The sequence below is a fragment of the Spinacia oleracea genome, chromosome 4, assembly GCF_020520425.1.
Source record: "Spinacia oleracea cultivar Varoflay chromosome 4, BTI_SOV_V1, whole genome shotgun sequence".
Taxonomy (NCBI): domain Eukaryota; kingdom Viridiplantae; phylum Streptophyta; class Magnoliopsida; order Caryophyllales; family Amaranthaceae; genus Spinacia; species Spinacia oleracea.
In genome coordinates this window covers 142,135,260-142,207,348 of record NC_079490.1, presented here as the reverse complement: position 1 = coordinate 142,207,348, position 72,089 = coordinate 142,135,260, and the positions used below count along the sequence as shown (strand labels likewise).

The 72,089-nt window shown below is 37.3% G+C and overlaps 2 protein-coding genes, 3 long non-coding RNA genes and 1 other non-coding gene across 14 annotated transcripts; 3 read left to right on the top strand and 3 right to left on the bottom strand.

Annotated features, from left to right (window-relative positions):
• Positions 1 to 10,325: 10,325 nt before the first annotated feature.
• LOC110804744 (uncharacterized) lies at positions 10,326 to 16,147 on the bottom strand. Of its 2 annotated transcripts, XR_008919744.1 has the most exons (5): positions 15,936 to 16,147; positions 15,470 to 15,557; positions 12,651 to 14,567; positions 12,312 to 12,563; positions 10,326 to 10,797 (listed from the first exon to the last, which is right to left on the bottom strand). It is a non-coding gene; the product is annotated as an uncharacterized lncRNA (long non-coding RNA). The 2 variants fall into 2 exon arrangements; XR_002537820.2 differs by lacking the exon at positions 10,326 to 10,797 and having other exon boundaries at positions 10,834 to 12,563.
• A 4,020-nt stretch (positions 16,148 to 20,167) lies between these two features.
• On the top strand, positions 20,168 to 23,868 carry LOC110804738 (glucan endo-1,3-beta-glucosidase 8-like). Its single transcript, XM_022010348.2, has 3 exons — positions 20,168 to 20,667; positions 21,968 to 22,544; positions 23,235 to 23,868. The coding sequence occupies exons 1-3, from the start codon at positions 20,324 to 20,326 to the stop codon at positions 23,754 to 23,756; spliced, it is 1,443 nt and encodes a 480-aa protein (XP_021866040.1). The 5' UTR covers positions 20,168 to 20,323; the 3' UTR covers positions 23,757 to 23,868.
• A 26,748-nt stretch (positions 23,869 to 50,616) lies between these two features.
• LOC110804742 (uncharacterized) lies at positions 50,617 to 51,218 on the bottom strand. The gene is made up of 2 exons (XR_002537818.2): positions 50,950 to 51,218; positions 50,617 to 50,833 (listed from the first exon to the last, which is right to left on the bottom strand). It is a non-coding gene; the product is annotated as an uncharacterized lncRNA (long non-coding RNA).
• A 2,337-nt stretch (positions 51,219 to 53,555) lies between these two features.
• Positions 53,556 to 55,700, bottom strand: LOC130459864 (uncharacterized). Its single transcript, XR_008919574.1, has 4 exons — positions 55,392 to 55,700; positions 55,146 to 55,254; positions 53,735 to 53,871; positions 53,556 to 53,641 (listed from the first exon to the last, which is right to left on the bottom strand). It is a non-coding gene; the product is annotated as an uncharacterized lncRNA (long non-coding RNA).
• A 922-nt stretch (positions 55,701 to 56,622) lies between these two features.
• LOC110777934 (uncharacterized) lies at positions 56,623 to 61,101 on the top strand. 8 transcript variants are annotated; one of them, XR_008932826.1, is made up of 6 exons: positions 56,623 to 56,918; positions 57,103 to 57,200; positions 57,500 to 57,568; positions 58,915 to 59,042; positions 59,200 to 59,307; positions 60,845 to 61,101. XR_008932826.1 is itself a non-coding variant. In XM_056843578.1 (6 exons), the coding sequence occupies exons 1-5, from the start codon at positions 56,868 to 56,870 to the stop codon at positions 59,285 to 59,287; spliced, it is 474 nt and encodes a 157-aa protein (XP_056699556.1). In that variant the 5' UTR covers positions 56,627 to 56,867; the 3' UTR covers positions 59,288 to 59,307; positions 60,845 to 61,101. The 8 variants fall into 8 exon arrangements, 1 of the variants encoding a protein (XP_056699556.1); XR_008932825.1 differs by having other exon boundaries at positions 56,624 to 56,918; positions 59,200 to 59,371; XR_008932828.1 differs by having other exon boundaries at positions 56,627 to 56,918; positions 58,915 to 59,038.
• Positions 58,305 to 58,393, top strand: LOC130460479 (small nucleolar RNA Z195/SNORD33/SNORD32 family). The gene has a single exon (XR_008920336.1). It is a non-coding gene; the product is annotated as a small nucleolar RNA Z195/SNORD33/SNORD32 family (small nucleolar RNA).
• Positions 61,102 to 72,089: the final 10,988 nt, after the last annotated feature.

Sequence of the window (72,089 nt, the reverse complement as noted above, 5' to 3'; positions counted from 1 at the left end):
ATTTGCGATAAAATCATCATTTCGAGCATTTTTATAGTGTTTTTCTCAAGCCCCCAATTGTAGCTACGGGATTGGCTTGGTGCTATAATGCTTGGCATACGTTTTTATGCATTCATGGTGACATGGATCATAAATAGTTTGAATCAGACTCGTTTAGTGCGAGGTACGTTCGAGTAGTGATTTGCTACTTCTCTTGTAAACGTCGTATCGTGCGACATTGCCATGGTCAAGGTAGTCACCTGTTGAAGTGTGCCTTGACCAAAAGCTAGGTGCCTTTCTTTACCCATAATCATATTTAGAAATCTCTTGGACTCACTTGCAACATCGAGATAAACGCATACTTAGCTTAAACCAACGACATTTTATTATGTTCGAAGAAGTCTTTGAAAATTATTTGAAATCCGAGTCCTACTGTAGTTGACTTATAGAAGGGTTCGTACAGGATTACATGAGTGAATCGAAATACTGTTACGATTTTCGGAATGCTGTCTAAGGATTTGCTGGAGGCTAGGGTGCAGGCGTCAAGATATTACTTATGCCCGTGTGGCACATGCTTTGGGCTTTTAGGGCCATCTTTTCCAGAATTGCGGGAATATAAACCGTTTTCAAATTGATTTAGATTTACTTGGTGTATGTCTGCACAAAAGGTCAAGGTATACTTAGTTCTTTCCCTAGCTCTTTCCTTTCAATTTTTATCCCCCAGTTGCTATTATGTGTTCTCATTAATGATGCTTTCAGATTTCGATTTTTAGATGCCCGTGTCATATGTCTGAGTAGAGTGAGCCTTGGTTAAGTGCCAAGTCCTATTGACAATGTCTGATTTTTTTTTAAAAGGGGATTCGCAAGCATTTGAATTACCATGAACGGGTGCCCTGAGTTCGAAGGAAAAATGGGGCAATGCCGTAGAACAATCCTCTTTATTGCAAGCTTACTGCCTTTACTGCTTGTTGGCGATTATGACTGTGTCTAGTGGTGAAAGAAGGTCTTTAAGTGAGTTAGTTCGCTTTAGGGAGGGTCAAGTCGAGTACTTTAGAGGTCATGGACGCTTGCGCTAGCCCCCATCCAATTGAGGCAAAGCGATCTTTTGAGTCTTGGCTAAGTGCCTAGGAGTGTGAGTGCTCCTTCTGGCAAGGGTACGTGCCCTTATTATTTTTCGATGTGTGCTTATTTTGGCATCTTGATGACTTGGATTCTTCCTTTGACTTAAATTTTTCTTTCGATTTGGATTGCAAGTAATTAAATTTCAATAAGGGACTCTATTTTTTATTCTTGTTATTCTATAGGCTTTAACATTTTTGCAAATTGGTTGGACCGTATCATGGATTGCCTACGTATCCGCCTTAAATAGATTTAATTTGGAATCAGGTCTTGCGTAGTTCTTAGCCAGAAAATGGTTTCTTCGAATGCCGATTTTAAACAAGTACGTTCGAGTGGAATCGTAATGTTTGAAATAGGGTAAAATAAGTGTAGTTCATTATTATTTTAATCTGCTGCATTGCCGTAGGCCAAAAATTTGTTTTATTTTTTAAGTACATGTATTAGCACAAATCTTTCATATATTTTTTTTTTGGTATGTATATCTGAATACGTGTTATACCCCCCCAAGTGTTTCGTTATTTTTCCGTGTTTGTGCGAAAAAAATGACGAGCACTTCTGGACAAAATTTGGAAAGCAGAGAGATTCAGCGCCCAGGCTGGGGCGCTAAAGATTCCGGCGCCCAGCTCTGGGCGCTGAAAATGATTTCTGGGCATATTTTTTTGGTGCGTTGCTTCTTTTCCTTTTGTGCCAAATATTTGTGAATCTTTTTCGTGCGCTAAATGCTTCTTTTTTTTTAGACGAACTTTAAAGGCGCTTTGCAAAGTTTCCTTTTTTATTATCATTTTTTTTACGTTAAGCGTAGAATGTACTTTTCATTTGTCTTTTTTTATTCGTGACTCAAGACGGCTTGAAAGATGGGTTGAATGAGATAGGATAATTTGTATAGGTATTAGTCAAGCATGAGGATTGGAAAGGGTAGAAAATCGTAGAACTTTATGTAGTTTTTGTGGTATGATTTGGATTGGTTGACTCAATTCTTTTCTTTCGTTTACTTGGGTAAATTTCGCACTTTGGGAGGTACGGGCTAAGTATTTCATGGCTCGCCCTTTTCGCTCTCCCTTTTCTCTTTCTCTTTTTACTTTTTTGCTTGGGGTTTCTCCCCCTTTTTATTTGGGCTAAAAGGTAGATGGTTGTGGTCTTTGAGTCACGAGGCGAGACTGAGTGAGCCTCGTTTGGTAGGCCTCTAGTGGACCTTTAATTTTAGTAGGCCTAGGGTGGACCTTTAAATTGTCTTACTTTGCAAGCGTATTCAGTCGTTTCTTAAAATGTGCAAATAGCGTAGATTCAAAATATTGTTTTTACTTTATTGAAATTTAACGAAAGAATTACATCGAAAATAATTTTTTGCTTCTCTTCAGATTTCAGTTTCCGGGATTTAATTGGAAGTTGTGATTTAGACTCGAACTTTCATTAATTTTCCTGATTATAATCCTTGTATAAATACAAGGAGGTGGCCTAGACTCAAAATAATGACGTGGCGTAAGCCTATAATACTTGACCAAGCGACTCTCAGATTTAGGCTAATGGGACCATAACTTTCGTCGTTTGACACTTTAGATTTTAACCCTTGGGTGTTCATTTGTCATGCGCCATTTTGCTTAATGTTGGCAAGGTAGTTAGTTGGGGAGATCAAATTTTCATTTTTGCTAGACTAGAATCATTACTGCGGCTTCCCTCTTAGTGTGTATTGCTTTACCCCAATGGTAGCCTTAGGGCATGCCGATTTGGGTATTTTCATGGTTCATCATGTTGCATTCATGGAAAATCTTTTAGTCCGTACTTAGGAGTACTTCAAGGAGCGAGTGGCTCGAGAGGACTATGATAGTCGTGACCCAATGTGATCATAAGCCTTGAGGCCATTAATTTTTTTGCCAATGGTATTGACACCTTAGGTTCACTTTGGGGGTTGTGCGACTATGGAGGAATGATTTTCAGAATGTGACTGTTTCCATTTTGCAAATACTTGAATTACATAATATATTCTTTTTATTGGTGAGAGAGAGTATTGAGGTCGTGGATTCTTAGCAAGGGATGACAATTACATATGGGTGCTTTATTGATTTCTTTTAAATGTTAGGAAGGGAGACTCAATATGGTTTAACCTTTTAACTTGCAGAACGACACCAAGCATTAGGACCGATTCTATGTATAAGACAACTAAGACTTAGGATTTATATTGTACTTTGGCATAGCCTAGTCTAGACTCGGATTTATTTATTTTTTATTCGAACATTATTTTTCCTTGAAAACTTTACTTGAACATCATTTTTTGAATACTTTGCCCATGTGACATTCAAGGTTATTTTAATTAGCATGCTCGGTTTTGGTGCCGAACATTGTCGTCATAGGAGGCCTAATGACGACGCAAGGAGTTATTTATTTTATAAGTCGTTCTCATACGTCCTCGTAGCAAATTTGTTACGAACTTTTTATTGCTACGTATATTTTGTGCGCGGGCACCGAGGCTGCGGTGCCTGGCCAAATGGCCAAGCAGCAACTTCAGCGCCCATCAGGGGCGTTGAAATAATTGGCGCCCAGCCAGGGGAGCTGAAAATGCATCCCTGACTGGTACTCGTATTCTATTCGTCTATCCTTTTTCGTACATACGACTTAATTTTGCGTGCTTGCCTAATAACGTCCTTTACGCATTGTGCAGCGTTGTGGGATCCGTTACAGGCTGTCCTAGGCGTCGCTTATTTTTGTGGCGATCGCCCGGGGCTATGGAACACGTATTTTGGTATAACTCTTTGGGCAATTGGTGTTTATGAATGTTTGGGCAATTTTTAGGGTGGTTGGTTTTCTAGTGTTATTTGTCACACACAATCACAACACAATCACATAATTCGCTACACATAATTAACTAACATTACAACATGAAACAAAAAATAATATGTCACGTAGTTTATGATAGGCTTCTATGGGTAATATTTGCGCCGGCTTGGTACTGCTTCTATCGTAGATCCAACACATGCCCCGGTCAAGGTAGTGCATTCAACAGACGAATTTCGTCCCAAGAGGCCTCACGATATAAGCCAAGGGGGCATGCACCAGTGAGAGAGACCTTAGTGGGCGAGCGATTGGGTTTGGGACGGGTGTACTACTAGCGAAAAGTGCCGAGTGGACAACATTCGAAGCGTATGCACCCCCCGGTTGGCGATGGGTATCCTTAGTCCCAACTCCCGAGATAAAACATGCCAAGGGAGCCGAGATTCGTTATGCGGTTCTGTCCGTTCACATTAATATGCTGATTTTCAGGTCGTCCCAACTTGATAGGGAAATAAACGCGGGGTAGGATCGTTTCACCCTTCGTCTATTTTGATTACCTACGAGCACGAGTATTTCATTAACTTCCCCAGTGGAGTCGCCACTGTGAGGGGGTCGAAAAAGCACGAGGCTAATGCATGACCTCGTCCCTCGTGGGCGTGACGTTGTCAGATCAAGTGTAGTTAGATTTCCTGTGAGTTTACACCCAATCGACTAGTAATATAGGAGTCGCCATTCAGTTTTTAACGACAATGAGAAAAACTGACAAAACCCGGTTATCGTGACATAAAGGGAGTGCAATTATGTTCGACCACGACGGCCATAGGTTCCCTTGTGATCCCTGGTGTGGGGATCGCTCAATGTACACCCGCAGGGCAGAGATTGAGAGTTCGGGGGACTGTAACTACCGAGAGGAGTGCTCATAGATAACTCCAGAGGCAGGTTATCCTTACTAGCTCAGCATAAATAATTGAAGGGACATGCATTAAACTATTAAACTATTTTGAATTGATTTTAGCAATATGCAACACATAATACTAAATCGATCGTGATTATCTTATTTAGATTGATTCAGGGTACCTAGCATGATAATTCCATTGTCCAAGGTATTATCTTATTAGGCGTGATAGATCAATCAAGTTAATAGTTTGACAATTTTATAAAAGGGTGATGAAAGCGATTAAATCAATATGAGGGACACATTACAACGCACCCTTGAGAGGTGCGTCACGGTTCTCAGAAAAATAACCACTTGGCTTTGGTATTTCTCCTTTTATTTAACGAATCTCGGTTTTCTAAGCAGTGTTCTAGTATTTAGGCTTAATTCATCAGCTACAAGGGACAGGATGCGTTCTGTTCCACTTTGGGTCGATTGCGACAGAACGCCGGATCAATTTCGCAGCGTGAGGCTAGGCTTAAGTCTAGAGTCAATACTCAGGTTATGGAATTGTGTCATGTTGTGTCTTTTTCACGTCGGCTTTAGGGGTCTATTTATAGGAAAAAGTGGCGTAGAAAGATAGGTTTTCAGGAATATGAATACAAAACGGATTAGGAAAAGAATCCGTCCCAGGTATTTTCGGCGCCCAGCACTGGGCGTCAAAGATTTCGGCGCCCAGGGCTGGGCATTGTAAATAGGATTTGGGCAGAATTCTTTGTCAGATTGGACTCTAGAGTACGGAGTCCATTAAGAGACTTAATCCGAGTTATTTGGTGCGTATCAATTTACGACGGAATGCGTCTGGGCCCTTTACGAACTCTAGGTTCGTTATGAGTTTAATTAATACGTTAACTCTTTTATCGAATTGCGATAGGAATAGAATTCCTTTTACAATTTCTATCTCTTTTAGGATTTATGTTGGAGTGCAACACCTAATTCTGACAGGTTTCTATCTTTTTATTCTTACTACTTTTAGCAATTACCTTTTACAGCAGCTACTATTTTTAGCAGGTTTCTATAAATGGAAGCTTTGGCTGAAATGAAAGGGTGATTTGAGATTCGTTATTTCATAGGAAATACGTTGCCAAGTGGAGATTTATGTTCTCATCATCGAACCTTCCCTTTCGGGAATGGGGACAAAAGTAGGTGTCTACACAATTCATTCCCGGAATTACATCTAGGTCACTCAGATTAAACTTTATTAAATCAGAAGGAAAACATAATATTTTATCTTCCAAGACAAGTTCTTAAAAATCTTGATCCACCTTATGGTTACACTAGTAGGTAGACTAACAGGTAAATCAATCACCTCAAAATCTACTAAATTCAGACTCTTAACAACAGATGACGAAATAAAAGAATAAGTTACTCCTGAATCAAACAACGTTTTAACTAGCACGGAGTTAATAGAAAAAAGTACCATGAACTACGTCTGCAGAATGTTCAGTTTCATTTCTACTCATCACGAACAGTTTTCCCGGAGCCTTATTCTGGTTATTGTTCTTATTGGCAGACTTACTGTGGTTTCCCTGGGTGTTTTGCGACCCTATAGGCTTCGAACTCTAATTTCTTGACTGGTTAAATCCCGACTTCACCTGGTTACCACTCCCATGACCATTTTGTTCCTTTTTCTGCTTAGTAAAGCACTCATACTCCCTATGTCCCTTGTTCTGACCATAGTGACAGGTCGCTATTTCTCCCTTACAGTTTCTTCCAGGATGGTTGTTATTGCACATCTTACAGTGATACACTCTCTCAGATTGATTCCTATTGTTGTATTTATTCCCCTGGTTATTTTTTTCCTCGAAAATTTCCATTTCCATTCCCACTCCTATTCACATTCATATTCCTCTTGAAGTTCCCTTGGTTTTCCCCGGCATTAAACTCTTTTCTTTTCTCCCCAACGAATTTTTTTTTCTTGTCCCTTCTGGACTACATGCCATAAATATGAGCGGTTCTCTCATACACATTATCTAAAGTTGTAAAGGTTTCTCCACCTAATCCCAACTAGATCTCATCGGTCAACCCTTGCTCAAACCTCTGAGCCTTTATCTCCTCTGTGGCTACAACCTCAGGTGCAAACCTCTACAGGGCTATTGCTATAATATTGAACGATGGTCATTTTCCCATCCCAAGGTTTATAAATTCCTATGCTTTTTTCACATAAAAGAAGGATAAAACTTTTTCCTTAGGGCAGTAACAAACGAATCTCAATTGAATCCCTCAACAGCGCTAAGTCTAGCCCCATTTTCTCTCAACCATAAATCAGCTTCATCTTTCAAGTACAGTACAACTTCACCCACTCTCATGTCTCAAGACAGTTCACAGCCCCAAACAGTTTCTCAAACTCTCTAAACCAGTTCTCTAAAAAGATAAGATCAGTTTCCCCCTTAAAGTATGGTGACTTAACTTTGGCTAATCTCTCAAACATGTCCCCAGCAGAATCGGGACGCTCAGTTCTCTCTAGGGTCATCATTTCCGCCAAGAGGCGAATAGCAACAACTAAGTCATTATTGTTGCCCATTCTATAACACGACCTGAAATTAATATACTCTATCTTAGGTTCTAAACACCACTTACACGTCATTCTATATCAAGCAGTATTTGATTTGACCATAGAGATCGCCTCAATAAACAATATTCACATAAAATCATTTACGAAGGTGCAACAATCATTTACGAAGGTGCAATAATCATTGCAAAATAATCCTCCTCGATTATTCGTGAACGACATTCACATAAAGAACATCCGATCGAGGGAAAACAAATCAAATTCAATAATCACAAATAATAATAATAAAAGAAATTATTCCTCTTCGCGTGCCCAAACTAAATCATTGACCACTTGGATAATTAAATATTTAACTTTAATTCCTCAAAAGAAACTTGTATTCCTCAAAAGAATATTAATAACAATTTCTAAACCATAATAACGTACTTGTCCCAAAATAAAATAAAAGCGCTCTGCAATAAATTTAAACTACCGTTGGGCGACTTGTCCACATTATTCCCAACATAAATAAATAACGGTTTTTTCATGAAATGCCCATGAGGTTTGCAAAAACGCACCAAATACCCTCGCGTCTTTTGAATCACACAATATGCCCCTATTTTTTTCCAAGTTTGCACTAAATACCCCTAAACCGACCTTCCGTTAGTCCTCCGTTAAGTCATGTTTATAATTCACCAAATTCCCCTATTTATAAACTTATTGCACAATATACACCTATTTGTAAACTTATTTGCACCAAATACCCAAATTGCAGGAATTGAATCTAACGGCTAATTTTATTACACCTAGGGATCAAAATATAGTCGTTCACTTCACTTGCATATTTCTCACTTGGTAAGACAATTTTTATTGCCCTAGTATGATAAATGAGGATCCTTGCTGGTAACCTGGAACAACAAAGAAAGATTGGGTAACTATGTGATGCAACACTATGTTGGTAGGCATCATAAATATGTTATCAAGGTCACTCCTTTGTTGTCTATGTGTTAGAAACTAACTTCCCTTGGACCCTAACAACAGGAAGCATCTGGGAAGGACAATGCAAGTGATAAAAAAATGAAAACTATTTTGTTTTAGCATAGATCATTGACATTAATTGTTTGGGTTAGACAAATTAACTTCATCAATAAGGCAAAATGCAGAGGAATCAGAAGATGTATAATCAAGTTTGATCAATCTGTATCATATTGCTCGTACATAGCTCATGAAATATCGTCACAAGATCAAAGAGCTTTGTAAGTAATTGGTTGCTATCATACATCACATTGCACTCGTTAATTAAGAAGACATACCCAAGGAACATACTAGCTACTAGCTAGTACTAGAATGAACAAAATGAAATCGTATTACTATTTTTGCTACTCCAAAAAAAGAAAAACAATACTGGAGATTGAATTTTCACCATGAAAATGACTAATCAGTCCAGAGAAAGTTAATGATCGATCTAAAAATGAACAAACTGGATCACACTACTCCCTTTGCCCACATTCAAATTCCTTCAACGTACAAGTTCAAGCAACCAATTAATGAATAATTAATACAAACAAATACCTAATCAGATAATTCTAATTATTTAGTCAGAGCAGCCATTAATAACTGATCTTCCTCCGCCTGCTTCCGCTTCCTCCGCTTATAGAAAAAGACAAAAATGCCCACAGCAATCATAACAATTAACCCTCCAAGCCCAATTCCAACCACCGAATTAAGCAGTCGATGTATCCTTCGACATCCCCGAAGTCGGCAGCGACGAAACAGAACTCACACCCACCGGTGAAACAACCGCTGGAGGTCCAGGCGGTATGGCGGCTGTTGTTCCCGAAGGAGGCGCTGGTGGCGCATCCACTGTTGCGTCATCTGCCAAAATCAACGGCGAAATCTCCGGTGGCGGCGTAGCCATCGGAAAAACGTGCGTGTATGTCGACTTTTGGCTGCAAAGATAACCCTTGCAAAAAAAAAAGTAGGAGATAGAAAGTGTGAGTTTATGTCTAAAGTTGCGGTTCTTGCAGATCTACCCAGATTTTTTAGGGTTCCAGTAGAATTCAAGGAGGAGGAAGAACAGGGGAGAGGAGAGAGAAAGAAAAGAAGATTGAGATTTTTTTTTTTTTTAATTTCTGTAAAACAATTATAGGTAAATCGTGCCAAACCCAAATTAAGGGCAAAATGGTAAAACGTAATTACGGCGGACTAACGTCCGTTAACTCCAAGTGCATCTCATGAACAGTACGAAAAAATAGGGGTATATTATGTGATTCAAAAGACGCGAGGGTATTTGGTGCGTTTTTGCAAACCTCAGGGGCATTACATGAAAAAACCGAATAAATAATGAAACCATCTTAGAGGGAAACATTATCAATCTTTCTCGAGAGATCCTATGTTGGTGTACTTGAAAAGAAATATTTTATTCCTGAAATAGACAATTCCAGGTCTCACTAATGACTTCCCAACCAAATCCTAATCAAAATTCGATAACACAATAAGTTTGGTGGAAGCAAACAATTTCTATTATGCACATATAATTGCAACATTTAAACAATAAACACATGCACGTACATAACAATTAATTTCTTATGCTAGCATTAACTAGCTACTAATGCACATGTAATTCTATCTTATATGCCCTTCTTATACTACCCATCTCTCGTAAACTAAAACAATGAAGTAATTTAAATAGTAAAATAAAACGAGAATAATGATAGAAAAATAAGAAAATCAAATAATAAATAAACAAAAATATAAAATTAATAAAATAAAATAAATTAAGAAAATTCGTAGCAAATAAAATCGTAAATGAAGTTATTAATTCGAAAAAAGAATTTATATTTCCTAAAACAAGAACTTATAACCTCTTAAAGCAACTAAAAATTTCGAACTTCTTTAAAAAAAATTGTACCAATTTTTTGAATAATAAATAATAAGAAAAATAAAAATTTGGAAACTATCACTTTAATTCGAATAAATAAGTTAATATTATATACTTTCAAACAAGATAAAAGGAATTCGGCCCCCCAAAAAAAAGTACCAATTTTTTTTAACACTGTAATACGTAGGAGCTCGATTTTAAGAAATTTATTTTAAATACTAGATAGTTAGGTGCCTAAAAATTTATTAAAGTAAAACCTTAGCTTCTAGATACCACTTTGTAACACCCCGACAATTCTCCTTTTTCTAAAATAACCTTTTTTTATAAATATAACTGTAGAGAATTATCAAAGTATTATCGCCCGTGTGAAAACGTAACGGCTTATTCAGAATTTTGCAGCGGAAAACATAAAACTAACTTTTAGGTTTGTAAATAATCGATTACATATTAAATCCAAAAACCAATCAACGAAAATAAGGAAATGTAAATAGTACGACAAGTTTCAAGTCCAAATTAACAAACCAAGTCACTTAGAAAAACAAAAATAAATACAAGCTCTCTAATCCCGATCCCAATTATGCATCATCTTCAAACCTGTAGATGGCAACGCTTATTGATCCTTAGAGACTGCTCACCAAAAATGGGTCATCACAGGATCAATAAGGCATAGCCATGATCAACACACACAAACAAAGCACAAAATCAGCAAAGCTGAGTACTACATACTGAAACAATAACAATCCTAACATGATACTATTAAACGAACAACCCTAACATGATACTAATAAAACATAAGCAAGGATAACCAAAACATATTGACTTGAAAACCATACTTGACTGAACTAGACCTTTGTATCATTAACATTATTTTAATTGAAATAGTCAATGGACTGAGTTGTCTACTAGAAACTTCTTCACTAAGGAAGACGAGGTACGGGCGCGACTCCATAAACCCCAATGACCTGCGATATCGAGGAACTTTTGACTAAAATAGAACCGGTGATCAATCCGTCCCAAAGAAATCCATAGGCGACCCATGAGCCCAACTCCTGATTGTCCGTCACTTTAGACGTGCACAGTCTAAAGCTATTGTTACTCAGTTTCACTTTACATGATTTACAAATTAAACTCTGTTATGACTCAACAATCACATAAGTCATACAATCAATAATTATTCTCCACTGTTTTTATCTTAGAATTAAGTAAGTGATCACAGAGATGTCAATCAAGACTTATTCCAATTAATCCAACCTTTCCTTTAATACTGATCAACCCCTCTATATGGGTATAAGGTTTCAACTTACTAAACAAGGTCCTCGGCCCTTATAAAGTAGTGAAAAGCTAAAAGGGAACAACGAACAATCGATCTGAATCAATATATATAATAATCTAATGTTCCCAACCAACATGTTCGCATCAATCATCTACTAACATGTTATAATTCCCTTAACAAAATATATATGTTCAACACGTCCATCCAACAATATTAAATATGTAATTCCAACATAGCCAAGTTCATCAACAAATTTCAACATGGATTTAACAAATAACACACATTCCAAGCACACAGGTATGTAAGTACCTTGTGTAAACAAAATGCGAGATCACTTTAATAATTCAAAAGTCGCCTACGGAGAATTCTCCACCTAACAACAACCAATATAGACTCATATCAATTCATATTGAATTTTCAGCAACATTAGGGAGCTTCAAACCCTTCCTAAACATAATTAGAACATTTCCCAATATCAAAACTTGAATATTTTATTTCCTAGCATCATAATTATTATATTAATTATTGAAATTCGTTGAAAACTCTTCAAAGCATCATACTTTAAATTTCCAGCAATATAACTAATTTCAAACTACTCCAAAACATAATTAACATGTTTGAAATCATTACAACAATAACTTTAATCACTTATAATCATCCTACCATGGTTTCAAAACTATAAAAACCTTAAAAATCCATGCTTTAATAATTAAAACCCCTATTTTAATCAAAATATATAATCTAAAAATTAGTAATTCAATTATGCAATATTAAAATATGAAATTCATAAATAAATCACAAAAATCATAAATTTAATTCAATCAAAACAAGAGGTTTAATATAATTAGCTTAGGGTTCAAGAAATAACTTAATAAAGAAGAAATCAAGAGGTTGCCGGTGGACAGGGTGGCGCGGCGGCGAGCAATGGTAACCGTGCGGTGGTTGGTTAGGCGGCCGCACGTGGCTGTGAGCAAGAAACAAAGAAGCAGTGAAGTGGAAGAGTTCCACGAGCCAGAGGGAGAGATGAAGGAGGGCGTCGGCTGGTGTTGTCAGCGGCGGCGACGCAGTGAGGGTGACTACTCGACGTCGGCGGCGGAGGTGGTGGTGCGGCGGCTGGTGGCTGTCGCACGCAAAACAGAAACAACAAAGTAATGTGAGGAGGAAAACAAAAGAGAGAGAGAGAAGGACATGAGGGAAAAGGAGTTACCGGACGGTGGAGGGCGGCAGAAACGCCGACGAGGGTCTGCGAGGACAGCGGCCGGCGGCTGAGGTAAGGCTTAAGAGTTCACGTGTATGGTGAAGCAGGGTTTGAGAGATTTGTTCTCTTATTTTTCACGTGAAGTTGAGGGAATTGTGTTTCACGTGGAATTGAACAAGGGTGAAGGATTATGGGTTATTTGTTTTGGGCTTTATCAATATGGGATAGGATTAGAACTGAGTTTGTTTTAATCCAAAACCGATTAGGATTGTTTTCCAAGTTCAAACGTATTTTCGCAATTCAAATTCTTTTCAACATGAAATTCTAAAATCATTTTTGATTGCATAAATCGTTAAAATATTTAGAATGTAATTAAATAAAATAAATATATGTTAATTATATATTTATTACTAAAATTCATAAATTCTATTTAAATATAAATAACTACACGTTAAAATATATTAATAAAATTTTTAAATTTGCGGGGGATTACAAACTAGGCTATGGACAAGCCCGTTTCATTACCATTTCCCCAAACTGATTGTTCATTTTGTTTTACAATTTATTTCCTTGTTGTCTTTACTGCAAGAGTGGACTACAATGATCGATGCACACAATAGAATGTTGTGACCTTCAACTCGTACTATCTTTAAATAATTAAACTCAAGTTTTTGATAAGAAGTCACAAAATTCATAAGTTTTAGTCACAAGAAAGGTGCTTAGAGTCCTGAGTCACCAACTGGGTTGTTTGCTTAATCCACAAATTTTATCCAGTTTTTGGGTCTATAAAAGGGGGTAAAGGCAGAGAGAGAAAGTAGTGAGAGGAATTAAGCCTTAGAGAGAGAAAGGAAAAAGAACACCATTATTGTCTGTCAGAAAATGGGACACTCTACAAACTTTATACTATGGACTGGAATGGTAATCCTCTTGACTCTTGTTGTTCTTAGGAATCCTGAAGGAGCTTCTGCCAGGGTAATAATTTCATCCCTTTTTTTTTGGTTTTAACAGTTGCTAATCTTGAATTATGTTTTGCCTTAGCACCCTCATTCTTCTCTTGTTTTCCTCTACTAATTTGGTTGTTTCTTGAGTCAATCAAATTGATGGTCATCCATGGGTCTACATAGAACTTGTCAGAAATGCAATTGTATTTGATTAGTAGTTTTTTCATGGGGAATTTTACTTCGCATTGACTTGATTAATTTATATCCTTTAACACATACCTATTCTAATAATTTTTATGTCTTGTATGTAGTACTTTCCTCAAGCTTCTGCCACTTATTCTCAAGCGATGATTGACGAGACAAGGGATACTTTGGTTACATTTTTTTTCATGCAAAAACAAGTTATCAATGATTAGATTCATGAAGATGAAGAAAATGATCTTCTGGACGTTCATCATGAATGATCTTTGTAGCTAGTGCATATTGAAATTTTCTAACAAATGTTTTGGGAATCTCGTAGCAAGTTAACACATTTGAAGTACTTTGAAGAATGTTATGTTACAGTAGTTTTATTTAATTTATTGCTTTGGAGAACAAGAAGTTGGTACATTGGTCGGTTTGGAGAATTTTTTTGGATATATATATAGAGTTGAAGGATTATTTTTATACCATTGAGCAAATATGGATATTAGATGGAATCTAACTAGTGTCATGTAATTTGGATTTATATTACTAGAAGAAGCTCCAGTTACTAGATTTAGCCTCCTTTTGAGAATTTATTGGAAGAAAATTCGACACTGCAATTTTTCTGTCACGATATCTCGATGTGGAAGAATCTAAAACAATAACTTTACATTGGTTGGAGTCTGCATCAGGTACATATAGACAATAATCACCTTGGGAAGGTTTCTGGGAGTTTGAGGTAAATCCAAATATCCTCCAGCTGCTAAGTCCATGAAGCTTGTGTATGATTTTGACGCTATGACTACAAAATGTAAATAAAGTAACATAAGTTAGAAACAAATATCAAATTAGCAACGGCTTAAATAAGCATAAAAAATCATAAAATAATAATTAGGCTGATAAGTATCAAATAAAGTACGCGTGCTCTAGAACTCAAGAATAATGCAGAAGCAATGAAATTTAAGACAGTAACTAGACTGAACAATTTGAAAAAATGTGTGAACAACTTGCTCCCATGAGTCAGCTTATTGGAAATAAGTAGTTCCAGAAACAGCGAGAGGTATTTCCCTTTTTCCCTTATCATCAACTCTTGGATGTATATATACGCAATTTCTTTAAATAAGTAAGCAATCTCAAGTATTTGACACTGCAGGATACATTAGGAAAAGAAATCAACAAGCTACACTAATGAAAAGGCATACTGAAATGATGAGAAGTTGAGAACACATTTACATACCAAGACTATTCACAATTACTGGATTCAGGAATATATGATTAGTTATCCAAATCTGAGAAATTTTCTATTTTCCAAGTCTACGTAGCTCCTGTCACATCCTATTCTAAAATAAACATTATGATCTTTTTATCTGGCTATCCTTAATAAAAACCTCAACGCCAAATACGCAGCAATCATCAACTAGGTAACCATTACTTGCATCACTTAAAGACCCTAGAAACAGAAACTTTAAAACTCCCGACATATTCTTGGAAGCATGAAACCGATGATGCCTTATATATGAAATGAATCATAGTTATCTAGAATCTGATCATAAACATACATCACACCTATAAAGTGACAAAATCATCATAAATAAAAAATCGAAACACTGACGAAGCTTCCAAAGCTGAGTTTATCAACCACTGGCACATAAAGAGAATGGGGCTAGCTAAATTACACTAACTTAAATTTTATATGAAACTCACCTCCTAACTTAAATTTTACTGAATCAAATTGGTCTTCGGTAGACTCTGCATCTTGAAGCATAGTGAATATTCAACTTTACAATGCAACCTACAAATGAAATTAAGTCAAACGAGGAAACTCACAAAATCAAGCTAACTAATCGCATTACAACAAGCATTCACACAATACTTAATTTGCAGACAAAACACACAAATTAACCGCAAATTCAATTGCTTTCTGAAATTCTAGTTCCGCCCAAATCCTCCCGAAGATCAATCTCTCAAAACCCTAACCTCACAACACATAACCGTACATGTTTTTAAAAAAACCTAAATCACATACAAAAAAACCCCTAAACTTCGTGAAATCCAGAGAAAATAAGAAAAACAAAAACATTGCAGAAAAATCAACATGTAGTTCAAACGTAATCAACAAAAAAAAAATCTCTACAAAAAAACCAAAGGTTGAACCTCAAAAATTACCGACCTGGAAAATGGCGAGGGCGATGAACTTTCAAACTCGAGAGTAAGATGATGCCATAGCTTCTTCAAGGCCAGAGTAAGATGAACTTTCGAGCTCAAGAGCAAATATCAAGAGGTGTGGCAGGGAGGAAGAGAGATGGAGGCAAAGGCTTTTTATTCATCATTTTCTAAAGAAACAAAGTTGGAAAAGAAAGAGACTCGGTAATCAGAACAAGGGTCTCTTCCTTTTCACGCTAGATTTAATTGGTGGGTCCAGTTAAATATAAGAGACCTATTAAGTCAAATAACGGATATCCTATTTATCACTCTTTAATTTGAACGGAAAAATAGTGGGTCCTTTGACATAGACCCGTTAAGTTAAATATCGGGTTTCTTTTTTCTCTCACTCAATTTTTTGCACAAAAATGATATGTCATTTGCCTTATGATAGACCCGTTATCTCTAATATTAGATCTCTTATACTAAAGAGACTCGTTATCTCAATCAAGGGGTCTTTCATTGAGGGTCTATTTGCCCATTTTGGTAGTAGTGATTAAAATGGCCACAGTCAGATGTCTAATTGCTTTGGCAGTCATTAATGCCTAGATTGTTCATTAATTAGACATTAATAATGCATTCTTGCATGGTGATTTGACAGAGGAGGTCTACATGAATGTTCTTAATGGGATTCCTAATCCGTAAAACAAAGTATGCAGGCTAAGAAAATCTCTATATGGTTTGGAACAAGCTAGTAGACAATGGTTTCCGGCAACATCTACGTCTTCGATAATATTTCCGGCAAAATCAAGTATTCAAACAATAAAAAGCTAAGATTTTTTAAGTAGAAAAATCAGCCATATTCTTGCCCTATTAGCCGAAAATATATAGTACCTTAAGGGCGATTCTAGTTGGTCAAGCTTAAGGCGGATCCGGACGTGCTGTGGACTATCTACGGAGGGACGACACTTGGAGTCCTAAAGACTTGTTCTTGTTCGGTTCGGGCGCAGCTAGGGAGGGCATGCTACAAAGTGTATGCATCTGAATTATGTTAAATGATTATGTGTAAATAATATGTTTCATGGCTTTATGGTTTTTCCGCATGATTTATGTTTATTCATATGTATCATAACCTAACATAAGAAACAAAGAACCATTTCAAGATCATCTTCCGAAGCTGCATACAGAGTCATGGCTGCTGCAGGTTCAGAGACCACCTAACTTGTAAGATTGTTACAAGAAATGGGGTGTTGTCTAACCTCACTCCTATTCAGCTGAAATGTGACAATCAATTTTCCATACACATCGCCAAGAATCCAGTTCATTATGAGAGAACCAAACATATAGAATTAGACTGTCATTTTACTAGAGATAAGGTATTGGAAGGGCTGATTGAGTTAACTTTTATTCCTAAAACTGCTCAACTGGTTGATGTTTTAAACAAAGTGTTGTCTTCTCCACAACATTCTGAGATAATTTCCAAGCTAAGAATGCTTCCTCTTGAACCAGTCCCTAGATTGAAGGGGGTTATTGGAGTATATGATCCAACAGACAACAACAAGCACAAGAGTTAGTTGATCACTGCCTTGGTAACTCGACTGCTAAGTCTTGAGGATCAAGACACACAGATTGCTGGCATATCTGTACTACATACAGATTGTTGACATGTACAAGTTTGTTACAAGCTGTTGGAATTAGTTCTAACTAATTGATCCTTAGATAAGTCATCTCTTGCATAGAGGCACACTAGTATAAATACCTTGTAACTATTTAAGCTTCAGTTTGTAATAAAGTATACTTCTCTTAATCAATAAACTTTGATCTTTCTCTCTTAATTCGAAGTTCCAATTTTAGAACTTCTTCATATACTTACAAGGCAGTGTATTTACTCTAGTTAGTATGATGTTACACAATAGAAAAGGTTAATTAGTATGTAGTACAACGTATTACGACACTACAAGAAATTCTACCATTAACGACGGGAAATTCCGTCGCTAAAGGCTAATAATGTTTGATTAATGATGAGATTTCTTATCGCGAACCCGTCATAAAAGGGGGCCATCGTTAATGAAAAATCTCGTCGTTAACCGTCGTAAAGACATTTGCGACGGTTGTTCCCTTCTTTGTTTGGTTGTTAACTCCATCGCCAAAAGGCTTTTAAGACGGGATTTTTGACCTGTTGTATATAGGTTATCATTAAAGATCTTGTAGTGCGAATAACCAAGGTGCAATAAGTTTCGAAAAGAAGCTGAGTGAGATATGTTGCTCTAGCTACTACCATCTATATTATTTGGATGATCGCAGCATGGCAGTTTGGGACTTTGGGAGCATATGGTACTACGTGAAGATATTGTTTGTTGTTCCTAGTAAAACAAGTAGGGTGATGATAAAGGTCGTAAGTTGCGACAATATTAAGTTGTCGCAATCTTACGTGTCGGAGTTTCATTGGTATATATAGGCGCCACGTAAGCTATACGTCAACAAAAACTTTTTTACTACCAATTCAATATTTTTACTATGAAAATATGTAAATAAGGTAGTCGATAAAAAAAATAAAAATTTATTATATTAATAGTAAATATATATTTCCGTTTATCATGTACATCACAAATTAAAAAAGTAAAAATTATAATCTAATAATATATTTTTGTGTAATTAAAAAATACACTAATTTATAATCTAATAATATGTTTTATATAAATAAAAATTTATAATTATACATTACTTAAAAATATTATATTAATATTTATTTATACATTACTTTAAATTTATAACTAGAAATTTTATTTTATTTTATTTTTCAAAATTATCTGCATCAAGAATCTTAAATCTTCGGCAAAGACTTTGATCTTGCAGTGGACATTGCTATCATTATTTTAATTTTAATCTTAAATCTTCGGCAAATGCTTGATATTGCAGTGGACAATTTTTTTTTCCTTTTTATGGTTGGGTTGGGAGGGGTAAACAGGAAAGCCCAAAACCAATAAAGATTTTTTTGACGGGAAAAGCTCTGTGGCTTATGCAAAACCAATAAAGATGAAATACCTTTTTCTAATCATTTATTTTATAATGTGCTGTATTTTATTTTTATTTTTTAAGTATAAATTAGTAAATGTATTTTTTATTTTAATTTCTTATATCATATAAATAATGTAAAAGTGTTTTTTTTCTAATTTTTTATACAAATTACAAATATTTTTCTGAAATAAAAAATTACATTATTCAATTTGTAAATTAATAATATTAAGATTTTCCTACCTTTTTGGTTACATGTATAACGGGTTATATAAGCTAAATATTATAATTTTTAATTAAGTTCATGACACATAAGCGTGTTATGTCACAATTGTGACATGACTTAAAGGTCGCATAAATTTTCAAAACAGATAATCATGAATTCATGATAGATAATGGTTTGCTTCTCTCTAGCCTCTAGGTATTAATTTTGAGGGGCCTCGATCGGTTAATTTTTACGTTCTTTCTGATTCGTTGCTATGGCTTATGGTTAGCTTTGTCTTTCCGCTGGACTTGGGAAAGACCTTTCTAGAAGGTAAGTTCCCCGAGATAGCGTACGTGTGTGTTATTCTTGTTCCTTTATGGGACATTATGTAATATACTTTTCTCTTAGGCTACGTTTGGTTAGGTGTAAAACGTTTTCAGTGTAAAATGATTTTTTTATGGGAAACATTTTCCAAGGAGAAATACAATTTCAAACTAGTTTTCTTTTGTTTGGTTCCTTAAAAGAAAATGGGAGAATATGGTGAATACTGAGGGGAAGAAGGGAGAGGGAGGTAAGGAGGAAATGCGGAAAAGTGGTGTCTCCCTCTTTCAAATGAAAAAGGGTTTCCACATTTGAGATAGTTATGAAAAATTATTTTTCATCCCTTGTCGAACCAAACAACATAAGATGATTGAGAAGGGGAAATCGTTTTCCATGAAAATGTTTTACACCCTACCAAACGGAGTCTTAAAACCGTAATACGAAATAAGTCTAACTTGTATACATAAAAAAACTAAATTAATTAAACTTGCATTTTAAAAAAGCATGTTAGATGAAATAAAAAGTTTTACACACGAACCTAATACCACAAAAATTAATTAGTAATTGAGAGAATTTGTAGTTAACGACATACTCATTGCATATCTTGAAAGGCAAAAATAAAATTAGCAATTAACTAACATACGTAGTACTATATTTATCTAAAAATCACGGTAGAACGAACATCAGTAAATAAATAACAAAAAGTACCTTTGTTTTCTCCCAACCCATAGATTCTTTCTCCATTTTAGTCAAAACATTTGTTTCCTCTATATTCTCCTTGACAACTAGATTTCTCCTCTTTCTGCAAATCCAATATTTTTTTTAATAGTTGGACTTTATAGACCTCAAGCCTTGTCTCACACCATCGACGTACCATGGCTCGAGCCACGGTCCAATGGCTATGGACCTTGTTTATTGTAGTGGCTATGGGCAATGGTGCTAATGGTAATAACAATATAGGGGTAAATTGGGGAAACATGGCATCACAACCACTACCACCACCCAACGTGGTTGGCATGTTGAAAGACAATGGCCTAAACAAGGTGAAGCTTTTCGATGCCGATTCGTCTACCCTTAATGCTTTGGCTGGGACTGGGATTGAAGTCATGGTTGCCATCCCTAATGACATGCTTAGTCGAATGAACACGTATAGACATGCTAAAGATTGGGTTAAGAAGAATGTTACCAAGCATCTTTACAATGGAGGAGTTAACATAAGGTATGTAATACATAAACTACAAGAAATTGTACCATTAACGACGGGAAATCCCGTAGCTAAAGACCAATAATCGATGATTAATGACGAGATTTCTTGTCGCAAACCCGTCATAAAAGGGGGTCGTCGTTAATGGAAAATACCGTCGTTAACCCGTCGTAAAAGACATTTGCGACGGTTGTTCTTGTCTTTGTTTGGTTATTAGCCCAGTCAGAAAAGGCTGTTACGACGAGGTTTTTTTGCCCGTCGTAATTAGGTTGTCGTTAAAGATACAAATTTTTGTAGTGACATAACAGGCCATAAGAATATTGATTAATAATATTATTTTCTGATGTAATAGTTTTTATTTTCATTTTGGCCTCGCCTGGATTGGGGTTAGTGGTTTGGGGGGGATTTTTCTGGGAGCAATCTTTACCAGGGGACCAATTTAGGGGGTAAGTTTTCATTTGATCTAGGTTTGGCATATCAGGGGTTATAATTACCAGAGTAATTATTGCTTCTACAATGGTGTTTGATATTAAATTATTTATCCAGCTCCTGATTATTAGTTATTATTCCAATTACTGGACATTAGCATTTGATCTCCATTTGAGCTCTTTACATCGAACAAAAAAGAAAAAAAAAATAATCCTTCAATCTCAAAATTGAACATGCAAGTAAATTTAGCTCTATTATATTTTCAGTTCATGGATAATCAAAAGAAGATTGGTGAGATAGATCAAGATTTTGTTAAATATCAACCAGTTGTTGAATAAAAAAATTACGGAGTATAGTTAAATTGGTAATACAAGTAATCAAAATAAAAAATTGAAAAAAGTAGAAACCTGGAATCAAATAATTGACGATTGAATTACATGGATAATCGAAGTCCATGGCCATGGATTCATGGAAGGGAGAGAGAAGGGGTGATAATTTCTGGCATTTGAAATAACAACAATCGGAAGAGATGTGTCGATAGATGGTTAATGACTGATGGGTTTGGGTGAAATATTACCCGAGTAATTGTTATCCTAGGGGGAGGCTGAGTAATAGATTACCCTCATTTGGAGGGCAAAAGTTCCAGGCCCATAAAATCTACCCCAATCCAGGCATTTGTTACAAGCCCATAATTATTACTCCTGTAATTTTTGCACCCTATTACACCCATTCCAGGCAGGGCCTTTGTGTGAATGAATCACAAAGACAATACAAATTACGAATGAGTTGAGTGATTCAAACATGTGACGACTTATCGTACAGAGGCATTCAGTTTTAACCACTGGGTCAAAACCTGATTGGTTTGATTTTTATTATATTATTACAGGTATGTAGCTGTTGGCAATGAGCCACTTTTAGCAAGTTACAATGATAGTTTCAAGCAAATAACACTCCCAGCCCTACAAAACATTGCGAAAGCCCTTGAAGGAGCAGGTCATGGAGACATTAAGGTCTCTGTTCCCCTCAATGCAGACGTGTATGAATCATCCTCAACTGTGCCTTCAAGTGGTGATTTTCGAGGAGATGTAAAGGATCTCATGCTAGACATTGTGGCCTTCCTTAAGGAGAAGGGCTCGCCATTTATCGTCAACATATATCCTTTCCTTAGTCTCTACCAAAACCCGAATTTTCCCGAAGATTTTGCTTTCTTTGATGGAAATGGTAAAAGTATAACTGACAATAGCCGCACTTACAATAACGTTTTTGATGCTAACTTTGACACGCTTGTTTGGGCATTGAAGAAGAATGGTTATGGAGATTTGAAGATTGTTATTGGGGAAATTGGATGGCCTACTGATGGACATATCAAAGCTAATAATAAGTATGCAAAGAAATTCTATGATGGTTTGCTAAAGAAGTTGGCTGCTAATAAGGGCACCCCTATGCGCTCAGGGCCGTTAGAGGTATTGCAACCCTCATTCTTATAATTTTATCGTTATTTTTTTATATTTATCATTTTTTAAGTTTGAGGTTTTTATATTTACTGCTTTATAAAATATAATTTCATATTTACCACCTTAATTTTATGAAACGTTTTGTATTCTGCACTTTTTAATGGATTCTATCCAATTTTCACTTCATGTGAGCCCCACTTAACCAACTTCTAATATTGCCCTCGCCTTTCTTTAAATTTCCAATTAACGAAATTAGTTAAGTATGACCTATAATGACAAAAAAATTAGACGAAATTCGTCAATAGATGGGGAATATAAAACGTTTCATAAAATTAAGGTGATAAGTATGAAATTATATTTTATAAGTTGGTAAAACAAAATCTAAAATTTAAAAGGTGGTAAAGATTACTCACTTTGTCCCGAAATACTCGGCACTCTTATAGAGTCGTCCATCCTAATGTCCTATATTACTCAGATCCTTTCTATAAATGACAAACTTTTATTAATATTATACTTACCCATAGACCGCCTACGGAGTATATATATCACTACTCCCTTATAAAAAATATTAAAAAGTGAGTCATTACCCACTACATGTTTAAAAATTGACACATTTCTCCCTATCTATATTAAAACGGAACATGCCGTCGGGCCTCAGGGACCCTACCACTAACCTCGTATACAAAACAATATTTCCAGGCTTACCTCTTTGGGTTGCTTGATGAGAACACTAAAAGCATAGACCCAGGCGACTTCGAGAGACATTGGGGGATATTTCGTTATGACGGGCAACCTAAGTTTCCGATGGACCTTAACGGCAAGGACAATACCAAGAAGTTGATAGGTGCTAAGGGGGTGCAGTACATGGAGTCTAAATGGTGCATCTTCAACACAAATGCAACAAACCAAGATAACATATCAGCGTCTGTAGACTATGCATGCTCAATGTCGGATTGCACTTCTCTAGGTTACGGTTCCTCGTGCAATGACCTTGATGTTAATGGTAACATCTCATATGCCTACAATATGTACTTCCAGATGAATGAACAGAGTGTTGAAGCTTGCGATTTCGACGGCCTTGCTACCATCACCTCCAACAATGCCTCCCAACCAGGGTGTCTATTTCCTATAGAGGTTGTGAGTTCTGCAATAAAGCATAACATTGTTCCAACACATGTTGTTCTTTTGAGTTTCATGCTTATGTTGTTGGTGTTGTTGTAAGGTAAAACGAGTTAGAGATGGTCTTGAATATTGAGGTAATTTTGTCTCATCATATTTTCTTGTACAACTAATTTGTCATATGTATACAAATTTGACATGTTAATTTGGTGCCCATGGGAAATAGTTTCACTTCCACCTACGACTTCGTCATTCGATCTTATGTACTCGATCTGTTGTTTCCTTAAAATTAATACCAACAATTCCACCTTTATATTTTTCGCCTACTAATTTTCACAATGTCTCTAATAATATAATAGAAATAATACATTCACTCCATACACTTATAGAAAGTTTTCAAGAAAAAATCCAAAGAAAAAAATTCAATTGCTTATACGTTTTTTTTCGTAAAATGCCCCCGAATTTCCCTTCAAGTATTCAAAATATATAAACTACCCCTATTTTACCAGATACTCAAATTTAAGATAGTCGATCTGTTAAAGTTCCGTTAGTCATAAGCTGTATTTTAGACGGTCTGTTAAAACTTTCACCAAATACCCGTATTTTAGACGGTCTGTTAAAACTCCATTTGTCATATTGAATTTGACTGGACTTAACTTATCTTATCTGAATTCATCTAAATTTCATAAAGCTTAAATCAACTTTATTTGAAGATGTGATACGGAGTGCTTTTTTATTTCCAAGCAGCTACTATTATTCAATTGTTTATAGTTTTATGTTTGGGTTGATATATATTTTTCTCTATCCCAATATTTTAATACCACAATTAATTTAAAATAATACCGCTGATTCGCATTATTGTTTCTAGTTAGAATTTGATCTCTACGTTGAACACGTTTTCGAATATATCTCCAAACTCCCTGATTTGAATAACGAACTCGTCAATCAATATACATTTGAAAGTAAAGCAACAAACCAAACAAGAGTGCGTACTAAGTATTACAATTTACAAATGAACATTTAGTCTATATATACATGGACGCATTAAAAATAATCATCTTACTTAATACTTATATACGGAAGACGAATAGCCAATCTAACGTGCTGGAGTACCGAGTACGTGCAGCTCGTCAATCATAGGTTAATAACGAGGACTTGGAAAGCAATTTCCACCGGCATATTCGAAATCATCTTGAAGAACGCACATCAATCCTTCACAGCAGGAAAATGCATCAACACCTCCACAAAATTCGTGTGCGTGCCGGCATGTTTTTGATGGATTAGTCTGAACCGTTCTTGCTAATGTTGGACCTAAGAGATACACTTACAAATTAATATATCATATGAAACTAGTTCAAGAAACATAGTTTGTTCACCAAATTAAATATGTACGTAAATACGTAATACTACTTAAGAACATTGATCCCGTTGCTCCAAATGAGAATTCTTATATGCATCTGTAGGTACACCTAAAAGGATAATTCTTTTTTTTTTTTTTTTTATAATTCTTTTATATTTTAAGGAAAATCAAAATGTATATCATACTACTATATATTTATGAAAACTTACCTGATATAGTAACGAAAACCAACAATATAATGGCGATCAAGAACAACGTGGTAGAACTCCTGCCCATTTGCATGTAATTTGATGGTACACCAAACTAGCTAGTAGAAGGGGAAAATATAGGCCCGTCCCAGGACCAAGTTCGTGTTACAACTTCAAATATGCATAATATTGTACTCCGTACTATGTATAAATTTTCAAAGGAACTTGCAGCCAAATAATTGTCAAAGGAATAAGGTAAAATCAAAATATTCCAATTCGTCAAATATTAAATGCGGTCATGCATGCATCACTCCATTGAAGAACCAATTTTAATTTATTCCATGAACTACCCGTTATTCTACAAATCGGATAGTAACAAGTCTTGGGTTTAGCCCTTTCGTGTTTGTCTATAAAAACAGGGACTTTTAAATCTTTAATTTTTTTGATATGTCATAGTAGAATGGATTCAAAGAGCTTGGCGATCCATTAAAATATAATTGAATGGATTGATACATTAAAATATAGCAATTTTTGTCAGAAATCATATTTTATAGTCAAAAAATTGTGACAAATGACCTTTTAAAAAAAAATTGTGAGATATAACCCAAATCTGACTTTTTTTTTGTGAATATGGACCAAGACTCGATTTCCTGCGGTCAAACTCAATTCTCTGGCGTTGACCTGCATGAGACCATAAAAATGAATAACTATTTTAAAATATTTTTTACCTCCAATATCCCCTTAACTAATTACAGGAAACATAAAAAATAAAAATAAAAACCCCTTTTTATTTTCTCTCTCCTCTTTGCTCCGTCTTCCTCAACATTTCCTGCTCAAGCTTCTCCATGTTCTTCATCAATTCGTTGCCTACAGTTTTTAAAAAAAAATTGTAACTTTTCCTTGATCATCGTTGCAATTCCTACCAGGTAAGAGTAAAAGCCCTGAATTTTTTTGGTTCAATTCCTCCAACTTTGGTCTTTAGGTCCTCCAATTTATTTTTTAAACTGTAGGCAAGATTTGATGAAGAACATGAATAAGCTTAAGCAGGAAATGTCGAGGGAGGAGAAGCAATGAGGAGAGAGAATGGAAGATATTTTTGTTTTTAGGTTGTCTGAAGTTAGTTAGGGGGATATTGGAGGGAAAAAAATTTAAATAAAATATTTTTTTTACGGGTCACGTGCACTGCACATGCTGGTCAACGCCTGAGAATTAGGTTTTACTGCCGAAAAATCAGTCGTGATCTCTATTCCTAACAAAAAAATCTGATTTGGATCCTATCTCACAACTTTTTTTGAAAGATCATTTGTCACAAATTTTTTGACTATAAAAGGTCATTTCTGACAAAATTCATAGAATATAATTGATAAATAAACTTCGTATAATAGATTTTTTTTTTGGGTTTCGTGTGTGTGAATGAGCCATAACTCACAAGGTCACCACAAATTACAAATGGGGGAGTGGAGATTCGAACATGTAACCTATTGTGTACGAGACCTCAATCTTAACCACTAACTCAATACATCATTGATAGATACAGATACATAATTATTATCACTAGCCCAAAAAGAAATATAATTATATAAAGTGGCAATTAACTCGGAATAACCATAGTGTATCGTTATTCGACGTCCGCGTACGCTAAAATCGCCCTCGTTTTTAAAGTAAAAGTACATTTTTGCCCTTCTAAACATCCACCCCACCTCCCATCCTTTACCCCCCCTCCCTCGTCTCCAACTGACTTTCCGACAACCACCTGTTAGAAATTTGGGTGCGGAAGACTTGGTGGGTATTTGTGGTTTATAGTTTGATATGGAGAGCAAGAGTGAGCATAAGAGAAAATGTTATATTTTTTCATTCCACATTCTATCACCATACAACAAGGCTCTATTTATAGTTGTACATATAGTTCATTCTCTAGAATTTTCTACCTCTAGATTTTTCTAAACACTTCACTAGATATTTCTTAGGTAAATTCTAGATATTATTTTATCTAGATTTTTTCACACACTCTACTAGATTTTTATGTAGTACATTCTAGATTTAGATTTTTCTAGATTACATTTTAACACCCCCCCTAATCTTGAAAAATCTTGTTCTTTAAAATATTTCATCTTTCGAAAAACTCGTTGATGCACTTGTCACCAACCGCCAATCGATATGAACGCTTGAGTTCCAATGATGTTGGCACCCGTGTTACCAACCTCCATCTTCTCGATACCTTTTATTAATCTGGATGATCTTCTTGTTGGTATCCATGTTACCAACTATCCCACTAATGCACATGTCACCAGTCATCTCCTGAAATTTTTCTTCAAATTTTATTTTGTTATTGGTGCTCATGTCACAAACCATCCCGCTAATGCTCTTGTCATTTGCAAACTTCAAAATCTTCTTCAAAATAGGTTTTCTTCTCGATTTTCTTCACAAAAATTGGTAACATTATTTTTCTTGAACCTGCAATTCTTTCCTACATGACCAAACCTTTTGCATTCCCAACATTGTGGTTTTCCTTTAAACCAACAATTTTCACTATCATGGTTAGTCTTCTTACAAATATTGCAGGAAAGTTTAGCATTCGTACCTTTGTACTTTGTTGAATCCTCTTCTTCATGATGCACAACCTTCTCCTTGGACATATTCTTGAATTTTGCTACAAGAGCATTCTCAACCGCTTCTTCATTAATATGACGGTTTTTCCTTTGTTCATGAGACTCCAAAGATCCCATAAGTTGTTCAACCGTAATTTTGGATAATTCTTTTGTTTCTTCAATTATAGTGACAATATTATCAAATTTATCCGTTAAAGATACCAAAATTTTCTTCACAATTTTTTCATCTGAAATTTCTTCCCCATATGGTTTCATTTGATTTACAATTTCAATAACTTTTGAAAAATAATCTTTAATAAATTCACCTTCTTTCATTTTTAAATTTTCAAATCTCTTCTTAAAGATTGAAGTTTAATACTTCTCACCTTTCTATCTCCTTGAAATTCTTGTTCTAGGATCTCCCACGCCTCCATTGTCGTATTAGCCCTCAAAATTCTGGGAAATATCGTACCCTTCACTTCATTTTGTATGAGATACAATGTCTTAACATCCTTCAACCTTTCACCATCGAGTTTCTTCTTTTGTGCTTCACTTTCATCTTCATATTCTATATATCCTTTGTCGGCATAACTCCACAACCCATGAGATCTTAGTAATGTCTTCATTTTTCCAAAAATCATAGTTTTCTCCCCCGAAAACTGGAATTTGAAATGTAGGGTTGTTAGCCATTGTAATTTATTTTGTATTTGGGTTGAATGTGTTTTGGCTAAAGTCGTGAAGGCTTTGGGAATTTTGGCTCTGATACCAAATGTTAGAAATTTGGGTGCGGAAGACTTGGTGGGTATTTGTGGTTTATAATTTGATATGAAGAGCAAGAGTGAGCATAAGAGAAAATGTTATATTTTTTCATTCCACATCCTATCACCATACAACAAGCCTCTATTTATAGTTGTACATATAGTTCATTCTCTAGAATTTTCTACCTCTAGATTTTTCTAAACACTTCACTAGATATTTCTTAGGTAAATTCTAGATATTATTTTATTTAGATTTTTCCACACACTCTACTAGATTTTTATGTAGTACATTCTTGATTTAGATTTTTCTAGATTACATTTTAACACCACCATCACCTTCTTCTCCCCTTCACCTTCTTGCCATCACCCGAAAATTTTCTTGAGAGAAAGCAAGAGGATTGTCCTTAAAAAATCCAACTAACCACTAAAAAAAATGTTCATCGCTTCTTGTTGCATCATCATCGTCGCCAGAGATTTGAATTTATTTATTTTTTAAAAATTACGTGAAGCATGATGTTGCCCGCAATTGGTGGCTCAGAGCCATGGTGTTCCGCCCGATAATGGTGATAGCCACCATGGCTTAGCTGACCAAGATCAGCGGTTGAGCCATGGTGGCTGCCGCCATTACCCGACGGCATACCACGGCTCCGAGCCGCCAATTGCAGGTGACTGCCTTTTTAAAAAAAATAGTCAATGATCGATTAGCAAGAGTAATATTTTCACGTAATTGTAGCAAAGATTCTCACGTAATTACAGCCTTAACTCATATAATTATGGCTATAATTACTACATGTAATATCTTGTATATAAGTTAATTATTCTAATGAAATAATCATGGGATATTTGTTACTATAATCGTAATATCTTTTTCGTTATTAATACTTTTTTTAATTGTGTGATTAAGGTTGACGACTTGCCAGTAGAGGTGGCAGAGGAACTGCAACTAGATTCAGAGGTGGGAGAGGAAATAGGGGAGAAATAAATGGTCGAGGAAGAAGTAGAATTGTTGCATGTGCTCATCAGAGGCTGCATCATCATCAATAAACTCCATAACACTCACTGCAAGTCAAATAGAACAATTAGTGAAGGTGCTACATTCCAGTGTAAATTCAAGTGCAATGCAATCATAGACAGAAGAAGAATTCGATATGAGCTATGCAAGGATGGCGAGTTGTCATTACGCAAATGTAACTGACTCAACATGGATCATAGACTCAGGGGCTTCTGGTCATATGACTGGAAACTTCAGTATATTGAGTGGAACTGTAAGGTGTAGAAGTGAAGCAAGAATAAATTTGCCTACAGGTCATACTTCTGGAATTACTCATAGTGGGTGTGTGAAACTTGAAAATGAAATGGTGTATGTACCAGATTTTAAACATAATCTGATGTCTGTTTAGAAACTGGTTGAGGATGAATCATTCAAGGTGGATTTCCACTCATATTTTAATTTCTATTTTTCAATTTTTAATTTACAAGATAAAAGGTATTAAAAGAAAGTATATATTTACTATAGATATAAATAAAATCGGTTTCCTTCTCTTTTTAAGAACTACCTTATTATATATTCCGTATAGCTTAAACATTAGTGGTGATTTGTTGATGATACAGGTCCAATATCGGCCCAATACATTGGAACTAATACTGGGAATTTATGTACGGCGGTTGGTGGAACTTGTGGAATCCCTGAAGTTTATGATTGTTGTGGCAGAATGATCTGCTTCTTGTTGAATCCCGAAAGCCCTTATGCTTGTGGAGTTTGTAGGTATTAATCGCATCGACGACGTGCCATTGTTTCTGGATTACGAGATTACCAACTTCTCGATCATCTTCTTATCCCCGCGCTTCAACTATAACGTTTATTAATTTCACAAATAACATCGAATTTGCAATTCTTCGATAGTTGATACGTATGATCGATTATATGTAGTTTGAATGTCTGATGTAAGCCTATGATTTAATAAGTATCTGGGATCCCTTTGAGTTTGAGCATTTATCTCATTACAAAGTGTTTTTGCATCCTTATTCCTTGCCCAATATTACTATTCGTCCCTCTTTATTCTTAGTAGTAGCTTATTACTAGTACATACTATACATAATACGTAGTAGTATATACGAGTACATGAAAATCAAAATCACCAACATATGCTTAGGGGATTTTTAATTGACGTCTGCATTCGCTAAAAACGCCCGCGTATCTATGGTGAAAATACATTATTGCCCTTTAAAGAAAATCAGCTCCCCTCCTAAACTTCACCTCTCCCAAACTTCACCTCTCCACCTCTGTATTTCCGACCAAGGACTGACCACCCACCACCAACCACAAAAATACATAATATGTGAAAAACAACCCAAAAAAACTATTACAGTAACAACAAAAACAACCCAATATATAGCACAAAAAAAACGTTCGTTAAAAAAAATTGCTACGAGAGCGTAAGAAGAAGCACTCGATTCTAGAAGCGATTTAAAAAAAAAAAAAAAATAACTCTTTGTGCCGTTGTTAGGCCTCCTACGACGACAATGCTCGGCACCGAAACCGAACATGCTAATAACTATGAATGTCACACGGGCAAGTATTTCGAAAATCCAAAGAATGACCAAAAGAAAGAACTAAAAGTGTACCAACAAAAGAAAGAGCGAAAAACCAATAGAGAGAGTCAAAGTCTAGACTAAGTAATGCTTGAAACTTTGGGGCCTAAACTTTAGCTTATCTTATGCATAGGACTGGTCCTGCCACTTGGTGCCGATCGGGAAATCAAAGGTTAGTACGTCTCGAAGATACATCGCCAACACCAGGTTTAGTGACTCCAAGCTCCGTCCGTCATCCCTCATTTCAAGGATCTCCGCTTCCCCAACCTCGATTCGCACCCTCAAACATGTCCATCGAAGAATTGCGAGACCAGATGGCTCAAATGACCCAACTCATGGGCCAACTAAAAATGGAAAACGAAGCCTTAGCGGCTGCACAAGCCAAAAATGACCTCGATAACGAGAAGAGGATTGAAAAAATGGTCCTACAGCAAACCATGGGGAGAAAGTACTTCTCCCTCGATCCTGAACCTTTTCCTGGCAAACTACCAGAAAAGTTTAGTTCATCTGACTTACCAAAGTTTAAAGCCACGGACAATCCCCGTGATCATCTATTGAGCTTTGTGAATGCCATGAACTTGAAAGGCGTGGACAAGTCCATGTATTTACCTGCCTTTCCTTTGTCCTTGGAACCTGTGTCGCTCAAATGGTACTATCACCAGGACCCTAAGCTCTTCCTCACTTGGGAAGACTTTGTCAATGTCTTCATCAAGCAATACTCGTCGAACATGGATTTTCAAGTCACCATGCGCGAGCTGGAAGTTCTCTTCCAAAAGAAAAATGAGGGTTTCACAACCTACTTTGCTAGATGGAGGGACCAGGCGGCCCAACTAATCAATAGGCCTCCCGAAACAGAATTGGTCCAAAAATTCATTGACAACCTGGAGCCGGCTTACAGACAACACCTTAGGTACCTGGGACTTGACACTTTCAAAAGAGTTTATGATGTGGGAATAAAGATTGAGGATGATCTCGCAAAAACAATACAAAGTAAACCCGCATACAAAAGCAACACCTACAACAGGGGCAACACATCCCAAGCCCAAGAAGTCCATGCCGTAGAGGAGACTCCCGCCCGAAGAAGCCCTGGAAGATGGGTCCGAGACCGAAAGTTTGCCCCACTCGGGTCGACTTTGGTGCAAGACTTCGAAAGACTAACCAATCAAGGAAAGTTGAGACCTATAGGCCCCACCCGTGACCCTCCTGTCAAGAGCAAATATTGGGTCGAAGGTACTTATTGCAAGTTCCATCAAGGAAATGGGCATGACACCGAAAACTGCTAGAACCTAAAAAATACAATCCAGGACATGATAGAGGATGAAGTGATACCTCTCCCTAACGTTGGCAAACCCAACAACAACAAGAGCCCACTCGGCTCTTGTCACATCTCTCTCGACCAACCAGAAAATGAGAACTTCAACCCTACGGTGTACATTACGCCTCAAGGTGCACCACTCGCTGTGGTCCCTATGGATCGAATTGAGAGAGAAGTGTGCGGTGTGTGGGATGATGATGCTGAAGATATTTACCTATCTCAAGTGTCGGGCCAGGACCTCTTTACTGAAACTTGGCCCGGGTATGCTCACATTGACACCACCTCTCAGGAGCCCGAGGTCGACAACCTCACCCGATCCGGAAGGATATACCAACCGGATATTCGCCCACCTCCTATAGACGATATCCCAGTTAGGCAAACTCCTGAGAATGGACGGCACGCCACCGTCGCAGAAGTCATTGAAAATCCTCTCTTGAAACAACTAAAAAGAACCAAAGCCGAAATTACCATCTGGGATCTCATGTGTACTTCAAAGGAACATCGCGAAAAGCTTAGTCGCTCACTCGACCTCATCTCAGTACCTACAGATATCACACCTGACTCATTGGTTAACCACGTCACGAGAGATGCCGGAGAAAAGGCCATAGTTTTCACTGACAAAGACTTGCCCAAAGAGGGGGGTGCTCACAATAAAGCCCTCTATCTAGTAGTTGGATGCAAAGGACAAAACATCCCCCTAGCGCTCGTAGATAACGGTTCGGCGGTTAATGTTTGCCCATTGCGAACCGCCCATTGCTTGGGCTAGGAAACGATGACTTCCAAACCTCCACGCAAGGGGTACGAGCTTATGATAACTCCGGAAGGCCTGTGTTGGGAAAAATCAACCTTACCATACAAACCGGGCCTGTGGCACGCACCACGGAGTTTCAAATAATCGACATCAAGCCCACTTTCAACCTCCTCTTGGGGCGAACTTGGCTCCATGACTTAGGAGGTGTGGCTTTTACCTTGCACCAAATGGTTAAACTTAACCATAACGGGGTAATACTAGAAATCCGCGCCCCTCCTCTCGACGTCAGTTGTACTATGGTTGGAACGGCCGAAACCACAGACGACCTTTACGGGTTTCAAATGGAAGAAGCAATCCAGTTCATCGAAGATTATGATCCAGCATTCCTAGACCCGCACGCATCCCGAGTCATCCCTAGAATGTTGTTAGCTCAAGGTTATTTCCCTGGAACCCCATTGGGCATAAGGAAGAAGGAATGCACATTCCATCCTTTACCCAAAAAATCCACTCCCTTTGGCTTAGGCTATGAACCAACGGAGGAAGATATTGCTGACCGCCTGTCTGGGCTACGCCTTAACAAGGCCAAACAAACCACCCTCCTTCCCCCGTATCAAAGAACCCTTAACGGGATGTTCGTTCGGGAAGGAGAAGGACACCCATGCTGTGATTTCCCTGAACCCTTCGTTCAGGATGGCTTGCTAAAACCAGGATTCGAAATCTTCCATGACTGCCACACCTTGGATGAGGCACCCCACCTCACCAAGACTAAAACAGCTGAAGTATTGGACAACCAGGCTTTATGGACATTGTTTAACGAATTGAGGCCTATGGAGGACGAGACTGTGATGACTACCCTAGCTTTACAAGATGAAGGTTTCGATCCAACCCGGTTAATCGCTCCTGCATCAACACTAGAAGAGATCGAGAACGGATGGGTGAAGACATATCAGTGGTTCAATGCAAAAGGAATAGAATTCAAGATGAGTACCGGTGAAGGACCAAAGTTTTACGAGACTAAACCCAAGGCATGAGCCACATAGAGCACCTTAGTAAAAAGCGCCTAGTAGTTCTTTAGATTGGTAGAAAAAATAATAAAGACTTTAGATGGTCCTAAGACCCCTTAGAATATAGGTCAATTTTATTTCAGTGTGTTTTCCTTACTTTCCAAATTAATAAAGGCGTAATATTTCTCCTAAAATTTTATTCTAACACTAAGTAAGCACCAAATGTACTTGCAAAATACAAAAATAAAGAGGCGGCCCACTCTAGGCCCAATAAACGAGACCCACTCGGTCTTGAAATCGTGCCATGGGAACCAATTCCCGAAATCCACAAAATAAACCGTACCATCCCCTTCATATCCCCAAAACATAAAAGTCAACCAGTGTCATCATAACAGTCAATCCATGCAACCCAAAGAAATCAAAGGAAATCAAAATCCAAAACAAATGCAAATGTTTCTTAAAAAGGGAATTAATAAAATATAACCCCACCATACCCTTCAAAAACGACACGCACCTCAACCCACCCAAAAGCCTACACAAAGATCTTTATAACTCCCGCACCCTAACTCCATTTTCAAAGCCGTTTCGAGTCACGAATAGAAAAAATTAATCCGGACAAAAATGTGTCTCACGCTAACAGTCAAAAAAGCCTCCGAAATAGCCTCAAAATCAATTTTTGTACAGGTAAAAAGCAAAGCACTAAAACGAAGAAAAAAAATATAAATGCAAGAACACGTGAAGCAAAGCGTCAAAAACGACCGCCAGAAATTATTTTCAGCGCCCAGGGCTGGGCGCCGAAATCTTTGAAGCCCCAGCCTGGGCGTTGAAACTCTCTGCCTGCCTAAATTTTTTAGAAGTGCTCGTCATTTTATCCGCACATAACGGAAAAATAACGAACACTTGGGGGGTACAGCACGTATCCAAATAGGCTCACCAAAAAATATAGCCATACAAAAAATAGTCGAATTTCATTTTTACGCGACTTACGGCAAAAAAAATCGGCAGACGAAAATAATGATAATACTTCACCCATTTGACCGGTTAAGTAATATGCTTCCACCTCAGGGCATGTCTATTAAAATCCGGCATCTTAGAATTTATTCTAGCTAGAACTACGCGCGACCTGATTCTGACAAGATACGTAGGCAATCCTTACCAAGGATTCGGTCCAATAAAAAAAAAACATATATAAATTGTGCAAAAAGTGTTAGACAAGAGGAGAAACAAAAAATGAAAATGAAAAATAAAATACGCCTTTATTGAAAAATAATAAGAAGGAAAACAAAGTGCTAAGAAATGAAAAAAACAAACACAACTGAAATAAATAAAGGGCACCTACACCCTAGCAAGAACTACACTACTCTAGTTCTTCCGGATCATCAAATAAAGTCTTGTAGAGGGCAATGTTCGCAGGATCCACCCCCACAGTCTTCTGCGCTGCCCCTATATCAATGTCCATAAGAACCGGCTCCTGAACACTAACTTCCAAAGACGCCAAGGCTTCAGAAACATTCTCGGTTATAGCCCGCTCAGCCTCAAGGGCACAGACAATGGTGGGAGAAGAATTATTATCATCAACTAGACTAGCCACTGTTTCTACAGGCGGTTGAGCCTTCCTAACCCATACATTGTTCCGGCGATGATCTCCGCGAGAGCCTGCACTTCTTTTAACAACAGCAGGCCCATTCATGTTAGGCACCTTTTTAGGCCTAGAACAGGAACGGGGAGGAACTTCCTTTCGCTTTCGATCAGGACGAGCTTTCACAGTCTTAATACCAAGGGTGCGAGGATTGGCAGAATCACAACCCTCATATCTGACCCGAATGCGAGGTATCAAAAGCTCAGCCGGATCCCCATTTCGAGCCTCGGTCCTCACGGCCTTATCATCGGAGCTCATCCACAACTTGTAGTTTTCAGAAAGACCCACAAAGCCATTTGTAGCTACGGCCCAACGCGGGAGACCATCATAATACTTAGCCCACGCTTGAACCCGTGCTTGTGAAAAGGCCGCTACTTTAGGTGGTATCGTATCAGAAAAGGGGATAGTCTGCCTTAAACCGTATTGACGCATGACTCGGTAAGGGAAAATATAAATGGGCCGAGATAGCCCCAACAAGGAAACATAAACCGATACATCAGAACCCCCCGTCATAGTAGTCAAACCCCACCACGGTACCACCCACTTAATAGAACAGATACCATGAGTAAAAAAGGAGGCCCACTCGGCCTCGTCCTGGCCTCGGTGCAAATATTTTCGGTTACCCAAGGCTATAGGGCGATAATGTTTAGGATCGGCAGGAGTTTCCAAGAGCCTAAGCCGTTCCACGAGCCAAATCTGCAAAAAACGGGTACGATCAAAAAAAATAATAAAAAGAAAACGGTTCCTGGGGCGCAGTTTCAACGCCCAGCGCCGAAAATTCCAGCGCCCAGCCCTGGGCGCTGAAACTCAGCCCCAAGGCAGGACGAATAAAAAATATATATGCAAAAAAACGTATACGTGCGCAAAGAAAAAAATCGATTACCTGCAGTAATAGGGGGCTTCCCTTAAAATATTCAGATTTGGCATCCTTCTTCAGCTCATCCGCACTCAGCAAAGTCTCGGCAACAACCAACGGCATAATAGAATAGCAACTTTCCATCTGGCTAATCAAGGGGATCAACCTTATGTCACCGAACTCACCATTGTTATTCGACAGTAAATAATGATTCAACAAACAAAATACAAGGGCTCGAATATTCAATTTCTGTTCGGTCATATTCTTACTAGGCCTAAAGTGGTGTTTTACAAGTTTTGCCAAATTAACCTCATCACCTACAACAATTTCAGCAAGCATGTTAGCATCTAGTCCTAGGAAAGCCCCTATGGTTGTTTTACCCTCTCCAATAGTGCCAGGAGTGGCAGGGGTAGCATTAGTAGGATAACCAAGGATCGCAGCAAATTCATCTGGCAAAGGACATATTTCGTTGCCCCGAAAGACAAAAACATGATGATCAGAATCCCAAAAGCTTAGGGCTGCATGCAGAAAATTATAGTCAATATTAATTTGTTGTAAGCCTAAAAGTGCCTCTAAGTGGTATTCTTTCAACAAAGCCTTTTCTGTAGGAGTAAGGGCCCGTAGCCAACGCCTAACAGCCCGTTGGAGTGAGAAAGTAGGAATCGACATGACGAAAGCAAGGAGTAACTAAAACACATCAAAGAAAGAAGGAAATTGAGAGTGATGGAAAATAGGGACGTATCTAGCCCCTATATATAGCTGAATGCATCAAGTGACATCCTGATCCCATTCGGAAACGCGTTAAGAAATCCGAAAGTCAAAATTCGCCAGGAAAGGACTTTCAGCGCCCGGAGCTGGGCGCCGAAATAATTAACGCCCAGCCTTGGCCGCCGAAAATGCAGCCCAAGGCCCAGATTTCATAAAACGCGGAACAGGAAAAGACTTAAAACCGTGTTGCTAGACACGAGGTCCTATTGCAATTAAGATCAAGCCCAAAAGCACCTTTAAGCTCCCAAATAGCAAAAATGAATGGTAAAACTTGGTCGAAACTTAGACTTGTCTCAAGGAACATATATGTACACTTTTCAAAACAAATATGAAAATCAAGGTCATTCTTCGAAACACCAAAAAATGTTGTTAAGTCGTTGGTTTCTCAAATAAAAAATGTTTGTCTGTCAAAAGATTAATCCGGGCCAAGCTAAACCGGATGATATTAAACCTTGTCACCCGAAGACTGAAGTCGCACCCCATGACTTCGCCAAAATAGCACACCACTATGAAAGGTCGCTCGCACATACGAGCTCGACCCCAAACATGATTAAAAGACGTTATGAAGTATGCGAAAAACGACCAACAAAGCCCAAGTGCTTGGGGGCTCGCGAAAAGTATACTCCAATAAAGAGTGCGCAATCGAAATCACATTCCCGGACTACGCTATACGCCGTCCCATGTTTGGATGATCTCAAAAGAACAGGTTCGACCTCAGAAAAGGGTCGTCATGGACACTTGTACATGGTCCTCTGATCAAAGACCAAGTGGTGGCAAAAATCGAGCCGTAAAGACTAGCTCAAAACCACGAAAGCAGACGGTCGCAAGACAAAGGTCCGTCTAAACCCGTTCTCAACCCACGTTCAGGTTACAACTAAATCCGAGCATCCCTCGTAAGAATTCGCTCCTACGAAGAATGGATAAAAAGGAAATCTCAAAAGAAATCACAATGAACAAAAAATAGAGACTTGCCCACCTCAATCAGGCAAGATCGCGCCACGAACCACGCGAGTTCCAAATCAAGAAAAAACGAATTCAGGGATGTCCACCCTTAGCGGACAGGGCTCGCCCACCTTCAGCGGGCGGGTTCTGCGTCACTAGCCGCGCAGATCCTTAGTTTTCGAAAAATAGAGTCTTCAAAAAAAAAACAAAATGAAACAGGCTCGCCATCTTCAGCCGGCGGGGTCTACGGCGCAAACCACGTAGGTCCTTATTTTCAAAAAATGAACACGAAACAAATTTCAAAATAGATTCGTCCACTTCTATCGGACGGGGTGTCCACCCTGAGCGGACAGGTTCGCCATCTTTAGCCGGCGGGGTCTACGTCACAAACCGCGTAGGTCCTTATTTTCAAATTTCAAAAAATAGATTCGTCCACTTCTATCGGACGGGGTGTCCACCCTAAGCGGACAGGCTCGCCATCTTTAGCCGGCGGGGTCTGCGTCACTAACCGCGCAGGTCCTTAGTCGCTGCAGCGATAACTTTTTCTGGTTTTCCGTTTTTCCAAAAAAGAACGATGTGAGTAGCTTTCCCTTTTTCCAAAGATTGGTTTTCCGTTTTTTCCAAAAAAGAACGATGTGCTGGATTTTCCTTCGTTTTACGTCCCTTAAAAACAAAGGGGGGTTTTCTCGTTTAGCTAACCCTGAAAATGAGAATCTTTAAAAACATTTTTACCTCGTGATTGGGCTTGGCCAGGCCCAATTACACTTTATAGCTTTGATTTCGAAAACATCTGTAGCTACTCCCAATGACAAAGTGAGGGAGTTTCTACGAACCTTAAGATCCTTCCAATGACAAAGTGAGGAAGTTTCTATACTATCCGTTGACAAATCCCAATGACACGTGAGGGATATGTCGACACTTCAAGGGATGACCCTTAAGTCAAATGTTATCACTCGGGGGCTCGTGAGACCCTCGCCAAAACAGGTCACCATGGCTTGTGCGACGCACTCCGTCTAATACTTTGACCATCGTCTTACTCCAAGACACAGTCAAAGTGGGGGCTAACTGTAGACACCTACTTTTGTCCCCATTCCCGAAAGGGAAGGTTCGATGATGAAAACATAAATCTCCACTTGACAACGCATCTCCTGTAAAATAACGAATCTCAATTCCCCTTTTCATTTCACCCGAAACCTGCTATTTATAGAAACCTGCTATTTATGGAAACCTGCTAAAAATAGTAACTGCCGTAATGGGTAGTTGTTAAAAGTGGCAAGTCATAAAAGATAGAAACCTGTCAGAATTAGGTGTTGCACTCCAACATAAATCCTAAATGAGATAGAAATTGCGAGAGAATCTTATTCCTAATACGATTCGAAAATAAGAGTTACGTATTAATTAAAATCCTAACGAGCCTAGAGTTCGTAACGGGCCCAGACGCATTCCGTCACAAGGTTAATACGCACTAAAAGACTCGATTAAGTCTCAAACACTCCGGATTCTAGGAATCCGAATCTGACTAAGAAAACAGCCCAGATCCTATTTTCAACGCCTGGCTCTGGGCGCCGAAATCTTCGGCGCCCAGGCATGGGCGCTGAAAATACCTGGGACGTGTTTTTTCCTAATTCCTCGTGGATTAGAGTTCTATAATTATATCTTTCCACGAACTTTTTTCTATAAATATAGCCCAAGTTCGACGTGGAAAAAGAACACACAACACACAATTATTATTCTGAGTATTGACTCTAAACCCCTAAGCCTAAGCCTCACGCTGCAAAGCTGATCACGCGTTCTGTTGCAATCGATCCATAAATCGAACAGAACGTATCCTGTCCCATAATTTGAGATTCGTTTAATAAAAGGAGAAATAGCAAAGTCAAAGTGGTTAGTTTTCTGAGAACCGTGACGCACCTCTCAAGGGTGCGTCGTAAGGTGTCCCTTTTTTATGATTTAATTGCTTTCCTCGCCCTTTTATGAACTGTTAAACTAACTAAATGTGATTGTTCGATCACGCCTAATAAATATGATATTTTTGGGAAATTGGATTATCATGCTAGGTCCCTTAAAACAATCTAAATCAGATAATCGCGCTCGATCTAGTACTATATGTTGCATATTGCTAAAATCAACTCAGATTAGTTTAATAGTTAACACATGTCCCTTCAATTTTTTATGCTGAGCTAGTAAGGATATCCTGCCTCTGGAGTTATCGAAGAGCGAGTACTCCTCTCGGTAGTTACAGTCCCCCGAACCCTCAATCTCTACCTTGCGGGTGTATGTTGAGAGATCCCCACACCAGGGATTACAAGGGAACCTACGGCCGTCGTGGTCAAACATAATTGCACTCCCTTTATGTCACGATAACCAGGTTTTGTCAGTTTTTCTCATTGTCGTTAAAAACTGAATGGCGACTCCTATATTACTAGTCAATTGGGTGTAAACTCACAGGAAATCCAATTACACTTGATTTGAAAAAAAGAAACGTCACACCCACGAGGGACAAGGTCACGCATTAGCCTCGTGCTTTTTCGACCCCCTCACAGTAGCCATCTGGCAAATCGACCAAATCCCAAGCTTGGTTTTCAGACATGGAGTCTAATTCAGATGGCATGGATTCTTGCCATTGCTTGGAGCTAGGGCTCGTCATAGCTTGTTTGTAAGTCGCAGGTTCATCACTTTCAAGTAATAGAACTTCATAGCTCTCGTTCGTCAAAATACCTAACTATCTTTCCGGTTGAGATCTATATCTCTGCGATCTAGGCGGGGTTACATTTCTAGATGGTCCTTGATTCTCACCAGATACTTCTAAAGATCTCTGAGTTTCATCCTGAATGTCATCTTGAGCATTCTCTAGAGTTTGTTGTTCGACTCGAATTTCTTCGAGGTCTACTTTTCTCCCACTTGTCATTTTGGAAATGTGATCTCTTTCCAAAAAGATACCATCTCGAGCAACAAACACCTTGTTCTCAGATATATTGTAGAAGTAATACCCCTTTGTTTCCTTTGGATAGCCCACAAGGATACATTTGTCAGATTTTGGATGAAGTTTGTCTGAAATTAATCGTTTGACGTATACTTCACATCCCCAAATCTTAAGAAAAGACACTTTTGGAGGCTTTCCAAACCATAACTCATATGGAGTCTTTTCAACAGCTTTAGACGGAGCTCTATTTATAGTGAGTGCAGTAGTATTTAGTGCATGTCCCCAAAATTCTATTGGAAGTTCGGCCTGACCCATCATTGATCTAACCATGTCTAGCAAGGTTCTATTCCTCCATTCCGACACACCGTTCCATTGTGGTGTTCCAGGAGGAGTCAATTCTAATAGAATTCCACATTCTTTCAGATGGTCATCAAATTCATAGCTCAGATATTCACCGCCTCTATCAGACCGCAGTGCCTTAATCTTCTTGCCTAATTGATTCTCTACTTCACTATGAAATTCCTTGAATTTGTCAAAGGATTCAGACTTATGCTTCATTAGGTAGACATAACCATATCTACTGAAGTCATCAGTGAAAGTGATAAAGTAGTTGATAGCATTTGTACCCATTGGTCCACATACATCTGTATGGATTAAACCCAATAGTTCATTTGCTCTTTCTCCAACTTTAGAGAAAGGTTGCTTTGTCATTTTGCCAAGTAAACATGATCCGCACTTACCATAATCCTCTAAGTCAAATGGTTCTAAAATTCCTTCCTTTTGAAGTCTTTCTATGCGTTTCAAGTTAATATGGCCTAATCGACAATGCCACAGATAGGTGAGATCTGAATCATCCTTTTTGGTATTTATGTTATAAACTTGTTTGTCGCGATCTAATAAATAAAGTCCATTGACTAATCTAGCAGATCCATAAAACATCTCTTTAAAATAAAACAAACAAATATTGTCTTTTATTGAAAAGGAAAATCCCTTAGCATCTAAGCAAGAAACAGAAATGATGGTTTTAGTAAGACTTGGAACATGGAAACAATCTTCCAGTTCCAAAACAAGCCCAGAGGGCAACGACAAATAATAAGTTCCTACAGCTAATGCAGCAATCCGTGCTCCATTTCCCACTCGTAGGTCGACTTCACCCTTGCTTAACCCTCTACTTCTTCTTAGTCCCTGTGAATTGGAACATAAGTGTGAGCCATAACCTGTATCTAATACCCAAGAAGTTGAATTAGTAAATATACAGTCTATAACAAAAATACCTGAAGATGGAACGACTGTTCCGTTCTTCTGATCTTCCTTAAGCTTCAAGCAATCTTTCTTCCAATGCCCCTTCTTCTTGTAGTAGAAGCATTCAGATTCAGAAGTGGGTTGGCTCACCTTCTTCTTTTCAGATTTGGTGCCAACTGGTTGCTTAGTCTGGCTGGCCTTGTTGCCACCTTTCTTAGCATTCCTCTTCTTGCCAGATTTCTTGAACTTACCCCCACGCACCATAAGCACATCTTGCTTATCACTTTTGAGCGTCTTTTCAGCGGTCTTCAGCATACCGTGAAGCTCAGTGAGCGTTTTGTCCAGACTATTCATACTGTAGTTCAGCTTGAACTGATAATACCAGCTATGAAGAGAATGGAGGATGGTGTCTACAGCCATTTCCTGAGAGAATTGCTGATCCAACCGACTCATATTCTCAATGAGTCCAATCATTTTGAGAACATGTGGACTTACGGGCTCGCCTTTCTTAAGCTTGGTCTCAAGAATTTGCCTATGAGTCTCGAATCTTTTGACTCGAGCCAGATCTTGGAACATGTTCTTTAACTCACTGATGATCGTGAAAGCATCTGAGTTGATGAACGTTTTTTGTAGATCTGCACTCATGGTTGCAAGCATTAGACATTTCACATCCTTGTTGGCATCAATCCAACGATTGAAGGCTGCCTGAGTGACCCCGTCGCCAGCGGCTTCGGGCATCGCCTCTTCCAGGACATACTCCTTTTCTTCCTGCATAAGAACTATTTGCAAGTTCCTTTGCCAGTCAAGGAAGTTTTTCCCGTTCAACTTCTCCTTTTCGAGAATTGATCGGATGTTGAATGAATTGTTGTTTGCCATAGTTAAAACTACAATTGAAAAAGAATAAACAAATAAATAACCATTCACAGTTTCTCTTAATAAACTTTAAATTCTAGCATACATGCATAATTTATCATTTATTAAGCATTTTATTCAAGTTATGTGTTCCGGCAGGTGTGAATAAAATGATTCCAAGATCCTTAAATCATTGAAGAATTAAGCACATTATGTATTTAGGCTCAATTCTAAAATATTTTAGGTAAGAAAAGCCTTTGCTAATAGTCTAGAAACTACTCTTGGTTGATAGGTACGTCTAAGAACTTATTAGGTAAACCTATCGCATTTGCCACGACATAAAAGGACTCCTTACTTATATCGTTGAGTTTCACCAAAACTAACATGTACTCACAATTATTTGTGTACCTTACCCGTTTAGAATCAATATTTAACACCTCTCTATGGCGGAAAACTATTACTAAGATTGATGTAAAGGTTATCTAAGTAAGTGTTATTTTGGCATGGCACCTTTTAACTCAATTTTAAAGTTTGGAACTTAAGGCTCTTACTATGTTTGTTAGATTTTAAGTGAACTAAAATCCTTAATCATGCAACATAACCAAGCCACAATCTCATGCATAATTAAGACATATTTAAAGCAATAAATAACTTAAAAAATGCATAAGATATAAATGTGATCTAGTATGGCCCGACTTCATCTTGAAGCTTCAACTTCAAAGTCCGTCTTGAAAATGGATTGGAAACTCCGTCTTGAATTTCACCATGGGAGGCGCCATTTTCTTCAAATAGGATAACCTATAATTAAACTAATTACAACTATTTGATGGTACGCAGACCATATTTAAAAGCAATAAAATTTGGTACTTTAGACCAATATTACATTCAAATTAATGGTACGCAGACCATATTTTCTATCCTATTTGGGCCATACTAGTCACTTTCAATAACCTGCAAAACAGTACATATACAATATATACCATTCACCCATTCATTATCATGAATGGCCCACATAGCTGGTTAGTAAAACATATTATGCATCATATAAATATTTGCAGCAATTAATCAAGGGTTCCAATAATCTACCAATTATTCAATCCTTATTAATTCTAATCAAGTTGTTTTAATCTTAAAGGAATGTAGACCTAATCAAGAGTTTATTTCTAAAACGCTCCCACTTAAACCAATAAACTTACATGCTTTACTAATTTTAAACATAAAAATGTATTTCCTAGTCTAACCGGAAACATACAAATTTAATTAAAATTTAAAGCTCATATAAATTTATAATTGAATCCTTTTAATTTATTTTCAGTTGAATTAAATGAATGAATTTAAATTAATTCAAGGTTTTAATTTTAGAAAAATAATTAGTATAAATTAGAATTTATAATAATTAGATTATTCAAAATTAAATTCCGAGAAACAATTTAAATTACGAATTTTAAAATTAATTAAAATCGTTTCCGAACTGAAATTCAAAATTAAAATTATAACGAACCAATCGGGTCAAGACAAGGCCATGGGCTTGCGCCCATGCCTCGTCAAGTCCAACAAGCAACAAACCCCTTGTTACTCGATTGATCGTAGCGCAAAACCCAAGCATCAACGCACCAATGCAGTAGGCCCAGCGAGCCATGCTTGCGCGCAGCCCACTCGCCCATCGCATTGGCACGCTGCTGGGCGACGCTTGCTGGACAAGCCAGCCAACGCTGCCCGCGTGCACGTTGTGTTGTGCTTGTTGTTGCCTTGGCGTGCTTGCTGGGCGAGGCAACGCACGTTGTGGCGCAGCATCCATCGCTGCCCACGCGTGCTTGCCTTGCTCGCTGCACTTGCCTTGCCCCTCGTCCCATCGCCCATCGAGCCACACACGACCAACTCCCTTGCTTTGCGTGCGTGCCCCTTGCTTGTTGCTCGTTGCATTCGTAACGCACGGGCGACGATCTCCCTTGCTCGTCGTCGCGTGCCCGCACTATACAACACCCCTTAAGGGTAACACGTAGCGTCCTTTGCTTTGTGCGTGCAACAATCATGAGCGTATTTCATAAAAATTAAAACTTTTTAATTCAAAATTAATGACAAATTAATAAATCATATTAATTTCATAATTTTAGGGCGAAAAATCGAAAATTTATTAATAAATTAATTTCCGATTATCATGGATTCAAATCTAGGTCATAAAAATTTAAAATTTATCGTAAATTAACAATTTTAATGGTGGTTTTTAATCATGGATACCTAATTAAATCGTTAATTAATTATGAAAACCAAATCAATTCTAAATTATTCGAATTTAAACAAATTAATTATAATTACAAATTAGGTTTGTATAATTAACAAGCTTAGGCATTCAAATTTGTTAAACATATACAGTAGGTCAATAAAAAATTCAAGATTTAACGACAAGAATTGTAAATATTTAAATTTAACATCTTAAAATTACAAACTTTGCATTCGAAAAACTAAAACCTCCGAAAAGTCATAGTTATGCTTCGAATTTGGGTATTCTGGGTTCGGCCGAAAAATAGAAATTTTGTCAAAATTTTAGAATGCCTTTTACATGCGGAATTGACACAAAAATCACTCGATTTCGTTAAGTAACGAAGAAACTGCCGAAAATCTGCGTACATATAATTTTATAAATGCAAATTTGCAATTAATTACGAAAATTAATCACCCCTTTTAATTCCTTGAAAATATATAAAATTTAACCATGTTAGGCAATTATTATGGAATTAATTAGAGGCTCGTGATACCACTGTTAGGATATGATACATTTAACTGAATATAAATCATGCGGATAAACCATTAAAGCCAGGAATCTAAATTAATTGCCACATAACAATTAGCATAATTAGGATGCATACTCTTTGTAGCATGCCCTCCCTTGCTGCGCCCGAACCGAACAAGAACAAGTCTTTAGGACTCCAAGTGTCGTCCCTCCGTAGAAATTCCACAGCACGTCCGGATCCGCCTTAAGCTTGACTAACTAGAATCGCCTTTAAGGTACTATAATTTTCGGCTGATTTTAAGGCAAATAGGTGACTGAATTTTTTGCTTAAAAATTCTCTCATTCTGAATACTTAAAACTCGTTATGAACTGTGAGCATTAACCACATATTTATAGGCTATGGAAAAGGTGTTGGAATCCTACTAGGAAACGAATTAATTAACTAGAATCTAATTAAAACTCTATTAATTAATTTATCCATTAGGAATAGGAATTTAATCATTAAACGAATCCTACACGATTTAGGTTTCGTACGGAAGCACAAACACTCACACGAGCATGACCCGCATGCGCAGGCCATGCCCGCGCAAAGCCCACGGAGCCACGAAGCCCACGCGAGCGCGCTACAGCCTAGGCGTGCGTTGGGCCTGCCTTGCGGTGGGCCTGGCGCAACCTTGGGCTGTTTGTGTGGCGTGCCTTGCTTGCTGGACGTGGGCCTGGCTTCACGCTGGGCCTTCGTCTAGCAAGCTCGTCCGATGCTAATTCGTACGACGCGCTTCCGATTAATTTCCCGATTCCGGAATTCATTTCCGATACGAACAATATTTAACATTTTCGATTCCGGAATTAATTTCCGTTTCGAACGAATATTTAATATTTCCGTTTCCGGAATTATTTTCCGATTCCTATAATATTTCCGATTCCGACAATATTTCCGTTTCCGGCAATATTTCAGATTCCGGCAATATTTCCATTTCCAATAATATTTTCCGATTCGTACCATGTTTCCGTTTCCGGCAACATCTACGACTTGGATAATATATATATATTTCCGATACGATCCATATTTCCGTTTCCGGCAATAGCATCGTTTCCGGAGTATTCATTTATTTGCCTTTGACGATCTCAGCTCCCACTGAAACCAAGATCCGTCGATTCCGAATATTCATAGATGGAGTATTTAATGTTATTAAATACTTCATCCGTTTACGTACTATTTGTGTGACCCTACGGGTTAAGTCAAGAGTAAGCTGTGGATTAATATCATTTAATCCACTTGAACTTAAGCGGCCTCTACCTAGGCATACAGTTCACTTGATCTCACTGAATTATTAACTTGTATAATTAATACTGAACCGCATTTATTAGACTTACCATTAAATGCATACTTGGACCAAGGGCATTATTTCCTTCACTTTTGTTATTCTTGATGTTGGTTTAATGAACCGAGGAATGTTGTTATTTCAGTAGTTGCATCAGTAATAGGTGGAAGACTACTGAGACTGTGAAGTTCTTCTCATAGAACCCTCATATCTGTGAAGTAATCAGTTACACTTCTTTCTGACTGCTTCAAATCATATATTTCTTTGTTGAGTTGATACTTTCTTGACCCATTTGCAATACCATATCTACTCTGAAGTTGTTTCCAGATTTCAGAGCAGTTGTTAACAAACATTGTTGACCTTTTTATTGGGTCAGATACGTTACTAGTAATCCATGCTATTATCATACTATTGCATGTATCCCATGCCTCTTGCTTAACACGTTCACTAAGGTTTTTTTTCACAGTTCCGAAAATAAATCCAAGTTTTCTTTTTGACCTCAGTCCTATCTCCATAGACCTTTTCCACGATCTATAGTGATCCTTGAAATTTCTCTACAGAAATTGATCCACTTTCCTCTGAGGGATGTAAATATAAGGGACTGCTTGCATTTATAACTGTACCCATATCTTATATTCAAGGTCCGTATTTGTCTAAAGATTCAGTCTTTAGCTATTTTACTACTGTTTCTAAAAGATAGGCACAAGTATAACTGTATTTTATAAAAGATCAAAACTTTTGCTTATTTAATGCATGAAAAAGAAGAAAGAACACAGGAAATCAGCTCGCTAACCTCTTGCTCTGATACCATGAAGAGAAATCAGATTTAAATGTGCAAAATGCAATGTAACAGTAGCGTGCAAATGCAGCAAAATTCAGGAGCTTTTCATTCATTTTTGTTTGTGATTTCTCTCTCTCACTGCTTACAAACTATAGCCCCTCTTAAATAGTAGGCACACACCTAAACAACCCTAAAAGAGAGGAAAGAAGGACCACTATCAATCAGCCAACACAGCTGACAAAACAACAAAAGACAGGCTGGCTACATACCAGCATAAAACACAACGTTTTGAGCACAATCAACATAGGGGACTGAGCCTAACAATTAACAAAAATGCCTCATATTTCATCAATATGAGTGGATTGTGAATGAGTTACTTTTTTCCTAGGAGATAGGGAAAGGATGAACAGCCGTGTAAATGGACTTTGGCACGTGTAAATTTCGGGTCCATACTAATTTTAGTGTGGAGTGTGGACCAGGTTCACACAAGAATATTCTGAAGATGAGTGTTCATGAACTATTTGTCCCTAGTTCAACGGGACTACCGCTATAAATCTATGAGATCAAAATTATGTTTGGCAATCACTTTACTTCTGTTTAAACGAATAATACGTTGTGTATAATAATACGGTTTACCGTAATATGGATAGTTGGCCTTATATTTATTTACCCCGTATATTATGTTGAAATGTTTGGGTGTTGTTTATTCTAAAATAATTTAATTTATTTTTATAGTTTTTCTGTTTTAATTAATTATATGAAATGTTTATTTGTAATATTTGTTTAGTTTAAATATTGCTTATGGATTTATGGTGATGGCAGCTTATGAGCTTCATGGTGGTTGCCATGGTATGAAAGGAAGGTAAGGAGATGGTGGCTTGCCGGAGGTAAAGCTGACGGAGTTGGGTGAAGATGGTGGCTCGGTGAAAGTTGGGGGAAAGTTGAAGGGTTGGGATTTAATTTATAAGGGTAGAACTGTCATTTTACGTATAAAATACGGGCAATTTTAACGTACGCGGGCGTCGAATAGCGTGTTAGAAATTTAACTATACTAAAAGAGAAGTTCCTCTCTCCTCCTATGTCCACATGTCCTCCCACAATTATTGTCCAAATATTTATTTTCATTATAAAAAATTTAATATTTAGTTCATATTAGGAGTACGATAATTTTCAGAATATTTAATTCTCATACGAAATAAAAATTCCTACTCTATTAACAGGGAAAAAAATATATAGAAGGATTTCAAGATCAAATATTGGTATATGAATAACGTTAATTATGGACAAAAAACTGTCATGTATACGTAATATAATGAAAATTGTCTAACTTACCTATTTTGTCTGTTGATATGTACGACAATTATTCTCCCTAATTATACTAACTTCCTAAACTTTGTAATTATACTAAACTGATTAACGATTTCAGGATCACATGTTGGTGCTATATATGAATAAATTTAATTATGGACAAAAAGTTATCATGTATACGTAATGTAATGAAAATTGTCCAACTTACCTATTTTGTATGTTGATATGTACGGCAATTATTCGATGGAATTAAACTAACTTCCTAAACTTTGTAATTATACTAAACTGATTATTCGCTGAAAACTAATTGATAAAGTAAATGAAATATTGGAGTATTAGTTCCTTTACACGATCTCTTTACATATATAACACAGATAATCAGTTTACTACACATACAAACGTTCAACTTGTAAGATATTTCTCTGTTTCCCATGACTCTTCCAATAACCATACTCAAAGTTCTCACCCCTGTAAAGGAAAATTGGAAAATTAAAGTGCGAATATTAAGAGTATGGGAGGCACCAGATTATTATAAACCAGAAAAATCCAGTTCCCTTGAAATCGTTTTGGTAGACGAAACGGTATATTTAATTACCTTTAATCATTTTATTTACTTGGTTTGTCTGTTGATATATTAACTACTAGTCTTATATGCACGCGATGCGTGCGGGTATTTATAAATTAAATATTGTATTATTATTATATAACATTTAATCACCAAAAACAAAATACGTAAGAAAAAAATGATCATATACAACAAAATTTGGCTTTTTGCAATCTAGCATTAATGCCTTCAACATTTTAAAGCTTCAGCCAATTCTCCTAGTTTCCAACTTCCAAGTCATGAATTCACCATACTCGACAAAATCACAGTGATAACATTCACAACATTTTATTGGCAAATCAAAGAAGAAAACAATACAAATACAAACCCGGAACTCGATTCAAAAAGAGTAAATCAAACCTTGAATTTGCTACCGCAAAACCCCAACACGGAGAAGAAAAAAAAAATCCCAGTAAAATGAACTTACACACACATGAGTTCGAGGGAATTACAATTTTCATTTCAGACCATATGAGAATCATTGTATTATTATTTCAGAAATGCAAATTACAACAAAAAGAAAAGAAAAAATCTAAAACACTCATGAAGGAAATTCATCCTACAATACTTAATTGAGTTGATCCTTTGATGTGAAGGGAAATGGTGGCAACTGCAGCACTGCTTGTTCAGCTTGAGTTGGGTATGAACTCCATAACTACCAAAACAAACAAAAACAATAATCAAATTAATTCACAATTTAAGCTTGCAATCATTAATCACAATTTCTATTAAAAATTACAGGGTCTAGTGAGAGAGATGAAGATTAATTACAGGGTCTTGAAGAACAGATTTGGTGTCATTTGTGGTGCTCCATTGTTTGTATAATATCATAGTTAAGAACTGCATCTTTGATTAAGATTGTGAAAATAGGATATAAAAAAAAGAATGAAAGAATATTCAGAAAGAAATACAAAAGATGAGGATTAGAAAAGATGATAAATAGCCCTAGTTACTTGCATCTTGTCCCAACAAACTGGGAGTGACACTATGTAAATATGAACATGCTTTCTGAGTTCTTTCATGTGCAGAACATTCATATCTGCTCCCAAAACCAGAAGCCTTCTTTGAGTTAACTCTCTTAAGGGAAAAACATTAGGTTAAAGGTACTGAGTTTGTATCCTCTCTCTATTCTACTAATCCATAATTAAGCAGAAAATAGTACTAATCCTCCACAAATCTGTATTGGCCATACCAATCCACAACATTTAATTGAACAATGCTTTAGTCAAACCATATGATTTTATCAACCAATTAAAAAAAGTACGGAAATAAAAAGATACTGAAACATACAATACATTTAAAGCAGTCCTAAAAGGTGCAGCAAGTTGAGTATGAAACTCTTGTTAGTACTTGCGTCAGAATAGCATACCTCTGATATATGTGAATCATCAGTAGCCCGTGTTCTCTTTTTATGTGTCCAGACTTGAGCAAAAGGAATCAAAGGCTTAGTTTGGTTAAAGGGTTAAGATTGTGGACAGTCTGATCACATTCAGAACTCTAATGAAAACAAATAGAGGTATTAAGGATTGTGAGAAGGTTAGTGAAAAGGCGAGCTGAAACTCGGGAATCAACCTTGAATACTTGAGAATCCCTATCTCCCTTGTACTACTTAACTTGCATATTATTGATCTTCTCCCATCTAAAATTTCCAGTCAAAGGCTTACCTATTTCATGTGTCCAGACTTCCCAAGAACTTTTGCCTAACACTCTAACAGTATGCACATAAAGAACTTAAGACCTCTCAGATGCTTTGGCTTTTCATTGTCCACCTATTTGAAACAACCATCTATAATAAATGATAAAGGATACATGATAAAACAACATAGAAAGCTTCTTAAAAGAACTTCAAAGAATAATCAAAGATTAACATTGTTCATATTTTTGCAACATTCTTAAAACTGCAACATCAAAGATGAGATCATACAATAATTTCCTCATCTACCAACATAACTACTTGCAAATTGCAAAAAAAATCCATAAAGCCAGCACTAAAGTGATTATATCAATGAAATTAATCAACAACTAATCACTGAAAACAAAAAAGAGTTCGGCATTGATGAACTATTAAAGAACAGCCAACCACCAAAGCACAGGTGGATATACCAACGACCAAAGAACAGCCGTTGGTATTGGAAGAAGGTATGTCGTATTAAGAGATATAGTTAAAGGTGTGATTATGCCTAATCAATCTGGTCCTGGTGGCAGTTTCTCTATTAAGAACCAGAAATTCACATAGCATAAACCAAACTGATGTTATGCAATGTGATTACAACATAACATCCTCATCTTTAAAGAACCATCCCAGTTACTTAAATTTCACTTTTTAACCAAATAATGTAGTTTATGAATAAGTATTATATAATACATTACTGAATCAAAAAAAATCGTTGAGAGAGACAGGGAGATTAATTTAACACCCACCTCAGTGAGAAGTTCAGCATCATGAGAGTGAAGATCCAAAAGCCCGGGGCTGAACTCGTTCGGTGATATCTGGCCCTTGTTTTTCTTTGAAATTCGAGATGGATTCACCAGCTACATTGATGGCTCTGTATAAAAGTCCCCACTACCATTATCATATCTCCTCTGCCCCTTTTCTACTTCCCCTTGTTTCTTGCCCGTAATACCCGTAGTCCTGCATTCACCAATCCCTATCATCAGACTAAACCCACTCAAACATCCCACACTAAAAGAAAGATAAATTCGGCACAAAATTAATCTAAAAAATCAGTACCCCGAATTTCTACATCTGCAGAATTTCCTGATATCATTGAACAAAAAAAGACAGAAGTTTTGAGTTTAGATGCGATTTAACACTCGCAAAAATTGCAAAACCCCAAAATCTAACAGAGAAAAAAATGGATTGAAGCTCACAAAATGTACAAACCCTAAACCTATACAAACAACAACTGAATTCAAGCTCACAAAAATTGCAAACCCTAAAACCTAAACTTTGCTAATTAAGTACGCAAACAACAAAATAATCAAAAGTTGAAAATCGGAAATTAATTGGAAGTGAAAATCCAGAAATTATCGGCGTAGCTGTTAGTGACATAGACAGTACCCTTGAATGTGCTTCCAGCAAAACACCGACACCCAAAACTAAGCCCAAAATACAGAAAATCAAATTCAAAATCAAATCATCTTTTAATTAAAATACTGTAGAAATAAAAAAATATATAGGGTGAAATTGAAGGGTCAAACAAATCGACAAACTGAGCAAAATAATCGATGCAGCAAATCACATAAATCGTTACATAAAATCGGAGATTCAATGAATTACTAAGCGAGAAGAACAAAAGCAGAATGGCCTGAGCAGTCAGAAAGCCTGAACAATGACAGAAGGCCAGTAGCTCAAAACTTACTTTTCTGTTAAGAGAAATAAAAGCAGGTTGCTAAATGATGCAGCCTTATAGAATCCTTCTACATGCTGCAATAAAAGCCATGCCCGTTGTCCAAATGTCCTCTGGAAAGAAAGAATGATTCAAAAGAAAGAAAAACAATCATTTATCCGTAAAGCATACTAACAAATTGATATGTGGCAGAAAAGAACGAATACCTGCTCAGAGTCTCCCCATCTACGAAAAGCAGAAAAAGACTGCAACCGCGTCCAAATATACTGACCCCCTACTGCAGCAATGCAGTACCACATATTTTGAGCAGCAGTCAGTCCAGGACCTTCCAATCCCGTTCTCACTGCAGATAGCACATGTATTAGAGAGAACAAAGAAAAGACCTTGGTAACCTTAGGAGAATGATAGCTATGACTTAGTTGAGCAACAAATAATCAAGTTTGACGATATGCTAATTGCCAGAATGATCAAACAAATAAAACTGATAAAGTGAGAATATTGCAAGAACAATCCTGTCCTATAAGGCGTACTTATCATGTATGTTTGCCCCATCAGAAAAATACACTCCTAATTTCATCAAGTAGGTATGACCGATCATCATCATCACCAATGTGTTATACAAAGTACATAGCAACAACAACAGTCAATAGAAGATAGTAATCAATTACATTGAAATAAGGGAGTATGAGGACAAAAACACATTGCAAAGTAATTTTAATTACTAAAGAACTTGAAGTTTCTAGTATATGCTTGGTATAAAGTTATATGCGGAACAATATGAAAAAAGACAACCCTAAATAAGATTTCTGTATTCATTTTTGCTGCCATTCCTGGGTTCCCAATCCCTGACATCCCCCCGCTTCTCCCCTCATAAAGTCATGAAAAAGTAAAGTAAAGCGAAAACAATATGACTCATTTTTTTATCAAAAAGAGAGAATCGTGATGAATCTATCGGAAAAAAGAGAGATCGTATATGTATTTGAAGATATATTGTATTCCTAGTTTGACTTCAGGTTCCTGATTAATCCGAAAGGTCAATATAGGGTCATTAAGCAATAAATTACAAAAAATTATAATCAATTAGCAATAGAAACATAGAATTCTAGTAAAAGCACCCCTAAACATTGATATAAATTTAAATATTGGACTTTCCTTCATTATAATTGTATTTCATTAAGTAAAGGGAGGGCCAACAAATTTATCTTGAGAAAAGTTATGTTTAATTCCAAAATCATCAAAAAATTGAGAAAAATTAGGTTTAATTCCCAAATCAAATCCCCCAAATCAGATCCAAATTCGAATCAAAAATAAATCCAATAGGACCCAAAATAACAGTACCAAAAGTATTAGCACCAAAATTTATAAAATTAATCTGAATACAGTTTGCTTCCCTGCCCAGATTTTCCACTCAAAATGCAATTCAACCTAAATCTCACAACCCACAACACCCTAAATGTCATTCATAAACAAATACCAAAAAAAAATCCAAAACAGACCCATCAATAAACTAATCCAATAAAACCCTAAAATACAAAAATTAGCACCAAAAATTTACAAATTTATGAAATAAATAAAAATTAAAAAATAGCACCAACACAATAATTCAAAGCGACATACCCTCCAGCGTTTGAGGCGTTCAATAGGAGCATTCTTAGTAGTGGTAATATCAAACGGACTAAACTCACAACCATCCTCGTCGGAACTCAGGAACTATACTTTCAAGAACCTATTAAGAACAAAATTATCAAAATACGAATAAATAATCAAAATCAAACCAAACAAATTAGATCAAAGCAAACCCAGAAAGATAATCAAGATAAATCTCAATTTAACACCAAAACAAAAATGGAAAAATGAATTCACCTTCGAAAATAATGGTGGCGACGGCGGTGATCCGCAGAGATCGGAAGCGCACGATGGAGGCGAGAGAGAAAGGGAGAGGAACCCACCCTCTGATGACGACAATTTGGGAAAATAACGGTGGCGACGGCGGTTGAGGATGGAGGCGACTGAATACCTTTGTGAGGGAAGGAGATCGGAGATTTGTGGGAGATCGAAGGAGATGAAGATTTGAGGAAGATCGAAGGAGATGGAGATTTGAGTGATCGAAGATTTGAGGGTTTGAGAGAAGGAGAGAGAAAGTATGCGAGAATGATAGGGGAGCGACGGAGGAATGGAACAGGGGTTGTACACGAAGTGTGTTGACAGCAGGAGAGGGTATTTTAGTAAATTTAATGGGAGACACGAAAAGTTAATTTACCAAAATGACCTCAGGAGCTGGCTTATATAATAGAGATAATGAATTTATTTGTATTACAGGGATCGAAGATTCAAGCCAGTGTTAGGAGCACGCTCATTGACAAATTTAAAAACGAGTTGAAAGAAGGTTTCTCCCGTGTTATTGCTACTTTTGAAGTAGTTGGAAATAAATTTAAACATAGAGAGGCAACCCATACTTACAAAATAATTTTTTTCTACAAAACTACCATCAAAGTAAGTGATGATAATAAACTCCCATTAAATGGGTTTTAAATTGTCCCTTTTGAAACGATAATGAATTGAAGAAGGACTTGAACGACATGTTTTTAGTGGGTATGACAGTTTTATTCTATTTTTATTATCATCACTAAGAGAATCTTGAAATATATGTTATTGTAATAACAATATATTTTTTATTACAGATGTAATCGGTGAGGTTATCGCGATGGGGGATAAAGAAAAATATAGCAAAGAAGGATGCTAAGCCAAACTGGAAGTTGCAGATGGAAATGAAAGACTTAAGGTATGATATTTTCAATGTTAATTAGAAAATATCAATTTTTTAATGAAAGACTTTTTTTTTACTAAGAGTAATTCAAGATCACATTTGTTCGACTTTAACTTGATTTTTTTTCTATTTGTAGGTGAAGTTTCATTGTCAAACTCGCTTTTTGCCACAAAGATATTAATTAATGAAAATTAAGCCAAATTGGAAGTTGCATCTCTATTATATAAGCCAACTGCTGAGGGTATATAAGTAAATTAACTTTTCGTGTCCACCATGAAAAAGACGAAAACACCCTCTGCCCTTTCTTCTCAAACCCTTTCACGGATCACTCTCTCTTCCATTCACTCCCTCTCAAACGAACTCTTTTGGTTCTCTCTCCTCTAAGAAAATGAAATAATCCTGTATTTCTCTCTCCTCATCTCAAACCGTTTGCCGTGTTTTTACCCGGTCGGTCACCATCGAAACCCTAGAAATCCATACTTTGGTTTCTTCATCTTCTTCATGACCCATGCTCCGACGGTTCTGATTCGCGAGATGTGGTCGGCAAATCTTCCGGTTGTTCGACGCCTTTGATGCAATCACGTCTACAAAAAGTTCCTACATCCACCGCCGATTCAGTGGTGGTACATTTCTCTCTCCTTCTCCCTCTAACATTTTTTAGGGTTTATTTGTTCTCGAAATTCAGCATTAGTTTGATTAATTTTTCCTTAGCAAACAATTAACTTAATTCTATATTTCGATGTTGCATTAAGCAATTAGGTTATTTTTTGAGAAAATTCATTTACGAATTTTCAAATTTTGTCATAGGTGATTTTTTTTCCCATGATTTCTATTCTCCTACTCAATTTTGTCAACGACCGATACTGGTGCTGCAAAAAGACGACCTCCACATTTTTTTGTTTCGGGTGAGATTTCAACAATTTTGTTTAAATTTTCATTTTTCTTTTCCAATTGATTCTGGAGATTTTCCGCTATTGAACTTGATAATTCGTAATTGAATTCCGGTGAGATTTCAACAATTTTGTTTAAATTTTCATTTTTCTTATCCTATTGATTCTGGAGATTTTTGTTGATTTAATATGTTTTTTCCGGTTTTTGTTTGAATCTCTGTGAGTTAATTTTTTTTTTCAATATTTATTGGGTTTTAAATTTATTTTTGCTTGATTTCTGTAATTTTAAAATGGATATTTTCTATGTTTTACAGTGAGCAGCGAGTTGTAGATTTCAATCAAGTGGCAATTCATGCTCATCAGTTTAAGGGGAGTAATTCTAGGTATTTCCTGACTCTCAATCTTGAATGTTGTATTTCTAGGTTCCATATCTTTTTGTGAGCTTTGAATATGTATTTTGAATAAAAATGATGTGACTTTGTTTGTTGTTGAATTAAAACCGATACAATTTGAATATGTGTGTCAAATTCTCGATTCTGTGCTCTAGAATATGTGTGTCAAATTCTCGATTCTTGCTCTATGTTTTCTCTGGGTCTGAAGAGATGAATCAAGGTGGTAGTGGTGGTGGGTGGTTTGGTGGTGATGGGAAGAAGGAAGGGAGTAGTTCAAGTAGAGGTGGGAGCGAAGCGAATTTAATTTCATCTCTCACATTTACCTGTGCTTGGAAGATTTGTGGTCTTATGGCGTCTGTTGATTTAATTCTTGGATTATTTCCTGAATCATATTCTTTATGGATGTTAATCTATCATATGATGTCATTAGAACTTTTCTAATCTATCATTGGATTAAACAGTAATAATATAAATTTTCTAAGCCCATATTAATAAAATAGGAAAGAATATGGACAGGATATGAGTCATGACAGCAATTGCCAATTGGAGCTTACCGTAATAGAGTCAAAACGGTTGGTAGTCTACTTTAGCTGGTTCCATTTCGTACATGTCAACTTTTTTATTTGTTTGTTGCTGTAATAGTTTACAGTTTCTTATTAAATTCAAACATTTTTTGTATAAATTTCGAGTTTTATTTATTTATTTTTGTTTTTATTCCAGATTTGTAAGGAGGTATGATGATTTAATTTACCCAATATATTTGTCTGAATTCAAATTGATGATTTCTATTTAACACGCACTACCATCTGATCTCGATATTTTGCGTCTTAATCCAAATTTATCTGAGATTACTGGTTATGTATTAATTTGATAAATAATCACCATCTTTCGGCAGAGATTGCGTAATATTTCAAATTCAATAATGGTTTTGCCCAAGGTATCTAGCGCCTAAACTAGCTGATGGTTAGGTGCTTCGTTTTGTTGGGCGCAAAGTGTGAACAAATATTGCGACACACATTATTTGATTTCCACAGCTTTCTGTTACTTTTATTCTCCGTTTACATCTTATATTTTCCTTAAAATCATTACCCTTTTAATCAATGTGCAATGTGTATAGTTGACAGTGTAATCAATGGGATATGTTAGTTGTGTGCCTCTCTCCCCCTCTTTCCCTTCCTCCTTAATTTTGAAGTTGTTGATTTTAGAATTTCGGATTTAATTGAAGTTGATTTTGAATTTTGTTTTATATTAACTTTTCTGATTTCTGCGCTTAATGTTTGTTGGAATTTGTGGAATTTTTGCAATGAAAACTGATGAATCGGAGTGGGAGCTTCCAGGGAGGAGGGTTCTTCTTCTCTGCCTATCTGTCGCCATCCAGTTCCAAACAACCAGTGGCACGGTTGCCGAGTTCTGCCAGCTGAAGTTACTAAACTTCTTCAGAATAATTGCCTTCTGTCTGAGGTAGGTTAGTTGTTTGATCCAATTTTGGTTTTAGTTTCCTTCATTTTTCAATCAATTTGTTTGTAAATTATTTTAATTTGAATTGTTTGTTGGCTCTCAGCTATTTTGTTTATTTATCTCATGTGAAAGCTCTTTACCAAAGTTCATGGCTAATAATGCAGGTTCTCTGAGATATATCAGGAGATAGTGGCAAAACCATTATATTCTCTTCTTTCTTCCGTTCAAACAGATGATTTCTTCAAACAATAGCAGAACATCGCCAATACAAAGTTAAGAATCTGTTTTTTCCTTACAATGGTCCTTCACAAAGCGTGAAACCAATGTTGTTAATCGGTAAGCTTCTGCATCAACCAATGAATGGCATTGAGCCTGAAACCAATGTTGTTAATCGGTAATCGGTAACCTGGCCTAATTCACCCTCATGCATCTTAATGACGGTATAATTTTGTGATTTGTGATTTGTGATTTGTGGACCTCTTTCCATGGATTGAGCCCATATACTCTCCACCTCACCAATTCGACTTACTAATCAAAACCAATAAAAAGAACTCAAAATATTGAAATAACAAACCCGATTAAAATATATGATCAAATTCAATTTAAAATACCTTGCAAGAGTAGCAGCTTAATACTTTTTAAAAAGTGAGTAGATATTTACTCCTTTAAAATATATGATCAAATTCAATTTAAAATACCTTTACAATCCTCTTATGATGTATCTCTGTGCGGAAAGATTCTCTTCTTTCTTCCGTTCAAACAGGTGATCTCTTTTGGCGTTTTTGTAAGAAGAATGATTTGCATAAACTAGGGTGAATTGTCACTGTTGTTGGATTATATGTTGTTGTTGGATTATTGATTTCGGATTGCCATAATTGAACAATACTTGGGTTGTTCAAGATTATATCTAAATTTGATGTTGTAGAATTAAAGGTTTCTTAAATTGGTAATGAGAATTACATAGATGATTGTTGGGTTTGTGAGACGCCGAGGTTTGGAATTGAATTTGAATCTGTTTTGGTACCCTCTTTGGTAAAAACCTAAGATATCTACCTTTAGAATTGGAATTGTAGATTCCGGTTTCCATATTACTCCGTAAGAAAGAATTGGAATTGGAATGTAATTGCAATTTTGATTGTTTATTTTTTTAAATCATATTACATTTAAAGTTAGTTAGTTCTGTGTATAGAGCTTCTTCTGGCCTGGCTAACTAAATATCTTCTTCTTCTTCTTCAAGCTTCTAACTACTTAATAATAATACAACTACAAAGCCAGTCTTATTCTTAAAGAGATGGTGCCGGATGCATGAACCGAGAGTCTATCTCATGCGACCATCCTCAAACTGATACTCGGGTTTTGTAGTTTTCCTTTGATCAAAGAGTCTATTTTGGGGCTTGCATAAAGATGCTCTGGCCTTAGAGGGTGGGTGCTGGTGGGGGTTGTCAAGTGTAGGCAGCATGACCCTTGCTATAAGCCTATAACTGAGAGGTTATTGCAAATACATGCAGGATATTAAAGAATTATATAAAAATATCATTTGGGTACTATATAAAAATATGGTACTGTATAAAAATATTAAGAAAGACAGTGCCAGTGGAAGGCTTTCTGCCTATAAACTAATTTCCTTTTATGTATGTATGGTACTGTATAAAAATATTATTGATTTATTTAAATTTTTTTATTATATAATGAGATACTGTCTTTCTTTCTGATTCATTTTATCACCCCCTGAGAAGGGTTTTAAGGTATTTCAGATTTTTGATTTTTTCCCCCGGGTGTTGATGCTGAGTTTTTTTCCTGTTTCTTTAGATTCTGGACCAGGAGGAAGGAATTGAGGTGAACAATGGAGCATTTGTGGATTCTGGGAAGATTGATTGCAAGGCTGTTGCTTTTTATACACGAATTCGGAAATTGTATTCTAAAAAATGGATTCGAATTAAATTGGAGCTGTCTGACTTTTTAGTTTTCTTTGATTACCTTAGTGGATTATCAAGTTTAGATACATCAGTTGCAACATAATAATTTTAAGTTTTTTTAATACTTTCGCACGCATCGCGTGCATATAAGACTAGTATGGAAATGAAAGACTTAAGGTATGATATTTTCAATGTTAATTAGAAAATATTAATTTTTTAATGAAAGACTTTTTTTTACTAAGAGTAATTCAAGATCACACTTGTTTTTTTTTTTTTGGCAGGCAAATTAGGATATATTGATTAGCACAAAAACAGTATTACACCCTTAACCTTTGGCAACAGCCACAAGGTCAAAGAACATAAAGGCTAAGAACACCTAGCCTAAAAAACACACAGGAAGAGCAACAAGCTCTCCTTTACAAACTGTTGAACCAATTGAGATCACTAGGCCTAGACTTCTTACTAAGCAGGTTGTAAACCCTTCCTTTGAATTCTGCCTTGATGTTAGCAACTGTAGAGTGGATAGTATGCACTTTAGCAGCCCAAACAGCTGCATTTCTGGCTTTCCATACATTGTACACTAAACTGGCAATGGCAGTAAACAGAATTGCCTTTTTGCATTTTCCTCTATTGTATCTTTGAACCCCTTTGAGGAGGCTGATTACAGTGAATTTGTTTAGATTGATCCCAAGCCAATCCAAAACCAGCTGCTTGCATTGCTTGCTGAACTCACAGCTAAAGAAAAGGTGGTCAATCTTTTCTGTATGAGTGAAACAGATAGGACACAGGTCATTAGGAACAATTCCCACCTTGTGAAGTCTCTCTTTAGTTTTCAATCTGTCAAGCATTGTGAGCCAAAGGATAAATCTGTGTTTTGGAATAGTCAACCTATTCCAGACATATTTCTGCCAAGTTACTCTATCACCAGCAGTTGCAATTTGATTGTAAGTGTCTTTAATGGAGTATTTACTAGTGGAATACCACTGAGGTGACTGCAGCTGGTGAGTAACACAATTCTTCACTTTGCACACAAACTTTACCACCCAACTGGCAGCAGTAGAAGCAGTAAAACCTTCCCAATTTTTCTCCTTGATGTAAACTGCATGAATCCATTTCACCCATAAATTATCCTGTTTTTGAGCAATGGCCCAAACTTGCTTCCCCACAGCAGCCTGATTCCGTAGCAAAAGGTTTCTAAACCCCAGACCACCATGAGGTTTGGGGAGACAAAGGTGATCCCAAGCAACAGGCCCAGGTCTTGCATCATCATAAGTTCCATACCAGAGGAAGGCTCTACAAATGGAGTTAATCTTTTTTAGAACATTCTTGGGAAGTAAGAACATCTGGCACCAGTAACACAGATGCTCATCAACACTGAATTAACCAACTGAACTCTACCAGCAAAGGACAAGTTTCTAGAACTCCAGTGCCTAACTCTTGATGTCATCTTATCCACTAATTGCTCACAATCACAGGTTTTCAATTTCCAAGGGCTCACAGGTACACCCAAGTATTTGAAAGGTAAACTCCCCTGAACAAACCCAGTTAAATTTGTGATGGCTTCAATCTGATGATCATTCATGCCACAGCAATAAAGGGAAGATTTAGAAGCATTGACCTTCAGGCCAGTGGTATTAGAGAAGACCTTAAATCCCTCCATCATCATACTAATGACCCTTTGTTCCCCTTTACAGAACATCAGCACATCATCTGCAAAGCATAAATGATTCAACCTCAAGTACCTGCATCTAGAATGGAATTTAAAACCTGGGCACTCTCCCACAGCTTTCATGGTTCTGGAGAAATACTCCATGCAAAGGGTAAAGAGAAGGGGAGAGAGAGGATCCCCTTGTCTCAAACCCCTTCTTGGGTGGATAAGTCTAGATGGAACACCATTAATCATAACTGAGTACTGAGTAGTGGATAAACAAGTCATGATCAAACCAATGAAGAAGGGAGGGAACCCCAAATCCTGCATCACCTCCTTAATAAACTCCCACTCCACTGTATCATATACTTTCTGCAAATCAAGTTTCAGAAGACAATTGGGTTGAGGCTGGCCTTTTCTATACATTTTGACAATGTCTTGACAGATAAGAACATTATGGAGAATGGACTTCCAACAACAAAAGCCCCCTGATTTTGAGAGATGATGTCTGGGAGCACACAGCTTAGCTTTTCACACAGCAACTTAGAGATACACTTATAAAGAACAGAACAACATGCTATGGGTCTAAAATCTCCAACTGTGGCAGGAACACTTACTTTGGTAACCAAAGTAATGGATGTAACATTGATCTCTTTTAGCATTTTTCCTGTTCTAAAAAATTCAGAAACAGCAGCAAACATATCCCCCTTGACTATCTCCCAGGTGGTTTTGAAAAAATGGCTATTGAATCTATCTAATCCAGGTGCCTTGTTGTTAGGGATGTCATCAAGTACCCTTTTCAGATCAGTCATACTGAAATCACAAGCTAACTTGGATCTGTGGTCATCAGTTAGCCTAGGTCCATGATCCATTATCACAGGATCCACACTAGTCCTATTTTCAGAATGAGAACAAAATAAATTACCATAGAACTCCAAGAAAGCTTCCTGAATCTGATCTGGAGATGTGAACCACTCCCCATTGAGGTTTTTAATAGAGTAAATGGCATTGTGTTTTCTTCTTTGCTTTATACTCTGAAAGAACAGTTTTGAATTCTCATCCCCCTTTTCTAGCCATTTCAGTTTAGCAATTTGGTATAAGAAAGAGTTGAGATTATCTTTGGCTTCCCTGTAAGCTTCAGCAATGACTTTTTCTTCAGCAGCAAGAGTGGCATTATAGGGATCTTGGTGAAGCTTATCCTGAATTTCAGCAAGCTGTTTTTGCTTAGTGATTTTCACAGTTTCCACATCACTATAGCCTTTGTTGTTTAGGGTTCTAAGCTCACTCTTTATCCACTTGAGCTTCTGAGTAACTCTAAACATATGGCAGCCATCGACATATTTTTGCCATTGTCTGGTAACCAGGGGTAGAAAATCTGAAGAACTGGTCCACATGTTGTAGAACCTAAAAGGTTTCTTCTGACAATGGTGACTGGTGGTATGAAGAATCATAGGACTATGATCATAAGTTCGTTCAGGTAAAAACATAGCTTCTGTAGTTTCAAATCTGTCACTCCATAGAGAGTTGGAAAGAACCCTATCAATTCTGGTGAACACCCTATCACCTCCTTCCTGTTTGTTGTTCCATGTAAAATGCCTGCCAACAGTTTTCACCTCTGTGAGCTTACAACTAGCCATGCATTGTCTCATAGGCAACACATCATGCATCCTAACTGGGGAACCAATCCTGTCCTCCATATTCATTATTGCATTAAAGTCCCCCATTATCAGCCAAGCTGAATTAATACAACTGGCTAAGTCAGTCAAAGTTGTCCAAAGATCCTCTCTCTCTGCTGGAGAGTTCATGCCATACACAAACGTACAATAAAAGCCAACCCCTGACAACCTGGGGGTGACAAAGCAATGAATTACTTGGGAGCTCATATGAACAATGTGCAAAGTAAAAGCAGCAGGGTTCCAAGTAATCACAATCCTCCCATTCTTATGGCAAGCTAGATTAGTGGTGAAGCACCAAGTTGGACACACATTGAGGTAGAGTGTACCCATCTTTGCAGCTTTCACCCTAGTCTCCAGGAGACCAAATAAGCCAATGTGGTGAGATTGAATCATCTGTCTCACCTCTACTTGTTTTGCATGCTTATTTAGTCCCCTCACATTCCAGCAAAGGATTTTATCCATTAGGCATAGGGGATGTCACCCCCCTGCCTAATACTGCCTCTCCATGCCCCACCTTGCTGACATTACCATTCATCCTAGTACAGTTATCCTCTGTACCCTCAACACCATCATCAGATACAGTTAAAGCTTGGAATGAATTGTTAGTAACCACAAGTCTCAATTGTTGCCCCATCTCCCTACTGAATTTAGTGGCTTGAGTGAAGCCAGTTGAGGTGGATGTTGTTCCAACAGATGCAGCTACCACAGGTTTCACAGTGTTGGATTGTTGGGTTTTTGCCACCCACATTTTCTTGGTTTGCCCTGCAGCCAATCTGGTACAGTTAGCCATATCATGTCCCATTCCCTTGCATCCCTTACAGGTGATAGGAATCCATTCATAGTTGACTTTCTGGTCAACTCTGGCACCTTTTTCATTCATGAAGTGGATCACAGTAGGGAACTGTTGATCAATTTGCACCTCAATCAATATTTTTGCAAACATCAGTTTATCTCTATTCAATGTGGCCATGTCAACTTTGATCATTTTCCCCACCTGTCCAACAATTTTACTCAAACATTTTTCACCCCAATACTTCACCTCTTAATCCTGGTAACTGAACCCAAATAGGTATAGTCTTAACAGGATCCTTGCTAAAGTTCTCATCAGCAGACCAAGGCTTCACAATCAGTGGCTTAGAGTCAAAGAATTGGTGTCCACTACTCAGCACTTTGGAGCAATTCTCCATAGTAGTGAATCGAACCAAGTATATCCCCCTCCCCACCTGAGACACCTTATCAACTCCATATTTCCCCCAAATCCTTCTAACAAACCCTTCCATTACATTTTGGGGAGGGTTTGCCCCCAAAACATAGCACACAACAGCTGACTCCCAATAAGCAACCTCTTCCTTAATGTCTTCAAAATCGATTGTTACTAGAGGGGTCAAAACAGGGTCTAAAACAGGGGATTGGGCAACAACGCTAGAATTATCAGATTAAAGCACGCAATCATTACTAGAATTCAATCCAGACATATGCATAGGCAAAACAGGAAGCATATCAACATTATTCGCGCCAGATTTTGAATGAGATTGAAAATGGGTTCGAACATCCTTACCACTTTTGAGGGCGGTCAACCAGGCATTAAATTCACCTCGCACCTGGGATTGGTGTTGTAGATGCTCCAAACTAGCTTTTGGAGTAAGAATTTCATTAGAATCAAAATCTCGATCATCTGGGTTTCCATCAGAAAGCGACGAAAAATCATCTTCAACCGCCAAAACAGAGGAATTCTCAATGTTAAGTTGTGGCTTGTTCTTGTTTGGGACCTTTGTAGACGATTGTGGCATTCTTTTTTTACTCTTGCTGCCTCCATTGGAGGAATTTCGAGCTTTTGAGCGAGTATTAGCCATGGCGACGAAGAAGGAGCGAGAGGTCTCCCCTTCGAACCCACGCAAAAGCTTTTTGGTAACTTTTTTCCAAGATCACACTTGTTCGACTTTAACTTGATTTTTTTTTCTATTTGTAGGTGAAGTTTCATTGTCAAACCCGCTTTTTTCCACAAAGATATTAATTAATGAAGACATACCTGAAATTAATGAGTTCAGGAGCAGGTTGATTCGTTAAGACTATTACTAATGATTTGTTCTAAATACGTATTTGACAATAATTGTATACACTTTTGAGTGACGTAGATCATCAAGGAATAATTAGTTTCTAATTGAATTGCGATGATAATTTTTAATGGCAGTATCGCTGATGGAGATGATTGTCAATCACAACGACTTACTCATTTGTAAAATCAAAGTTCACATTCCATACACGATGAGTTTTTTGTAATGTCAGAAAAGGTATTGTTGGAGGAAATATGCGAGAATACTAAGGTAACATGAACACAATCATCGTCAATCTAATAGGAATTAATACTATCGAAATTCGAAAATATATAATGTTAGGTTGATAAAAAATTAACTCTTATTTACAAATTCATTAGGAATGCTACTTTTTATTTGTAATAATTAATATATGCTATTTTTTCGTGGTTTGCAAATAAGTGTCTTCTAAAAGCCTAAATTATTTAATTGAGCGATAGGTACAAGGTCAAAATAACCGTTGAAGATGAGTGCGGAAGTGTCATATTTGTCATGTTTGACCGAGAGGTTTTCCAAATCCTTCTAGTATCGGAAGTTGATTTAAAAGAGAAGTTATCCAAGGTAAAAATTTGAGAAATATAGTCCATAATTAGAAATCAAATATATGCTTTATTTTTATACACTTACATAAATGGTTTTATTTTGCAGGATAATAAAAGTGATTCTTCTCCTTAAGAATTAAATACACTTTTAAATAAAAGATATTTATTTAGGATTCAAATTACTAAATATAATCTTGAACAAGATTGGGAACAATAAACTATTATTAGGATTAGCAATGATGAGCAATTGGTCAACAAATTTATTTCGGTTGACAATGTTGTTGAGGTAATCAATGTTAGACGAATCTTAAACCCAAATCTTACCGTATATTATTCCTACTTTTTAAATGAAACTAATATTAAATTAATTTGCAGGAACTTGATGGGGAAATCATGTCCTCTTATGAATAACACTGTGGATGAGAAGGTTATATTTCATTATTTTGATGTAGTAAATATTTTACTATTTTTAAACATTACTATTTTACTTTTATAACCATTTTTTAATTGTAGGATTCCACGTCAGTCATATGTGACTATGTGAGAACAATAAGGACTCGACGGTTGACTATATTACTCCTACAAAATGACCTCACGAGGATGTTGCGACTCTTGGGACCGAAGGCGATGCAAGTTCTGCACAACTTTCCATAAACAAAAGGAAAAATGTGATCAAGATTGAAAAGGAGGATAAATACAATAAATATTAGATAGTTTATTAGTTTAATATTAAATGTTAGTAGGCTTAAACCAATAAAGTGATGAATAGAAATTTTTAATGTTTCAACATGTTTTTTTACCTTAGTGTTTTTATAGAAATTTGATGATTTGACTACATGTTTATGTCCACAAGTTAACTCACAAAGATTCTACCCACAAAACAATGTGTAGGAACGGTGAAACCATTAATTTATAATATGATTTACTAAATTAAACATACTAATATAAAAGAGAAATCACAAAAGTTGAAATACAATTGCCTGAGACAACAGCTACCATCATAATCAATTATTAATATTACTCTCATTTGATGAAAGACCTCTTAATTGTTGATTGTACAATTGTAGACAAAATAGTAGAATGGTGCGAATATGCGATGATCGAAGTGGATGATAATGGCGATAATAACAACGTTATCACTTCTGAAAACTAAGACTGTTAGCTTTCCCTTTGTTTTGTTTTTTTTTTTCAATTCAACAATATAATATTTAAGCTAACTTAACTATGTGATAAATATCTAAATTGGTCAATTTTCCATTTCATCTTTTCTTAACAGCATACTCCTATACAATGTGTTGTTCATGCTTTAGAGTTGTATCTCAATAGAAAAACTTGGATTTGGTCATAAACTCTACGCGTATAACTTTCGGTTTTACGCTGACTTAAGGTCTTTAGGCAGTAGAAGAATCGTTTATAGGCGTATACAGGACGTGAGATACGAAACAAATATAATAAATAATATTAGTTGCTTTATCAATTTCATATACGATGTATCAAATACTTCAAACATACATCTATTACCTAAAACAATAAAAATAAAACATATACATGATGTATGAACGAAACAAAAATTAGAGTGTTAAACATATTCGTTAGTTTACAATAGCTGTACTACTCGGCCCATATGTCAGCCTTGGGCCTAGCTTGTTTAGTTTGTATCATATTGCTTGTATATAAACACTACTCAACAGAAATACAAAGGCAAGAGGAATTAATTCCTAACATGGTATCAGACGCATAAACCTAATCATAAACCCTACAACCATCGTCGCCTTCTTCGTGCACTCTGCAGCCATGTCGGACGAAAAACTCGAACCTTCTTCACCATACTACCTCTCCGCAGGGGACCAGCCCAGTAATCTGATCACTCACGTGGTCTTGAAGGGCAAAGACAATTATTTAGCGTGGTCATGGGCGATTACTTTGTCCTTGAAATCACGTAGGAAATACGGTTTTGTTGATGGAACCGTTACGAAATCGAAGGATGCAGCCAGGCTGCTCGATTGGGTGACCAACAATTCAATGATTGTTTCTTGGTTACTTAAAACTATGGCTCCGAAGGTTGCCACATCCATCCCGTATATGGAGGAAGAAAAGCCATTATGGGGGTACTTGGAGAAGCGTTTTTGCGTCTCCACGGGTCCGCGTTTACAACAGCTACGGGGACGAATTACAGACTGCCGACAGACCAAAGGGATGTCAATGGAGGAATATTACAATCTTTTGATGGGGCTTTATGATGATTTGAACCATTTAAAGCCTCCTCATGGCTGTGAGTGTGGGTTGTGTACGTGCGGCGTTGCCGGGAAATATGAGGCAGACAAAGATGAAGAGAAGTTGCATCAATTCTTGATTGGCATTGATGATGACTTGCATGGTGTTGTACGTTCGAATTTACCGTCTCAGAAACCTCACTTTGGAGGATGCTTTGGAAACACTTATTCAAGAGGAAGAGTCGAAGGGAATTGCAAAAGGGAAGGCCGGGACTGACACCGTGGAGACTCACGTCTTTGCGGTCCCGGTAGATCGCTATAAAGGGGGTTTGGACCGTTGGAAGGACAAGTCCGAATTTTCTTTCTCTCACTTCCAGAAAACGGGACATGACAATTGTACATGTTTCAAATTGCACGGTTATCCGGAGTGGTGGCCGGATAAATCCAGGATTGGCAAGGGGGGTAACTCGTTGGCACGCCAGCCGGTCAACCCACCAGCTGATCGGACCAAGTTTGGTGTCCCTGCGGCAGTACGGGCTAACGCCGTGGGCAGCGGTAGTGGTGGGGTATCTCACCCGCAGAATGGCAGTAGTGTGGGTGCCTCGTTGGATGATTTGAAGCCCGAGCATATTCAGGTTTTATTAAATATGGTCAATAATAAAAAAAACAGGATCGTATGATTGGTGGGTATTTTTCTAATTCCTGGATAATTGATACGGGTGCATCAAATCATGTCATTGGAGATGAATCATGTCTAACATATATTCACTCAATTTCACCGTTTCCCGTGGGCCTTCCTAATGGTGACCATCCACTGGCTACAAAAGCAGGCCGTGTTATATTGACTGATACTATATCTCTTGAAAACGTTCTTTTTGTGCCCAATTTAAATCGCAACCTATTATCGGTGTCTCAAATGATAGATGATTCTAATTGTTTTGTCCGATTCACTAATGATTTGTGTGCTATACAGGACCATCACTCGGGGAGCCTGATTGGGGCCGGTGAACGGCAGGATGGACTATACTTTTTCCAGTGTCTTCCTACAGTATGTGCAGTAACAATCCCGAAGATTTCAGAATTTGAGCTGTGGCATAGGAGATTGGGACATCCGTCGGACAAGGTCGTCAAGTTAGTACCTGCAATTAGTACTAGTTCTCATAGTAAAGCATTGAATAAAGCATGTGACGTTTGTCCTCAAGCGAAACATTCACGGGCTAGTTTCCCCAGTAGTGATAGTAGAGCTAGTCAGATTTTTGAATTGATTCATTGTGATTTGTGGGGCGCTTACAAAACCCCTTCTACTTGTGGTGCACGTTATTTTTTACTTTACTTGATGATTTTTCAAGAGGTGTTTGGGTGTATTTGTTAAATTCAAAAACAGAAGTTCATTCCGCTTTTCAATCGTTCTTCGCTATGATTAAGTGTCAATTTGAAGTGTCTGTGAAATTTGTGAGAAGCGATAATGGGACTGAGTTTAAGTGTATGTTTCCGTACTTTGATGAACATGGCATTATTTTCCAATCTTCTTGTGTTGGCACACCGCAACAAAACGGTCGTGTTGAAAGAAAGCATCAACATATTCTAAATGTAAGTCGTGCCTTGATGTTTCAAGGAAACTTACCGATTGGTTTTTGGGGTGAATGTACGTGTGCTTGGAGCTGTCTACTTGATTAATTGTACTCCATCTCGCTTGTTGCAAAATAAAACACCGTATAACATTCTTTTCGACAAAGCACCGAATTTTGATGAATTAAAGGTATTTGGTTGTCTTTGTTTTGCTCACAACCAAAAATCCAAGGGCGACAAGTTTGCACCTCTAGCAGGAAGTGTGTGTTTGTGGGTTATCCTCATGGAAAGAAGGGGTGGAAATTATATGACCTTGAAACAGAAGAAATTTTTATCTCTCGTGATGTGATATTTCATGAAAATGAGTTCCCGTATGCAACTACTGTGGGGTTGGACGATGATAATACACATATTGGGACGGATGTTGGTGCGTCCAATAACAATGTGGTTGACATGGATTTTCTGGACGACTTGGAATCTGTTTTGGAAGTCACGGACATTGCAGCGACGCCACAATCATGTGAGCAGCCCTTAACTACCACGTTGCTCGTACCTAGCGCTGTACCTGCAGCCAGGCAGTGCCCAGCGATGCAGCTGCACGACAGGCAGAGCCCAGTGCAGCAACAGCAAGCCAGGCAATGCCCAGCGCTGTAACTGCAGGCCAGGCAATGCCCTGCGATGCAACTGCTAGGCAGGCAGAGCCCAGTGCAGCGACACCAATCACACGCTCTGACCCAGCCAGCAGTGCCCACAGCGAGGCAGTGGCACACAGCAAGGGCCACAGTGATGCTGCGGTATCGGCCAACAGTCCAGACTCGTCTACAACCGTGTTTGATCCTCTACATTTGGGGCGTGGTCAACAGGAAAGACGTCGTCCGAGTTGGTTTAAAGATTTTGTCGCACATACTGTACCAGAAGTAAGTCCATCTCTCAGTTCATCGTCTTCACCTAGCTCCTCAGGTACTCCCTATCCTATAGCACACTTTGTGAATTGTGATAAATTTTCTATTCGATCGTATATTCCTTGCAGCAATTCTTGCAGGCCTTGAGCCTCGTACTTTTAACGAGGCAATGAAGGATGCCGGTTGGAGAGAGGCCATGCAAAAAGAAATAGGTGCCTTGGAAGACAATGAGACATGGGTTATGGTAGAGTTACCTCCCGGGAAGAAAGCACTTGGTTGCATATGGATATACAAAATAAAGTTCAAGGCAAACGGACAAATTGAGCGACTGAAAGCTAGGCTTGTTATTTTCGGAAACCATCAGGTGGAGGGAATTGATTACAATGAGACTTTTGCTCCTGTCGCGAAGATGGTCATAGTTCGGGCCTTTATAGCCATTGCGGCGGCGAAAAATTGGGAACTTCATCAAATGGATGTTCATAATGCATTCCTTCA

Bases quoted from the DNA above. Each gene is read 5' to 3' on its own strand.
- LOC110804738 (XM_022010348.2), top strand. From the start codon at position 20,324: ATGGCTCGAGCCACGGTCCAATGGCTATGGACCTTGTTTATTGTAGTG. The intron at 20,668-21,967 runs GTATGTAATACA...ATATTATTACAG, and splicing joins AATGGAGGAGTTAACATAAG to GTATGTAGCTGTTGGCAATG. The intron at 22,545-23,234 runs GTATTGCAACCC...CAATATTTCCAG, and splicing joins TGCGCTCAGGGCCGTTAGAG to GCTTACCTCTTTGGGTTGCT.
- LOC110777934 (XM_056843578.1), top strand. From the start codon at position 56,868: ATGCAATCACGTCTACAAAAAGTTCCTACATCCACCGCCGATTCAGTG. The intron at 56,919-57,102 runs GTACATTTCTCT...ATTTTGTCATAG, and splicing joins CCACCGCCGATTCAGTGGTG to GTGATTTTTTTTCCCATGAT. The intron at 57,201-57,499 runs GTGAGATTTCAA...TATGTTTTACAG, and splicing joins TCCACATTTTTTTGTTTCGG to TGAGCAGCGAGTTGTAGATT.